This window comes from Protopterus annectens, chromosome 1.part1, assembly GCF_019279795.1.
Source record: "Protopterus annectens isolate FY-2018-M chromosome 1.part1, PAN1.0, whole genome shotgun sequence".
Lineage (NCBI taxonomy): Eukaryota > Metazoa > Chordata > Ceratodontiformes > Protopteridae > Protopterus > Protopterus annectens.
In genome coordinates this window covers 1,414,200,776-1,414,272,864 of record NC_056726.1, presented here as the reverse complement: position 1 = coordinate 1,414,272,864, position 72,089 = coordinate 1,414,200,776, and the positions used below count along the sequence as shown (strand labels likewise).

General features: G+C 38.3%; 1 protein-coding gene across 1 annotated transcript; it reads right to left on the bottom strand.

The window, feature by feature from the left end:
* Positions 1–23,595: 23,595 nt before the first annotated feature.
* LOC122813751 (inositol 1,4,5-trisphosphate receptor-interacting protein-like) lies at positions 23,596–57,825 on the bottom strand. Its single transcript, XM_044086234.1, has 2 exons — positions 57,664–57,825; positions 23,596–25,725 (listed from the first exon to the last, which is right to left on the bottom strand). Exon 2 carries the CDS (start codon positions 25,480–25,482, stop codon positions 24,229–24,231), a length of 1,254 nt encoding a protein of 417 aa, XP_043942169.1. The 5' UTR covers positions 25,483–25,725; positions 57,664–57,825; the 3' UTR covers positions 23,596–24,228.
* Positions 57,826–72,089: the final 14,264 nt, after the last annotated feature.

Sequence of the window (72,089 nt, the reverse complement as noted above, 5' to 3'; positions counted from 1 at the left end):
TTATCCCCACTATAGTGCGATCTCTGCAACAGGCATACTTACGTGAAAGTGCCTTTCGGTGAAAAGCACTTTCGCGCAAGTATGCCCGGCTGAATATGTTTCGGTTATGTTGCCGTTCGGTAATTCGTATGCATCCCGTTTTTGAAATAGTGTACTCGGGGCTGCTGAGGGCATCTGTTATGTGTACTTCATCTAGGAGGTCTTTGAAGTTTAGGAAGATTACATTTAAGTTCTTCAGCATATGTGGGTCTATGTGTCTGCTTTCTACTGTATATGGTGGATGTTGTGTATGTACTACTGATAACTTGATTGGCATTAGGAGTGCTTTTATGTGAGAGCTTTGCCTCCAGTGACATTGTGTAAAACATCTGTCATGTATCTTATCAATTTGTTTGAGAATTAGGTGGTTATTAGTAAACATGAGGTGAGTTATGCATTGCCTCATGGTTCCCATATCCACCAAGATGGTAACGTTGATACTGGGAAAGTTAATATCCATGGCAACAGGCACCTTTTTATTGATTAGATAGTTGGGTGAGAATATAAAATAATGTCAGGAGAATCGGGTTTGCAACTCTTGGGGCAGTGCTTGTCATTCCAAACTAATTGACCTGTGTGCAGCTATGTATTTGTGAAATTTCAGGGGTATTTTTACAGGAAAAATGTCAACTCAAAATGCCTGAGTCTATACATGGTGCGACAAACTGAAATGCTGCCAGCCCAGCTAGCTGGAATTTTGTAAATAATCATATGTCATTTGTGATCAACAGGCTTGTCTTACAAATGTAAGAGAACTGTATGTTATATGTATATTAAACTACTGGTGCAGAAGTGTGTGTTGAACTGTATATTATGTACTGAGCTTCAAAAATGTAACCACAGTGTACCCTACTGGAAAAGAGCAGAAATGTGTATAAACTATATGCCTGTGCAGATGTGATTTTTCATAGTAGAAGCTGGAACATACAGCATTAATTTGCAAAACTATAAGAAAATAAGTTGAAAAGTAGAGTTTTATGATGTGCTATAAAGTTAGTTAATGCAGCAAAAAGACAGGATGTCTACAGCTAGAAGTTCTTTCTATTGTCTTGAAACATAAATAATTACTATGCTTCAAATGCAGAGTGTTTTTATTGTTCTGTGACATCCTAGCAGCTGTACATCTGTGAGATAAGTATTTTTGACACAGAGGTGCTAAATTTTATGTTTCTGTTAGCCTGGGAACTGGAGGCAGGTGACAAAGAGTGATGTCATCCAGCTGACCCAGCAGTAATGTTCTGATACTAATTTAGGAATTATCAAGTTTGTGAATTTTGTATTTGTCTTTGGACCTAGAAACATCCTCTCATCAGCACTTCTGCCTTGCTAATAGTAAATAACTATGGAAAAGTGTCTTTTAGAGATAGATAGGAATATAGTAAGATTAGCTTAGATATTTTCTGTATTTATGAGACTGTCCTGCAGTGTTGTTTTAAACTATTTCCTGTGATTCTGAAGTCTATTGTCACTGTGCTGAGTTATTGAGTATTATCTTGTTCTTTTATTATTTATTGTTAAATATATTTAAAACTTTTAATTGTATCTGGTTCATTTAGAGATATGTAAGCTCTTAGAGTACTTGCATATGTATTTGGTGACACTGTACAAGCCACTCTTACCATTTGGATAATAGTAATATTACACAGTAGAATTGGTCACCCTTTGTAATGGTCTTATAGTAGCTGATAAAGAGCTGGTTGGTGGCAGCGATAACTACATTTTAGTCTGGGCAGAAGGGGGCATAGTGAGTAAACCTGTGCAAGACTTCCCCAGGAGTGCCTATGTGTTTGTATATAAATCAAATTTCAAAGTGTGTGTGTGCCAGTGACTTGGGCAGTGACACCAAGCTCTGCTGGGATACAATGCTCTTTTGTTTCTTCTTTCACCAAAAGCAAAACAGTAGCACCAATTCCAAGATGAGAAGTAGGCCACAGGCTCTTTGGTGATCAACAGTCTTGTCACAGATGATGCAGGGGGTCTTTAGGCTCATTGTAGCCATTTTCCTTGTAGATGCACTGAATAGCAACCAGACCATTCAGGAAGGTCCCACACAGAAACTCACTGCCCAGTCAGAGACAGGCAGGAATCAATGTCCTCTGCTCCTTCTCTCACCAGCAGCAAAATATAAGCATGAATTCCGAGCTGGACCTTTGAGGTGGTTATTAGATTTTCTGGTGATCAGCAGTCTCTAGGAACTAATGTCACCATGCTCCTTCTGTCACCAGGAGTAAAACAGAAGCAATAATCCGAAGATGACTACTATAAGGCAGAATGTGGGCTGTCCAGTAGTTGGTGATCTTGGACTAGATGTTGCAGATTTTATAGGTATGAGTGAACAAATCAGTTAATATCCTAAGAGTTGCAGTATGAACTAATCAGTTAGATATGGAAGTAACCAAAGCTTTAGCAATTTAAGGAGAGTCATTCATTTTAAAAGAGCAAGATAGATTGGATTGGAGTGTGCTCTTAGTAATCTGGCTCTGTGGAATACAGTGGGATGGCCAATAAATTTAAATTTAATGTAATACTATAATTACTTGTAGAACTGTTAGCTATGGCAATGGAATTAGAAGAACATCTGGGCTCCTCCTGGTGACAGTTTTAAAATTCTTCAATTCTGTACTCAGTAGCTCTTTCCTACCAAGATATAAAATGTGAGCTGTAGAAAAAGAGCCCAAGTCCTCCCTGTTGAAGAATACATTCCATAATGGAAACCATTACTTACTCTTTGATTTTCTTCTATTACAAATATTGGCAACAGTAAAAATAAAACAATCAAAACAGAAGGTAAAAAGATACAACAGAAAAGCCAAAAATCTAACAGTAATCAAAAAGGCCTACAATTAACCAAGGTCTTCACTGTGTGATACCTTAATCCTCCTTTGAAGAAGGTCCATGGGATATATATAACTGGTCATATAAGGGCATTCAAGTGCTAAACTATAAGGTTTCTGAAGGTCTCCATTTTTTTTAAACTTTTTTAAAGTCTTTAATGATGCATCCAGACATTTAAAACTATATCCTTCTAGTTGCAGATGTAATTTGTTTCACCTTCTTTTTAACTATATCAGTGCAATAGTTTGGCAAGTCCTTAAAAATCAACTTGATGTCTTCAACATTAGAGTGGCTGTAAAATATCCCAAACAACAACCAAACCAAAGGGTAAAAATATAACATAACAAAACCCCCCAAAAAATAAAAAAATAGCAGCGAACAGAAACATCTGATCTAATCCAGACTTTTCAATGTGTAATACTATAAACCTCTTTTGGAGGAGGCCCATGGATATATGCAAAACTCCATGAAGGGCGTTCTTGTATTCAGCTTGAAGGTTTCTGAAGGCCCACTGACTTTTTATTTATTCATTTTTGTTTTATTTTTCCAAGTCTTTAATGATGCATGCAGGCATGTTTCATCCTTTTTATGGCCTGTTCAGTATAGAAAGTGGATAATTTGTAGATTCCCTGTGAAATCTCAGTTTAGTAAATCTTGTGCCATGTAATTTGGTATAAACTACTTACCAGTTGCTAGAGAGGATAGCATATTAGGTATTCTCTTTAATTTCACCCCCATTCTCTTTCATGGTCTATTTTTTTAATTCTTTGCTCTTGTTTGCTCTCTAATAACTATATTAACTAAATTATAACTATATTAACTAAATTATAACTATATTAACTAAATTATAAAAACTGTAACTATATTAACTAAATTATAACTAATTATAACTAGTTTATAACTAATATACTGTCTCATGCATGTGCACTCCCCAAAGATGCACAAAAATATAAGCCTTTTGAACTTCAAGAACTTTTCTCTGTTATGCTTACTGAGTAATGTCATATTTATTCTGTTTTCCATGATATACTTCCATTTTAAATTCATTTATGAAAAAATTATGCCTGCAATCATTTATGTAAACAGTTGTGATTTTAACAGATACATCCTTATGATAATCTTAACCTCAATTTTTCCATTATATACTTCTGAATCCTAAAGTATTAGTATTAGTAGTATTAGTAGTAATAATATCCTGCAATGATTTCCACTGAATATTAAATTATGTGCTGGTATACATGTTTTGTGGCAAAATTTGACATACTTGATGAATATTAATCCATATGCAAGGCTATTAATCTTATGTAGGTGAAGAGAATAGATAAAATGTTTACATGGTTGTTTCAGCTTACTGGGACTCTCCAGTTGCAGCTAATGCTACAAAATTATTCCTGCTTTCAACAAAGCTCAAGTCACATCCTGTAGCCCAATGCAATAACTGAGGCTGTCGGCATGACTATTTTAAATGAGTTTTCCTGGAGCAAACAACTGCTCCTTATAGCTCACAGGCATAAAGAAATCTAGCAAAGAGCAGTGTCTTTTGGTTAGTTAATTATTTACTCCTATGTGATACAGGAGTGTGAATTCTGCATTTGTGATAGCCAGAGTCATTGCTGTTCCCTGCCTTTGTTCTATACTATCTTGCCTGTGTTGTAATAGTTATAAATAATGTATTTCAGTGCCATGGGAAAAGCAGACACTTCACAGTTCCCAGCATCTGGCATCAGTTTCCCTACGCTTGGGTAGCACAGTGTTTATATTATAGAATGTTTCCTCCTTTCAAGTGACAAGACCACCACTGTAAATTTACAGTTTGGGATGTTAAGTTCCTTACTAAGTACTTTTGATTTTCTTTGTCAGCATTGTTTAAAAATGCATGTTGAGGATTTCATCCTTTTGGCCTTAATCTCTGACAGACAAATGTAATAATCCTCGGGTATGCTTTTGGCCACAGATATTTAAGTTGCTGAGTCTGTATAATTGACAATGCTTAACTACTCCCCTCTATGAACAAAGTATGATAAATTATGCTGATAACAATTCAAATGTGCTGCTTTCTTGGAAGTTTCATTATAACTAGTCAACATTCCTAGTTTTTGTGTTATAATGGAAAACAGGTAAACATACATTATTTCATACCAGTGTTTTCATGTTTAGAAGTAAGAAGTAACATTTCTTTGCTAAACTGTTAAAACTCACCGATTTTTAGTTAAGTCAATAAGAATAGAGCCAACTTTTCCACTGTTAATAGTGACTGTACTAATTTTACATACTGTCAGCTTTATACATACCTTTTTGTATGTTTCTACATGATGTGTGCTATATTTCCTCAATAAGATGCACTAAGGGAGATGCAGGTCTGTAAGTCACTGTTGAAGGGGATAGTGTAGATAATACCAAGCTATCTGCTCTAGCTTCTTGGCTAATATCAGGTTTACAGGCAGTAACCTAAAGATGATATACAATTTTGACAAATTATTCATTTATTTGCTCAGATTTCAACTGCTGATATGAATGCCTTATCCTGCATAAAGGTCTTGCTCTAACTTCAAAGTAACGTTGTTGCGCTGCATCGAAGGCAAACTTACTATGTACAGTCTCTCTCTCTCTCTCTCTCTTTCGCTGCTCATGTACTTTTACTGCATCTTCCTGTCCACACCTCTCAGCTGACTTAACTGCAAAGTCCACAGGACTGAGCTTATGCTAATAGTTTTTCATGATGCTTCTAAGCTGTCCACTCCTATCCACTGCACCTGCTGTACTAGGCTAATCAGAATTTACTGCAAACACTAAAATCAGTGTTTACTGTTGTTCTACACTGCACCTGTTTCTTTTGTTCCTTTCTTTTCAATTTTCCCTTCACCAGTACAGGAAAACACCATTGCTCTGCAAAGGTTTGGTTGACTGCCTCCAACTAGAGGCTGGGCTGCGGTTAAGTCCTTCTGCTAGCTACACATTAACCTATCCCAGAGGCAAGTCACATTTTATACAAAAAAAAAACAACACTGTCTGTCATTTTCCCCTTATTGATCTACATGGAAAAAGTAAGTATTCGTATGATATCTTTGTTTAATTTTCTCTGCATTTATTTCCTGTTTGCCCTCATTCAGTTTCATCACTAGCCTGTTTTACTACCTAGATCTTTCTTCCCCTTGCTAATATCCAAATCAGCCTTTACCTCAAATACTTCCTTTGCTTCACCCAAAATGTCACTGTAACCCTCACCTCCTCTGCTATGTATATTTTTTTATCCAACCAACCAACCAACAATGGATACTTAAGGCTGCAGTCAGAAAAAATTGTTTTACCCTCCTCACACTCAACCTGAGAAATATATTCATACTCTTCGCTTTAAGATTACTTATTTTAAATGATGCTGACACCATGATATACATCTGTATGCTTTGCTTTAAGATTACTTATTTTAAATGATGCTGACACCTATCTTAACCCATCATATACTTATGACATCCTATGCTGTCACCAAGGTGTTACTCACAGGGCTGTTACTGAGTGGAGCATCAGAAAAACATCTGACCATCTTAAAGCCAAGAGAGCATTATATAAACTAGGCAAACTTTTACTTCTGTAATGCAAAATAATAGTATATAAACACTTTATATAAGAGAAGCAGCCTCTATGGCATGATGACCCATCTCCCAGTATAGAAACCCCAATTTTTTTCCTAACTGGGATGGGTTATGTGACTGAGATGTTTATATAATCATTGCAGGTTGCATGGTTAGTTATCAGGGAGAAGCCGCATCCCGATAGGTAATAGTCTAAGGAAGTTAGTGCCCACTTAGTAATCAGACATTCTTGCTGTGTGCAGAATACTTGGTTTCAGCCTTAATCAACTTCCAGCTTAGGTAGTAGACTGTGTGCTCCTCACCACCTATGTGCTGCAATAACACTACTGCTAACACAACCGTAGATGTATTATTGTATATAAAAAAGGTTTAGCAAGTCAGCTAAAACTAGTGCTGAGCACATTCTATTCAGCTGCTTAAGAGCTTCATCTCATGATACAAGGCATCTTATTTGTAACGGGAGGGGCTCACCTTTTAAAATCTGTCAGAGGACAGGTTGTGGTAACAAAGTTGGGAATTAACTTTCCATAGAAGCCTGAAAGGCCTAAAAATACTTTAACATGCTGTTTGATACTGGCTACAGACCAATCTTTAACATCATGTTGTCTGCTCAGGGCCCATTAATTAAGTCCTTCTTGTCTTACACAGCCTATCTCAGCTTATCTTTTGGATGAATATGGTTCCTTATCCTCTAAGTAAATTACTAAATCAACATGTTATGCAGCTGAGAACCTCTGAGGTTTCAGAACTTTATACATGAGCTTTTAAAGGTGGCAGAAGCTCTGCGAATTTCAAATGGTGGTAAGACAGAATAATGAAAAGCACCTTCAGGGATGGAGAGGTAGACAATGCTGCCTTCATTTTAGCTTCAATGGAAAGATGAATCAGCGAGTGAATCTTGGTCAAATCTAGAGTGGTCAAGACCTACTTACTTTACCTAGCCTCTCTCTGAGCTCATCCACACTGGGCAAATGTTAAATGTGGATATCTCAATCAGTTTCCAAAAATCATTACAAAATCTTAAGGAAATGTCTGAGTTAGGGACCTGCACAATCATGCTATTACATGCACTATGGAATTCCTCAATAACTCTTAAATTAATCATTTGCTTCACTTCTTCACTTATTGCATTTCTTGGGTCACTGTTTCCAAATATGTTATAGGTTTACATTCTCCTCCTGTGGAGTCTCTTTATGATATAGTATTAAATCTGTTCTGCCAGGGAGCTTAGAAAAACATCCTCATTTCTCAGTGAAAACATTTTTAGTTCTGTTTCTGGAATTTACACAAGTTTCCTCTTTTTAACAAAGTACAGAATTCCCTAGTATCATACTATTCATGCCCATGACAGCTTTCAGCAAATTCATCTTCCTACCTGGTTTTAATACGTTTATGTGATATATCTGCTCTTTTTTTCCAGTTTGCTTTGTTTATTTATCTTTGGCAAAACATTTTTTTTTCATCTGGCACAGAGTGTCAGAAATAGCGTGTTAGAAAAGAATGCCAAAAAAGCTGAAAAGTAATGTATACAAAACAGTGATGTGACTAGTACTACTGCATAGTAGAGAAACATGGGCAGTGATGGCAGAGCGGTTGAGGAAGTTAGTGATAGAAATGAAGTGCCTAAGGTGGGTGGTAATATGCACACTGTGGAACAGGTGAAGAGGTGAGACATCAGCTTAGAAGACAACGTAGCTCCAGTTGCTGAGAAGATCAAATAAAACAAGTTACCATAGTTCACACATATGTGCAGGAAAGCAGAAGATAATCTGGTAAAGAAGATTTGGGACAAACAGGAAGATGTCAAGAGGAAACCAAGGCATCCAGCAAAGAGATGGATGGATGGATTAAGTGAGAGAAGACCTGAAAAAAACAGACCTGATCATTGAAGAAGGTAGGAGTTTGGCATTGAATTGACAAAAATGGTGATAAACGACGTGACACTTGACTCCATGGGAAAAAGGGGTTGTTGATGATGATGATGATTTATTTATGCTACCATGTTAAAAGATCCTTACTATCTTGCTAGGAATCTATTTTTGGTAGAGGAAACTAACGCTAACACTTTGTTTCCTGATTTAAATTCCATAAGTCTGGCATTATTTTTATACAATGTCTGTTGTATCTCTTGTGCCCTTTACATCTGTTTCTTAAATTTAGGCAAAACAATTTTCAACCCATCTGGTAAGTTTGTAAAGTGTGTTATCACACTTTTAAATGGAATTTTCACTTCTATCCAAGTTCAAGTTTTTATAGGTAAGTACAATGCAACCAGTCTGCAGAACACTAAAAGCCTAACCAGTAACCCATAATCAAGTATACTTTGTTACATCCAGCGAGCACTAGAGATATCTATCATACAGTAATTTAAACAACATAACTCCTGTTGAAGCATGTAGCACCTCTCTTATTTTAAAAAGGAATCACTGGGCTAAATGTTCCCAGTTCTCACCATCGTGCTCTATGGCTTTCTTTACAACAGATGTCAGTGTTTTGTTAAAGCACTCCACTAACCCAACAGTTTGTGGGTGGTTTACTGAAGTTCTTGTTTTCTTTTAAAATACTGAGTTTTCCTAGTCTTTGAGCATTTATTTGGAGATCCCTATTCTAGAGAAAAGACATACTAGACATACTAGTTTTTTGGCACTTGCCTTTACATTACCTTTTCCGAGTACTGGAAACTTAGTGGCATAGTTAACAATGATTAGAATGTATTGGTAGAAATGACCAAATGTTATCTATGGTCCTACAAGATACATAGTTATCTGCTCAAACTGGACTTCAGTAATAGTCATGGTTATAAATGGATCTCTGAAACCTGGATATGGTATAGCCTTTTTACATTCTGGTTAAGTTGCACAGAAGCTCACAATGTCTTTCATTACACCAGGCCAAAAACATTACCTAAAGTTTCTGCTTTGCTTTTGTCCATGCCTTATTGACCCTCCCAAAATGTAGGTAGGTGTTAGTCTCATCACATGTGTTCTCAAAGGTATTGGAATCAACATTTTTGTAGAATTGATCCAGCCCTGTGGTGCAGAGGGGTATGTATACAATATGTAAATCCATATTTGGCTAGTGGCATAGGTAATAAGAAGACCAGATGGAAGGGGAGGGAAGGATGGAATGAATGGAGGTTGCTGGCTTGACCATCCTGGGGAGAGCAAGGCTGCCTAGACTTGCTGCAGTAGCAACATTAAGATCCTGGCAAGCTCTATGCTGTGGATGGTATACCACTTGGTTAGGAGGTTGCACATGTGTGAAGTGTGCATGCACCTCCCATAGGCAGTGACTGCAGTCCTTGGAATGGTGCTGTGAAGTGGGATGGGGTTGGAACCACTCTCTGGCAACAGTATGATGCTGTACCGGACTCATCAATCTCTTCACTGCCATGGACACGGGTCAGGAAAAGATCTGGACAGGCAAAGGCAGGTGTGGTAGTCCCAGTGAATGAATGGGTGAGCTGTTGGCAGTATATGGTCATCTGCTGGGATGTAAAGAAAAAATGTGTACTAATTTTTGTTTTCGTTTGCCCTATACAACAATCCATTCTTCCCTTCAAAATACATGTAAGGAATGAGGCCATTATATTTATCTGTTTCTCCTTTTACTTTGTCTCCATCTCTCTCTCTCTCTCTATATATATATATATATATATATATATATATATTTATATATATATACATATATATATATAGAGAGAGAGAGAGAGCAAGCGATAGTTGGATAGATATTTAAAAACAAATGTATATATATATATATATATATATATATATATATATATATATATGTATCAAAAAACAGGTTAGTTGCCCAGAATTATCAAAACAGCTCCAAATATCCCTTGCGACAGTCGACAATGAGCACAATTCTTTTAAATGATCACTGGAACGCGTACTTCAACGTTAAAACATTTAATGATAGAAAAAACACAAGAACATAAGCGCTTTCACGGAATCAACCGCTTCATCAGATGTACCATTACAAATGAAATTCTCTTCCCATATATACCACAAAATTCAAAAGTCAACGATCATCTAATTAGTTAATTAGTGCAGTTGAATTAAAGTGCTAGTGCTTTAAAAGTAACAGCAAAATATACATCACACTCTAACATATGCATATTCACATTAAACATAAATACTACAGTTTAAAAACATTCAAATTAAAACACCAATACTTCTTGAATTAACCAAAACAGTTAAGTTAAAATACTGGTGCTTTCATAAAAATACTGGCGCTTTCATAAAGATAACAGCACAATAAACATCTCATTCTAATTTGTGCTGTCACCATACTAAACTAAACCTATATATTTTACAGCTAAAATTCAATACAGAATTCATCTAAAATGCTAACATTTCTAACAAACAACATCATGTAAAGCATTACACATTATTTAGTACATCAAACCAAAACATGTACATATAACCAAAAAATCTAAACCATAAGCATACAATTTAAATAAAACATAGCCTTATGGAATCTGTCAAAGATATATAAATTTACTATCTAAGTTTCCGGGCTTTTAGGATGGGTTTAATCGAAACACTGTCATTTAGGCCATGGCCCCTATGCGCACCCAGTCGAAAAATCCATTTCAACTCGGCACATTCAGTGTCATTAGTAATATTTCCCATTCTAATATTAACATACTGTACATGTAAAATCTGAAAAACAAATTGATGAGAGGGTCCTTCTTTCAATACATGTTTTGCTATTGCATTATATTCTTCATTTCTATTAATGCAATATATGTGGTCCCTAATACGTTCCCTAAGGGTACGATTAGTTTTCCCATATATATATATATATATATATATATATATATAAAATAAGAACAGCACTAAGGAAAATGAAATCAGCGAAGGCAGCAGGCTCAGATGAGGTCATGGCAGACATGATCACAGACCACAATCATAAAGTTTCCCTTATAAACAAACACATTCAAAAACTGAGAAAACTAATAACCTCATGCATATCAAAACTAGCCCTAAGTGGAGACATCCACCCCAACCCTGGCCCTACCATCTCCAACCCCAATCCTCATAATCAGACTAGAAACCACAACTTCTCCCATATTACAGCCAATAGAAAGCCAAGTGACTTCCTTCTACTAAGCCTAAATATTAGAAGTATATCCAACAAAGTCCATGAACTCCATGCCACCATAGACTTGTACTCCACAGATATAGTCATCCTGACAGATATAGTCATCCTGACAGAAACCTGGCTAAAACCTCACATTACCAGTGAGCAAATACTCCCTACAGGTTACGGCATACTAAGAGTAGACCAGCTAAACAAGAAAGGAGGTGGTGTAGCTATAATATTTAAAAAGCATCTAAACATCCAGATCTTAAAATCATCAGCTCCACAAATAGGCAATGAAGAAATAATATATACCAAACTCAAAATAAACCAGAACAAAACCATCAACATAATTGGATGCTACTTCCCACCTGGCCAAAACAACCCTCCAGTAGAAAACCTCCTCAGCTGGTCTACCTACCATCTCCCCCAAGAAACTATCATTTTAGGTGATTTCAATTTTGACTGGCAATCCTTTTCTGGCAACCATCCATCCCATCATGTAAACCTTCATGGCTTCAACTAGTCCAGTCGCCAACCAGGATAAATAAAAACTCCAGCAAGCACACTACTCTGGATTGGATACTGGTCAGTAAGAGCCCCCAGTCATATATAACAGGCTGCTTATCAGATAGCCTCAGTGATCACTCCCCAACATTCCTACTCAAAAAATACCTATACCAAGCTAAACCTGTCATCTACCATCAAATACGTAAAAAACTATAATTTAACCCACTCACATTCATCTCATCCCTCAAAGAATGTAACTAGCATCCTCTAAAGTACCTCAGTCTTGATGACGCAGTTGAATTTTTTAATACCACCTTCCTGAGCATCCTTATTTACCATGCCCCCATAAGACTTTACAGAACCAAAGCACAACCCTCCCCATGGCTACAGAAAACCAATAAGTCAGAAATGAAAAACAGGGATAAAGCCTGGGAGCACTGGTGCAAAACCAAAACCCCCTCAACTGGACAGAAATTCCTAGAACTATGCAATAGAGTCAAAAAGCTAATAAAACAGGACAAATTCCAATACTACCAGTCTGCCCTAGACTCCTCCCAACACAGCTCCAAACAATTATGGTCCTCCATAAACTCCATCCTCCACCCAGGTAAAGTCAGTACCCCTCCTCCTAACATCCCTCACTCCTCAGAAAATATTGCTACCTCATTCAACACACACTTCACCCAAACCATACTATCACTAGCTAAACAACACAACCCCCTCCCCTCCAACCCACACCTTCAACTAGTAATCTCCCCACTGCCTTCTCTTTTGCTCCTGTACCTACCTCCAACATAAAAAACTCTTAACTAAACTTAAGCCCACCAAATTAGCAGCAGACAACCTCCCAAGTGAATGCCTGCAAATCGAAACTGATGCTCTGGCCTACCCAGTATCCATCTTTATTAACCAATATCTGTCAGAAAGTTATGTTCCTACATTGTGGAAAGTCTCACATATAATTCCCCTCCACAAAGGCAGACCCTCTGCAGAACTAACCAATTACCACCCCATAGCTATTCTCTCTCCACTCTCCAAAATACTAGAGAGATGCATACACTCTCAGGTCTCAGACTACCTCCTTACTAACAACCTCCTTTCCAATACTCAGCATGGCTTCCGATCAAACCATAGCACCACCACTGCCTTACTCTCCTTTACTAACACTATCCTTCAGCATAAAAACAATGGCTATCTCTCCTCTGCTACTTTCCTAGATCTATCTAAAGCATTTGACATGGTCCCACACAAACAACTTATCTCTGTCCTCAATAACATATCCTTCTCACAATCAGTCACCAACTGGTTTCAGAGTTACCTGTCTGACCACCAACAATCCGTTGTATGGCAGAATGACATATCTCCCCAACTACCTGTCTCCACAGGGGTTCCCCAAGGATCCATCCTTGGACCCCTACTCTTCTCTGTTTTCACCAATAATCTAGCCTCTGCCACCAAACATAGCACACTCATACAATACGCAGATGACTCAGCCATCATATGCTTAGCCCAGTCCCTACTCAAACTGCAAAATGTCACACAGGAAGCCTTTTCCTCTGTTGAAACTTGGTTATCCGATGCCCAATTAATACTCAACCAAAACAAAACTAAACTACTCATCTTCCAACCCACCAAACATACTCAAAACAACTCTCACTTTAACATCACAGCAAAAGACAAAACCACTATATACCCAACTGAGCACACCAAATTGCTAGGAGTGAAAATAGACAATAAACTAAAATTTGACATTCACATATCCATGACCATAAAAAAAGTCCACAAAAAACTAGGAGCGTTATACAGAAATAAGCAATTTCTCACTAAAGCAGCAAAGATTTCAATAGCAAATTCCCACCTTATCTCCACCCTACTTTATGCCTCTCCAATATATACCAACCTAAGGCAATGCGATCTAAACAAGCTAGAGACCTGCTACAACATAATCGCCAAATTCACCACAGGGGCATCCTACCATAGTCACCACTGTCTCTCACTTGCTGAACTGGGCTGGCTTGAACTCCCTCACCTCCTTCAATGGTATCAACTCTCACTCACCCACAAACTAGTAAACCATCCACTAAATGTCCCACCTCTCCAGAATCTACTCCAACCCTATCACACCACTAGAACACTAAGATCCAGCAACAAAAATCACTTGCAGATCACTAAAGCCAATAACTCTGCTGGTGAAGCACTATTCTCTTGCGCCATAGCCAAATTATGGAACTCCCTCCCACCCACAATTACCTCCATACCATCATGCACTCACTTCAAAACTTTACTAAAAGTGCACCTAAAAACATGCTGGCTATGCCTTGCAAACTCCCACTCTAATATCACCCACCCCATCCAACCACTACCTTTTTTCCACTCCACTAACTACCTTGAGTATAACAAGCTCAGATGCTCATAAGCCTAGTACTTATTATATAGCAGGAACTTCTTATTGTAACATTTGTTAATGTCTGTTATGTACATCACAGATAAAGATTCTAGTTGTCTACTGATGTACTATGTTCTTCATCTGTAAATATGTTGGAAGTAATTGCTATGTAAATTGTTAGTCGCTATGTAATCCAATGTAACTACTGTTTGTTTATTTTAACCGTGAAGCTTTTCTCCCCGGGTCTCCGCTGAAAATGGACCTACGTCCAGTCGGACACTCCCGATCAACAAATATAAATAAATAAATAAATAAATAATCAAAATGTTGGGTGAGTTAGATGAGAAATGGCTCCAGAGGAAACTCATAACAGTTTGGACAGAAAGGCATATCCAGATGGCTGAAGAAAAAGCATCCCAGCCAGAGTATAAGAATAAGGGGGACAAACATAATTGTGAGTAATACAGACATATCAAACTCCTATCACACTGAATGAAAGTATTTTAGAGGGTGACTGATAAACAAATACAAAGAGTAGTAGAAAGTATGATGGAAGATGAGCCTTTCAGATTTAGATCTGGGCATCTTGGGGTAATGCAGCAATTGCCTCATGTACACAGAAAACCCTCTCCTCCTACCACCCAACACTACAACCTGTGAGAGATGCACTTATATAACCAAACTGGAAGCAAAGCTCTCTTCAACTAAGACTGGACTAGACAGTCAAGAGAAGAAGGTAAACACTTGCACCACACCACACTCATCACATAGTCCCTCAAAACCTATACCACCAAAACACACACATAGAAACACAAAACACACACCTTCATTCGTGGAGGCTCTCAAAAAAATCTACCCAAGCAACAGGGACCTCCAAAGCAGAAATGCAAGCAACCTCCACCCCTCAACACAACCCAAATGACACATAGCCCACAAACTCAGTGTGCCACTCAACCACAGCCCATAAGGCATAACAACATACCCAACACTCTAGTTATAGGTGACTCTATAGTCAGGCACACTGATGTTCCACTCACCAGGCTAAACAAGGAGAAAGTTACTGTCAGCTGCCTGTCAGGTGCCAGGATCCACCACATAATGCATGCACTCAGGTCACTCCACAGTAAGTACAAATATGACTCTGTCATTGTTCATGTTGGTGTGAATGACCTGAGATGTACCTCCCTGGACTACATGAAAAGAGACATGGAGGAGCTATCTGATCTTTTAGCCCAGGCAGGTATGACCCTAGCCCTGAGTAGATATTGCCATCACCCAGAATGATAGCACAGTACAAGGACAAAATGATTGACTTCAACAATTGGCTAAGCTTCTGGTGTCATTCTAAGGGGATCCAGTATCTGTCTGCCTGGGATGACATGATCGACAAACCACGATGTTTTGCCAGAGATGGCCTGCACCTGTCGCCCTTGGAATTCTGGATACTGGCTAAGGCTCTTGCCACCCCTATAGTGCCTTTTTTTGGCAAGATTCAAATGACAAATTCACCACCGTAACAGGTACAAGCAAGCAAAATCTGAGGGTAATGCTACTTAATGCTAGAAGTCTAAACCTCAAAATGCACTCACTCAAGATACTCCATAACATGGAGAACATCGACACCTGTGCAGCGACAGAGACCTGGTTCCAGGCTCCAGAGAGGACCCCTGCATTACCAGGCTATAATTCATACCACACTTTCGGCCAGCTAACCTGAACCGAAGCACTAAAGGCAGAGGCATGTCCATATTCATTAAGGATATCCACACCTCCAGGCTAGTTGTTCAGCATAATGCATCTGAGATTATCCAAGTGCAACTAACTCTGGGCAAGACTGCAATGCAAATTGTAGCTTGCTACAGATCCCCCACCATGCCCCAGGATTCCCACTTCTCATTTCTTGATACACTGGAAAATATTAGGGTACAACCTAACACCCTAATAATGGGTGATTTCAACTACCCCACCATTAACTGGGAAAACTACTCATGTACCAACTCTTGTGCTTACCGTTTTCTGGAGTTCATTAATTCCAATGCCTTGGATCAACTTATCCACACCCCCACCAGGGGCAGCAATATCCTAGACCTGGTCATTACCAACATGGGCAACCGGTGTTCCACACCAGAGGTCAATTCCTCGTTGGTCAGATCCGACCACAAGCAAATCACCCTAGACATCCACATCCCTTCCCCCCCCCCCCCCATTAGGGAAACCACTATAAAATTTTTCTCCAAAGCCACCTTCACGCTTCTTAAGACAGAATTGGCAAACTTCATGACAACCGTGCTGATGGACAATAGAGATAAGACTGCTGAATCCTATACAATTGCACTTTATAAGCACTTACACGAGTGCATAGATCGTGCAATCCTTAACAGAACCAAGATGCTATCCTCCAAAAAATGGAAGCCAATCTGGTGGTCCCCTGCTATAAATAAACTCTACACCAGAAGAAAGAAACTGTTGCAAAAAAAGAGCAAAATCCCATGATTGGAGGAACTCCATGGTCAGCCTCAGTAAGAAGCTGAGATCCCTCAGAAAATCCTCCAAAGCTAGTTATGAAAACAAAATCACCACTGATTCTAAAGACAACCACAAAACATTCTATAGCTATATCAAGAATCTCAGTGGCAACATTCAGATCTGCTCTGAGTTACAGCACAATGGCACTAAATATACAGAACAAACTGATATTGCCAACATCCTGGCAGATAGGTTCAGTGCTAACTTTACCCTTCTCTCATCCCCAAAAGGGCCCATCTCTATACCAGAAGAATGCAAAGTACCTGTAATCATGGCTGCACAGGTAAAAAGCACACTCTCCAAAGCCAAGAACACAGCATCCATGGGACCTGACAACATCCCAGGCTGCGTTCTACATGAACTACAAAATGAACTGGCATCCCACCTAAGTATCATGTTCAATCATAGCCTCACCTCAGGCTTTGTGCCCACTGAATGGTGCACAGCAATGGTTATTCCACTCCACAAAGGGGGAGCCACCACAGACACAGGGAACTACTGCCCCATTAGCCTGACAAACCTGGTCTGCAAGGCTATGGAGGGTATTATCATGGAACTTATAAACAATGACATTGGTAATCTCCAAACTTTGGACCCTACCCAGTTCAGGTTTGTAAAAGGCAGATCATGTCTCCTAAACCTGATAGACTTCTTTGAAGCAGTCACTAAAGCCGTAGATGAGGGTAAGGTGGTTCACACAGCCTATCTAGAACTCGCCAAGGCTTTCGACACCATCCCCCACTCTGGAATTATAGACAAACTCACTAAACTAGGTATAAATCCCTATGTCACAAGATGGGTTGCCAACTGGCTCACTGACAGAACCCACACTGTGAAAGTAGCAGACTCTAAATCCAGCTTCAGTCCAGTGACAAGTGGAGTACCACAGGGTTCAGTCCTAGGTCCTCTCTTGTTTGGTATCTACTTCTCTGAAGTACAGTCTAACACAAAAGGTCTTTGGCTAACAAAGTTCGCAGCTGACTGCAAATTAGGAGCCATAATAAAAACTCCTAACAATTTGGACATCCTATAAAAGGGCCTCACAGAGACAGATGCCTGGTGTCAAAGCCATGGCCTCAAGCTCAATGCCAAAAAGTGTATTGTCATCCCTTTTGGTAAAAACTCTGTACCCATGAACTACCACATAAGCAGTAGTCTACTTAACACCGAAAGTGTGATAAGAGACCTTGGGACACAGGTGGACAGTAGTCTCTCCTTTGATAATCACATCACCACAGTAGTCAGGAAATCCTTCTATGTGGCACACCTTATCACAAAAGGTTTCTCATCCAGGAAAAAAGAGGTCATTTTTCCCCTCTACTCATCACTCATTAGACCCATTATACAGTACAATGCCCCTCTTGGTATGTACCTCAGAAGACATCTACAATAATTGGAAAGGCCACAGAAATACCTCACAAAGAGGATTACCAGCCTCAAACAGATGCCCTACGCAGAACGTCTCAAAAAACTCCAGCTTTACTCTGTCGCATATCGCCTACTCAGAAGCAATCTCTGCCTAACATACAAAGCTATGTCAAACCCAGAGCTGCTGGACATGTTCCACTTAAAGAAATCCCTCCGAGCTACATGCCCTATGGACCTAAACCTTGTCACCACAATAAACAGAACACGCTGGAGGGATAGATTCCTGTCCCAGAGACTTCCTATACTCTGGAACAAACTACCTATCTATATCAAACAAAGCTCCTCATTAGCACTCTTCAAGAAAAATCTTGATGATTGAATGGGAGATAGGAAATTCACCCTGGGCATCACTTCTGTGACTCTGCTTGACAAGGGCACAGGAAAATAATTTTCTTGTGTGGCAAAAGCCAGGGTACTGTTTGGCTAGGCTTATATAGGCCCTAGAGCCAATAGCCTAGTACCTATCTATGAACCTATGAACCTATTTGACACAAACAACCTGATGTTTGCAGTGAGAGAGATAGCTGAGAAGAAGTTAGAAATGAGGAAGGAGTTCATCTGGGCATTCCAAGACTTGGAGAGTGCTTATGACAATGTTCCAGGAAAGCTGATTTGGACAATGCTCTGATGGTTTGAACCACCTTAAACATTGATAGAATTAATACAGACTTTGTACAAGGACCCAATGATACAAGTACAAACAGTGTTTGGACTCTAATAAGGGCTTCCAGTAGGAGTGGGTGTGCAATAGGGTTCGGCTCTGAGTCCACTGCTGATCATACTTGTGAAGGACAACATTAGCAAACAGGTCAGAGACACAGATCAACAAAGCTGATATATATGTATATAATGTTGCATTACAAGCAGACTCTGAACAAGAACTTCAGCAAATGATAGGGGAATGGAATTCAAAACTGAAGGCACCATGGCAGCAAATGAAGAAAATCTGACGAAGCTGAAAACTGATATAGAAGGAAAATAGTGGAATCAGAGGGGATGCAGCTAAATGGCACATAGTGCTTGGTGTAGGTAGCCTGTAAAAGTGCCAATGAAGCTGAAAAGTAAGGTGTAGAAAACAGTGATCTGACTAGAACTATTGAATCATGCAAGAACCTTGGCAGTAAAGACAGAGCAGTTGAGGAAACTAGAGGTGACGGAGATGAAGAGTCTGAGGTGGGTGGTAAATGCACACTGTGAAAGAAATCAAGACAACAAGGCAGAAGTCAAAGTAGGTCCAATAGCACTATAATATTTGCTGTTAAGTGAACTGAAAGTATTTCTATTTTCTTATATGTGGCTTTTTCTTTTCACTACAAGGTATCATGCAACAGTGTTTGTCAAATACTCATGATCGTTTTACCGTATGTTGCTTGCCTATTAAACAGTGTGACATATGATATTTGCAAACATGTAGAATAAAGCAGAATATGCCTGTAGCTTATATATTGGCTATAATATCTCACTCTCGTGTATCATAAAACAGAAGGATTCATTGGTGAGGTAGACATTATAGAGCGTTTAATTACTAAGCAGATCTGTGCACAACTGATTCAATTCAGATTCTTGAGATTGTATTAATTCAATCAAACTTAAAGCACATTATCTGAGGCTGTATTACTTTAACTTTGTACACCAGTATACAGTACACTCTTTCTGATAAGCTATCAAGACTATGTTGCTTATCTGTCAAGTAATGCATTAGATTTTCCTATATCTCATATTTGATTATTATAGTTTATGAAGTCAGAAAGTTTAGGAAACAGGAAGATAATCTAATTTATAACAGTGGTTAAAAAATAAAGCTTTGACTCATTGTAGTGATACTACCACAGGAAGTTTTGTTGCATAATCAACACTTATTAGGATATACTAATGGCCCTTACACATTTTTACAAGTGGGCCCACAATGTCCATTGCTATTCATTCAACTGAGACATCATTGATGGACAAAAGTATCAGAGGGTTCTTAAACCCATGGTTGGGTGATGTCCTTTGACATTCTGAGACCTCCTGTGGCATAGTTCAAACAGTCACTTGAATGTTTTAAAGGTAGACTTAAAAGTAGACTTTTTAAGCATATTACTGTTTCATACAGTTTGACCTCAAAGTATAAACTGAAATGAAATTTGAAAAACTCAGACTGTCAGTTTGACTTCTGCAGAGGGAAGAGCTAATAGCTCCATCTCTAGTAACTCTTGCTCATGTAAATTAGTATACAGGCAGTAGCGTTAATAATTACCAAATATAGGCAAGACTCGCTGTTAGCAAACTGTAAACCTACCCTTTGACTGAGTGGAATCATTCCACATTGTATAGTATACATTTCTGCACCATTTTTACTTCCTTTCAATAGGAGGTACCCATGGTTCAACACTGTATCTTTCTGTGATGCAAATTACTACAAAATTTGGCGACCAGTGAAAGGAATGTGGAAGCCCATTATTTAAATTAGTGAAACCCTCACCAGTTTCAAACAAGAGGCTTTCCAAGCAGAATCATTTGAAGCAACTGTTTGTATTCTTTTTAGTAATTACCAAGGATTTTAGGTATCTCATTTGATTTAGGTAATGTCAGATAGCCTTGCAAAGCCTGCAGCAAAGCATGAGTAACAGGCAGCAGAATGTATTCTTTCTTCCATTCTAAAATATAGTAATCATAATGGATGCATCTATTTTATAAAAAAGTTCTTGTAACCACTGTTTCATTTTTTATCACGTGGCTACTGCTGTTAGCACTAAATATGAATAAGGTAAGTACTATGAAAAAAATCTCTTCAATCTTATGATTCTGATATTTGTACTGCAGTGTCCAGCAGAAACCTAAAAGACTTGGCATAATTTTACAATACCTGTCCCTAAGCAAATTCTTTTGAAGATGAGATTATCACGACAACTGTATGAATATTACAATTAAGAATTCAGATGCTGCAATCAATCACAGTTGCAAACTGTATTTTCTATTAATAGCTTTGAAAAATACCACATGTCCTTAACCCCTGAATATGTAGTTATAAAGAGAATGTAGGAGAAGAGGGCATACCCCCTTACAAATGGTATCAATGAAAAATATAATTAAGAGATACGATTGCAGTGGTGTGTCATGTGATCAACTGAAGTTATGCTATCCATTTCAGGGCTTAGGTAAAGTGTTATTTATGGAGTTATCATTTGCTAACAAAGTTGATGACCTGGTCATTGGAACTTTTCAGAGCTGACCTAAAGGGCAAGGGTGAATACTGTTAATACACACTCACACACACAAACACACACACACACACACACACACACACACACACACACACACACACACACACACACACATATATATTATTATATATATATATATATATATATATATATATATATATATATATATATATATATATATATATATATATTATTCAAGGCCATATATGTACAATGTCAAAGTCTGTTTGGTCAGCAGAAACAGATGGCTGACAGGTGCATGAGATCCTCCTGGGGAAAAAAAAAAACACTTCCCATTGCTTTAGTTGCTTCCAAAGTAATCCTCAGAACATTTGCACTACATGTCGATGTTCTGTGTTCCAAAGATTTTTACATTGATATTCTAGATTTTGATGTGGTACTCATTCGATCTGTTATGAATACATGTGTGTGTGTGTGTGTGTGTGTGTGTGTGTGTGTGTGTATGTGTGTGTGTGTGTGTGTCTCTCTACCTCACTAGGTCAACACACAACAATGTTGACAGCAAGAAAGTCACCTGCAAAAACTTGACATCTGAAATGCTGACACTAAACTATGTATATGCTAGTCAAATCCTCACTGCATGCAACCAAAAAGAACAAAATAACATACTTTTTTTGCAGGGGGCAGGTCCTCCTACAGCCCCAGTGTAGGCGGGCTGCTCCCCCCACACCCCAATACTAATTATATATATATATATATATATATATATATATATATATATATATATATGTGTACCAACTCTGAGATCACACAATCCCCAGGGAAGAGGGAATATTCCCTCACCCAGGGACTGTCGATCTCGCACAACTGTCAACGTTTTGGAAATATTGACCTTTTGCAGTCAACATTCTTGCTGTTGACATTGTGATGTGTTGATCTATTGAGGTATTACTATGTATATCTATGTGTATGTGTAGTTCAGCTTTGTTGTAGCTAGTCTATATGTGTATGGGGAAATTATGTACCTTGAGAAAATCCATACAGACAAAAAAGTCGAGAAGATGCATCCTCCACACAGTTGATGGCCAGAAGTCAGGACCAAAACTCTGACTCTTGGAGTGGTGTGGCAAAGAACTTGCCTCTGAGATACCCATTTACCCAGTTTTTTGACTGTGCTGTCACAGAGTACAAAGCAGCTGTTGTTCTTTTACAAAACACAGCAAAATTCCCAATAAGTCTGGTTGTTTAGTATAGGAGAGTGTGTATTTGCTTACCTGAACTCCCTTATGCCTTAAGCTTTATTTTTACTTCTTCCAGCTTTTTCCCAGTTAGGGGTCACCACAGCGGATCATCTGTCTGCTCATGATTGGCAGTGGAGTTTTATGGTGTCAATTTCCAAGCCCAGACCCAACTTTCTACAGAAGGCACACACACACATGCACTCATACCTAGGGCTAATTTAAAGTGTCCTATCCACCTACAGCATGTCCTTCGGATGTGGGAGAAAACTGGAGCACCTGGAGGAAACCCATGCGACCAAAGTGAGGACATGCAGACTCCACACAAAAGGCACCCCAGTCGAGGTTCAAACCGGAGCACCTCTTGCTCTGAGGTGGCAACGCTAATTGCTGCACCACCATGGCTGCCTTTTAAGCTCTATTTTTACTATCTGTTCATATTAAAATATAACAGCCTTACACTGATGGACTTTCCTCCACTTGAGGATATCAAATATTTAACGCAGCTGACTACTATAGAATGTTATGTATAGATAAATGCTAAGATATATATATATATATATATATATATATATATATATATATATATATATATATGTATATGCAGATATCTAATTCATGTATAATTTTATAGAACTTTATTAGGTAAATAAGTAAGCATTTAGCTGTTCTGTCTGTAACTTTCTATCTGAACAAACTACAAACTACAAATTGCAAAAATGTCCTATTTAAACAATGCACCACAAATTCAACTATCATGCCAAATGTTCCAGAATAATTCAGCCTTCCAGTTATGTGCTCATACTGAATGGTACATTTGATATGTTCTCATTCCTTTTTTATTTTTGGAAGTATAATCATGATTGTTCAAATACTTTGCACAGGGACATACTGCTGTTTTTCTGCTGGTTAAATACCTTTGCATTTTTGCATTCTAGCCTTTTACATTCTCTGTAGTTAGATATTTTCTCATTAGATGTGAGTGAACATTTTAAAATGAGAACTTGTTCCTAAAAGATACTGTAAGAGTGTTTCCAGTTAACTAATTCAGATTTGCTAATTTGTTTTTCTTTTCCTTTTCTGGTGCTGTATAAAGAAAATAGGGGTTAATATTTATCACTTTTCAATGATTCTCACAGTCAGTTCAGAGAGAGTAGATTCCTTGTTGATATGTATTCAAGAGCACAGAAGATTTGTTTATTCATAAAATGGAATATTTCACAGTATACTCAATAGCCAACCTTTGTTGCTAGTAGCCTAACATTTGTTTTAATCACTTGCTACAACAAAACATATTACTTAAGTAAAAAGCATTATTTATACTGCATATGTTTTGCATGGCCACTTATGATTATGGAAATAAAAGTATTGCAACTAATTTACTTCTTGACCCAATGACCTCTGCCATTGGCATATGTTTAATAGTTTGTTTCGAGTTCTGAAAGAAGATATGTCGTATACATATTTATATTATTTTGCAATTCCATGAGCTCTTGTATAGACTGGACTATTATACTGTGATCAATTTCATCATATAAATTATATTTTAAACCTTTCCTTAGAAAATGCTTAGGTATACATAATGAACCAGCTTGCTTAATCAGTTTTGTGTTTCCCAAGAAGAAATGATGGAGAGTTTGTAATTCCAAAGTATGTATCAAATGATCCAGTAGCTGTAAAACCCTTTCTTCCAGAAACTTCTCTTGCCATTGACCTTCGGGTGTCTTTTGCAACTGGTGGAGCCAAAGTGTTTTTAGATGATAAGAGCTCAGTGTTCTGCACCATAATGGGGGTGTTTCTAAATTCCTCTTTTCTTGTTTCAAATACTTCAGAATCTGAAGGGTCCTTTTATGACAAGCATTCTTAGGTAAGGTCAGATCCTTCTGTTCCAAAAATGCTTTTTCTTGAACTGAAAAGGACAGTGTCCACAAAAGATCTTGACAGTGACCTGCTTCAAATTGTCCTCCATATATTTTTGCTAGAAGGTAAATGCTATCATCTTTCAATGCAGGGACCAAATCGACCAAAATTTCTGGTGCTCCTCTTCTCTCAATTTTCAAAGTAGGCCCCTGCTGTAAAAACGTAAGGTTTATATCTTCTTCTTCATCATTAAGTATGTCCGTTGCCATGTCAGCTAAGGAACGGAATCTTTCATGGACAGCCTTGGCTGAAAGATAGTTTCCATTACACATTCTGCCCAGAAAGCCACATTGCCTTCCATGCCATGCTGTTATCAGCAAATTAGTAAACCAGTTTTCTGAGACAAGAATCTTCCCGTATGCATTCGGTATATCATCTTCATCAATTACACATTTGGATACATATTGAAAAGGGAGAGAAAATAAAACAATAAAGTCAAATTGTATTTGGGGTTTGATCTTCAGATTTTCAAAGGCACTACCAATCCCAATAATATTACCAGATATATGAGGGTCTCCTCTAACAGACAGATATTGCATCTTCTTTAACAATTTTTTCACAATGACTTCCGCAAAGCTTTTGTGTTCCAGTAGTTCAGAAGTGGAGAAGTCAATCTTGTCACCTATCTGATGATAAATTGATTTTTTTCCTTTTCTTTCTACAAAATAACGAATCAACACAATAACCATGGACATATACAATACTAGTAGTGCCTGTAAAATGTCTGCAAAGAATGAATCACTGTTTTCCATCAGTGGTAGTACGGAAAATAATGAAAATGAGAAATATATCCAGAAAAGAACGAGAAAATTATTTTACCAAATCTGTTAAGTAGAAGGGGATCTTTGGACTATGTTAATGCCCGTTAGAAATTAAACTATGCAAATTCAGTCCTGCTTCAGGAGACATTTCTAAGAGTTCAAATTTATTCTCAAATGTTCCCTTGTCTTGTCTTCAGGAATAGTACATTTCGAAGAAGGATTTCCTTAATAGCTCTGAAACCAGAAAAGAAAAACAATGTTCATGTAATGAGAACAATGAGCAGTAAGATTTGTTTTCTTATCCTTATTCATTTTCATTGATATAGAAAGATGTGTTATATATTTTAATTTACTGATATGTCATATTTGTTTTTCTATATTATATTTAATTATTACAAACCTAAGACTATGATTTAACCCTGAAATAGATTTTCCAGGTAAATCCCAAGAAAGGGATCAATGCTGCTCACACTGTATAGCAGAGAGTTATTAAGATGGTTAGAGGGAAGAAACAAGAACTGACTGAGGAGAAAACTCAGAGCAGAATGAGGGTGAAAGACTGGTTGTTTCCAGTTTTGCTATATTTTAGCTATAACATATACGTTATTTAGAACAGCAACAGCTTTTGAATATTTGCAGTTTAAATTGCTAGGCAAACAACATTAAATAATACACATTGCTGTGATTAAAGCAATACTTTTGTTCAGTCTGATTAACACTGTGCAGAAAATGCTAGTTTTGCTATAGAAACTGGACTTCCCTTTTCAGTTCTACTGAAAAATCTGACTTGTCCATAAATGCACACACACTCATTTTATAAACACACACACATATCTATATATCTGTATATCTATCTATATGTGTGTATGTGTGTGTGTGTGTGTGTGTGTGTGTATGTATATACACACACACACACACACACACACACACACACTCACGCATATTCACTCACACATACACACGTGTATACATGTGTGTATTTGTGAATATGTGTACATACACATGTATGTACTTTTATATGTATTTATATATGTGTACTACATTATGAGAAATACTCATCTGAGTAATGACACGCAGAGAGGAATTTAGTTGGAGAAACTTGCAGCATGAATTGTCTATTGGGAAAAATATCTATGTAGGCACTGCATTCAAATTGTTGCATTTATTTTATTTTTATTTATCTGTCAATCAGTCTGTCTATCTATCTATCTATCTATCTATCTATCTATCTATCTATCTATCTATCTCGCTATGCTTTGTTCTCTGGGCTAGTCTCACTAGGGGGAGCCTGAGGTGTTATTTACTCTAATAGGAAAGATTTGGCCAGGTCACTGGGGAACTTCCACCTACTGTTTTAGTTCCAAAGTACCTCCTATAACAGGCTGTAGGAAGGTTGCAGGATGAAGTGAGAGGAGAATGTTCCAACAGTTTTGTAGTAAATGCTGCAGAAAAAGATTTGGTTTCTGTTACAATTTTGAATGAAGATGACTTATTGTCAGATGATTTGGAAAAAGTGATTTATGAAAAAGAACCTAAAGAAAGCATTGCAATTATATACTGGATTCAAATGATGGCTGCATTGGAGAATGATAGTTTAGGCAATAAAGACCATGCTAAACAGGAACATATTCCAAATGGAGAGATGATAAGTAGTCCGAATGGAGAGATGATAAAATCAGCAAGCAAAGGAAAGTTGTACTGCTGGAACTGAATTCATCCTCAAGTCTTGGTGAGTACCTTCACAAGGTGGACCCTGTTTTTACTAAATGTCATTAAGATGACAGTGATATTTAGACTGCATTTTAAATAGCATATATCATAGGCAGAAATATGTTAAAAATACAAAAAAAAAGACAGCTGGGTGCATAAGTCCCAGGATGAAAAAGTGCCCAATCCTTGTAGGTGCACTGGTGCCAGGACTGGAAACAATGACAATATAGAATCCTCAAGAAATAAAAACCTTCCTACAATGGGGTTAGGCCACGCTCAGGTGGAGGATGGGTCCCCTGTTGTAAAAGGAAGTAGTAGTCCATACAAATCACAAAAACCGATAGGCTAAAAAAGACATAAAGATGGCAGAGTGCACTATTGAGGGTAAGAAAAAAATTATGTAATGTTACTACTATATAAGAAGCCCTGATTTTCCTGGTAGAAGATATTCAAAAAGATTAAGACAGAAATTAAGAGTAAAGAAAAATACTTGCACAAGAGAAATTGTTAAAAACTTCAAATGCAAATTTGCGTTCATTAATACAATAGCTCTATGAGAAACATTATATAGACCAAGGGTCTATATCACAAGATCGAATGTTTAGGTGATTGAACACCGAAACATTGAACTTGTAATATCGAACCTAAAAACATAGAATGGCGCAGGGAAACACATTGGTTGGCCACGGAAATAAAAAAAAATAACTTTGCACCCAAACTAAGTGGGGGGCTTTGCCAAACTAAATATACCAACTCCGAGATTGCTCTACAGTAGACAAAATGGCAAAATCTAGCAAAAGACCAAGGGAAATGTTTCCCTGCATTAAATCGGCCATTCGCTGTTTTTTGCTTTCGATATTACAAGTTCGATGTTTAGGTGTTCGATCACCTAAACATTCAATATTGTAATATAGACTCATAGACCAAGAAACTTTAGGTTATTTGGAAAATGAATTGACTGAGGAAGTGCAAACATATAAGGAACAAAACCTAGAGATTTTTGAAAGGTATAACAAAGAAACATGGACATGGGAAAGAAAGAGAGATCTGATATGGTGCAATATGTATGCAAAAAAGAAAGCCAAACTAATAAGTACAAAAAAGTAACTCCAAAGTTACTTGAAGATAAATACAGGCAAAGACACCCAGATATGGAAAATTTCACAATATAAAACATAAGATTACAAAGGGGGATTGTTGAACGGAAGATTAGTAAAGTAGAAGTTAAATAAAAAGAAGCTGGAGTTATGGAATACCTGTAAAATGAAGGGATCAGTACTGAAAATCCAACTCTGGTAAAGTCATAGCATGATGGAACAATGAGTCCCCAAAGTAAGGGGAAACAGGTAGAGCAGGATGTGTCTGAAGAAGAAATATGGGCATGGGACAGAAAAAGAGATTTAATATAGTGTAATATTTATGCAAAGGAAAAATCAAATCAATACAAAAAAGTAGCACAAAAGATGTTTGAAGAGAAATACAGGCAAATACATCTGGATATAGAAATTTCACAATGCACAAAATTCCAAAACAAAGGGGGGAAATAGAAAAGAGGATCAGTAGTGGAGAAATGATAGAAATTAAAGAAATAGAAACTGAAGATATGGATTAATTGCAAAGTGAAGGACTTAGAATTGAAAACCCAACTCTGTTAACTTCACAACATGATGGAATGATTCCCCAAATTATGGAGAAACAGGTGGAAAAGGAAGCATCTGATTAGTTGTTACATAATGATGCTCTACATCCTTCAGTAGAAAACCAGTGTAAAAGTTTAGCTGGAGTTGAACAGCAAGGGAAGGAGCAAGAAACAGTGGCAACTCTGACACAGTCAGTGTTGTGGAATTATAGCCCACTTAGCATCGTCTTCTTAATTTCTCAGTATCTTTTGGGTTTCCAATACCAAGACGAGAATGGATCCCATTCCTAAGTCAAAGTACCATTAAAGTTCATGAAATTAGTATTGTTTCAATCCTTGATGTCAGCCAAAAGTGCTCTTTGCAGCACCCGCAATGTGCCCAGTAATGACTCTTTCTACAATTTGTACGGGGTTACATGGATTGGTAACATATCTAAATATACGTAGAAAAAAGTCCACAGCCCACCAGGCTTAAAAACAAATGATTTAATAAGGATGTTAGCACTTTCAGGTAAAACCCTTCTTCAGACATAAAATACAAAAACTTTACACAATATTTAAACTTAAATAAACCAATCCGCATGGTGTACCAATAAAACAATCATAACTACTGAAGGTAAGGTCTATGCCTACAAATATTGTGTAAAGTTTTTGTATTTTATGTCTGAAGAAGGGTTTTACCTGAAAGCGCTAACATCCTTATTAAGTCATTTGTTTTTAATCCTGGTGGCCTGTGGACTTCTCTATGTACTTTGTAATATTTGGGACCACAGACCTTAGGTACTCACCACTTTGGCTTATTTTTTTTTTACATATCTAAATATGACTGTAGATTCCTTTTTTATAAGACCTGTTGCTCTAACTACTATTGGAACTGTCTGGGTATCTTTCTTCCACATTGCTCTCATTTCTGCCTGCAGATCCTGATATTTTTTGACTTGGTGCCTCTCTGTATGCAAGATACTGTAGTCACTGGGTGTGGCAATTTCAATGATCAATGCTACTTTTGTCTTCTTTTCATGGACCACTATATCCGGTTTTCTAGCATCTATCTTTTGAACTGTTGGTAATGTGTGATCCCATGTAATATAAACTTCATCATTTTCTATTAATCTTTGTGGCTCATGTTTATAGTGTTTTTTAGCCACCTCTATACCATAATGTCTGCACACTTCCCAGTGCAATAGTCTTGCCAAATTATTATGCCTTTCAGTATACAGTCCTTCTGCCATTAGTATGTCACAACAAGCAATGATGTGTGTGACTGTTTCCAATTCAGTTTTACAAAACCTACATTTGTTTGTTTCTCCCACATGTTCAATGGACTTTATAAACCAGCGTGTATGTAGCCCACTGTCTTGGGCCACCAATATTAACCTTTCATCTTTTGGTTTGCATTCACCTCTCCTTAACCATTCCTGGGTTTGTTCCTGATCAACATAAGGTTCTTCCAGAAGTTTTCTATACTTTCAACTATATTTATGCATTTTCCACATTTCTTGCCTTCTCATCTGGCCCTTCACCTTATATTCTTTCTTTTGTTTTTTGGCACATTCAGTTGCTGCCTGACTTTTATCTACTTCTGGTTTGATTTTCATTCCTGCTTGATACCGATATGCTTCTGCTAGATTAAGCTGAGAAGTCATCTTAGATTTACTGTCCTCATGTTTCCAAACTTTCACTATATTTGGGTCTTGTGAGGTCAGCAGATATGTGTGGAGTCACACAACTGCAGATCTATATATGTAATCAGTTTCAAGGAGGCCCATCCCTCCTTCAGAAAGGGTAATATATAATCTTGGTATACACTGATTTTTATAAATCATTTGCTGAGCATGAAGCATCTAATCTATCCGATACATTTTGGGGCCAGTCAATCACTCGAAAACTGTAAGTTGGGACAGGAAGAGCAAATTGGTTTATAGCCTGGATTTTGTTCCTAGATGTCAACACTGTTTTCAGGATTAAATTCTTCTAAAGTATTCCTTACTAAATTGTATTCACATTTGTTCATGTTTTATTGTTGATCCTTCATCAGTTCCCAAATATTTATACACTCCCTTTTTCTCAAGTTCTTTTATATCACATTATTGGAGTTGTCCCAAATTGATGTTTTCCTGGTGCTGAAGTTTTCCTGCTTTAAAGGTTGCTTTTGCATATTTATCAAGACCTAATGACATTCTCATATCATCTGTAAAAGTTTTGACAACCTGCAGTTGTGCTTTCAGTTTCTCATCTGATGAACTATCCAGTTTAAAATCATCGACAAAGAGAAGATGAGAAGTCTTTATACTTTGTTTTTTTTTGTCTAGGAGACAACCTATAGCCATGGCCTAAAGATGTTAAGTAAACAGCTTAATGGGTTAAGGGCAAGGCAGAATAGCAGTGGTGACAGAGAGTCAACCTGGAATATCCCCCTTTAAATTTTTATCCCTGGGATAATAATTTGTCTTTTATCATGGCTTAATTGCAAAGTGATTTGCCACTGTTTCATAGTCACTGTAATGTAGTCGATCACTGTAGGGTGTATTTTATACATTTTTAAGCACTCTTTTGTCCATCAATGTGGGAAACTATCAAATGCTTTTTGTAGTCAATCCATGCCATACATAGATTCTTCCCCTTTTTACAGTTCTCCACTATGACTTAATAAACAACAAATGATCCTTTTTTCCATTTGACTTTCTTTTATTTCCCTTTAGTTTTACTGCCATAATTGAGTTTTCTTCTAAATTACTATAAATTCTGTCAGCATCAATTCCTGTGTATAGTTTATATGTCATTGGAAGGCAAGTTATTGGTCTATAATTTTTAGGGTAGCTTGCAGGTTCACTCTTAAGTAGGAGCTTTGTTTTTCCTGTTGTTAGCCAGGTTAGTGTCTGTTTGGGATGCACATTTAAATAGTTCTTACTCTTGGCTAAATCTTCATGCAAAGATGTTAATACTTTTAACCAAAAGTTAAGTATTGCATCTGGGCATGGGTTTTTCCAATTAGAGGGTTTTCTTAACTTTGTTTCAATCTCTCTGACCATTACTTCATCCCATTTCATATCCTGTACCTTTAAACTTCTTATTCTTTCTTTTACTTCTTCTGTCCATTTAGCATCTTTGTTATGTTCCACAGGATCTTCATAGATACTTCTCCAAAATGTATCTATTTATTCTTTTTTGGCAGTCTTTTAATTCATTTTACCTTGTTTCCCAGTTCTCTATAAAAACTTTTCGGCTCTTCAATAAATTGCTTATTTTGTACTTTTCCTTGATATTTATCTGCGTATCTTCTAAGTTTTTCCACCTGAGCTGAAATTTTTAGTTTGTTATTTGTAATAGTGCATGATAGATCCTGCTCTGTTCTAATACTGTGCATTGCTTTTATCACATCTATCTTTCTTAATATTTTTGCTGATCAAGTCCCTCTTCTATAGTCTTCTAACAGTGGCAATTCTTGTCTTAGTTGCTTTCTAGTTTTCTCTATTTGATACTTTCATGATGGTATTCAATTTCTCCCCTCCCTTTCCCTCACTACCCTGTGATCTTGTGGTAGAACTTTATCAGTTATTAATTTAGCTGCACAGTAATATATCCTATTTACTTCTGTTATAACGCATGGATCTCTATGAACAGTCCTAATTATTGTGTTCATTTGTTTTATCAGACTTCTGACTTTCTGGGTTTTATTGACCTTCTGCAGTCTATTTCTTTCATTGATCTTAATATATCTTTCTCTGTCTACTAAATCAAGTAACTCTTCTCTTAGCTCATTTTCTTCCAAACTGAGGGCACATCCCTTGTTTTCCATTTCCTGCAAGCATTATATAGAAAGTTGTATAGCATCTTCCTCTGGCACATTCTCTTCAATTTCATCCTGTGCCAACCATTGGTCTGTCATATGGGAATTCAGTGACCTATCACTCCTCAATATTGACTGCATCAGAGTTTTCACAGTTTCCTGTTCCTTCCCATGCTGTCTAGCTTCAAGTGAACATTTATACTGTTTTTCTGTGGAAGGCTCCAAAATATCTTCATATGGCACCTGACCAATTGCTATCTGCTCCATTGGTTTCCCCTTAATTTGGATATCCATTGCTGTATCCTGTTGTGGTGCTTTCTGAATTTAATTTTCTACGCTGAATCCTTCACTTCGCAGGTACTCCATAATCTCAATTTCTATTTTTTAACTTCCCTATTACTAATCTCTTTTTCTACTTTTCCTCTTTGTATTCTTATTTTTTTGTATTGTAATAGGCCAGTGAGTTCAGATATGAATGAGCAAATGATGATGCAGGATGTAGTTGAAGAGTATATGTCACAGGAAGATGTTCTGGAACTTTCTGTAGAATGTCTGCAGGAAACTGAGAACAAAGAATGTTCCCTCAGTTTAGAAGAAAATGATCTAAGGGAAGAGCTGCTTGGTTTAATAGAGATGGGTAGACTTATGAAGATCAATGAAAGAAATAGATTACATAATGTCAATAAGACTGACATATTAGAAGTCTGATAAAACAAATGAGCACAGTAAGCAAGACTATTAACAAAAATTAATATGATATAACAGATGTAATTAGGATGTATTACTATATAGCTAAATGAATATTAGATAAAGTCTTACCACAAAAACACAGGACAGTCAGGGAAGAAATAAATACAATCATGGAAGTATTGAAAAGAGAAAACTATAAAGCAATTAAGACAAGAGGTGTCACTGTTAGAGGAGTACAGAAGAAGGAACAGATCAACAGATCATTAGAACAGACCAAGATCTAATGTATGCTATTGCAAATAATAAGCTAAAGATATCAGCACAGGCAGAAAAATTTAAAAGGTATGCAGGTAAATATAAAGGAAACGTACAAAATAAGCAATTCATTGATGACTCAAAAATATTTTACAGAGACTTGGGAAAAAATGCAAAAGGAAAGGAAACATCACAAAAAAAAGAAGAAGAAGAAGAAATAGGCACATTTTGGAGAAATATCTATGAAGCTCCTTTGGAACATAAAGATGCTGAATGGATAGAAGTAAAAGAAATATTAAGGACTTCAAATGTACATGATATGAAATGGGATGAAGTAACAGCCAGAGAAACTGGAACAAAATTAAGAAAAGCACCTAAATGGAAAACCCCAGGCCCAGATGCAGGACCTAACTTCAGTAAAAAAAGTATTAACATGTTTTCACAAAGATTTATTCTGAACAAGAACTATATATATATATATATATATATATATATATATATATATATATATATATATCAGTGCTGCTTGTTGTTACATGTATATATATATATATATATATATATATATATATATATATATATATATATATATATAGGTTCACTACTAAATCTCGAATTTAAGGAGAGACTATCCAAACATATAAGTGACATCAGACTCAAAGATTATAAGAATCCTCTGGCCAAACATGTCAGGGACAATGAAGGACATAATTTCAAGTTCAGAGTGCTTAGAATTGTTCTAACCTTGGAAAGGGGAGGTGATAACAACAACAGACTGGAGCAGGAAGAAATGTATTGGATTGGAAAACTACAAGTTCATAGAAGACCGGGACTGAACACTACATTTCCCATGAAACCTGCGCTCAAGAGGCATGGTTTGAGAAGATGTGTGTGATGTGACATCACCCGTTATCTAGCACTCTATTGGTAGAGAGCAATTTTTAAACAGGCACTAACTGCACAGTAGACATGGATCTAATGAATGCAGTTGTCGTCTATGGTAACGAAGGTGAACTACACTTGCTGATATTCAAGTAGAGCTGATTATATACGCTGTGCTTGGGAAGACAATACATTTGAAACATTTTGGCTGCTCAACCAAGTGTCTTGCTGAGCTTTTTTGCATGTGGAGTACAATCGAAAGCAAGCACCTGTAGGTGTTGCAACAAACAAACAAACTTTTGTGTTGAGAAGTGGTAGTGGAACAAATCTGCCCTGGCCGTGGTCTCAGTGCTGCTTGTTGTTACATATATATATATATATATATATATATATATATATATATATATATATATATATATATATATATATATATATATATATATATATATATATATATAGGTTCACTACTAAATCTCGAATTATGGAATCTCAAGACTCTAAATACCGAAGACCAGAATCTCTAGATTCCGTAATATCGAAATTAAAAAAACAACATTTTTGAAAGCATATGCAGGGGGGCAAGCCCCCCTGCACCCCCCACACCCCCTGCAACTTAAATATACCAACTCCGAGATCACACCACAGTGGAATGAATGGCAAAATAGTGCCGTGCAGAGTGGAACGGAAATTTTGCCATTCACTCAACTGTAGTGCAATCTTGGAGTTGGTATATTTAAGTGCAGGGGGTGTGGTGGTGCAGAGGGGCTTGTCCCCCTGCAACCTGGTGGTCAAAGTTTAGTTTACTATCCATCTGTCTTCCTAGGTCTCTCACCACTGGGTCAACTTTTATCAATATTATAATTTACAGGAATATCTGATTTATCAAAAAGGGTATGATTATGCACTTTTTAGCATTTAGTTTCAAACCATGGTTTTGGTACCAGTCATTTGTCATTTTTAGGCTAGCTTGTAGGATGTCAACATCATTTGGGGACTCAGTGATTACTCCAGCTCACAGTCATCAGAGAACTTGGTGAGCCAGAGGCCCCCAACATTGGCCTTCACTTCAGAGAAGTATATACCAAACAGAAGGGGTCCTAACAATGAGCCTGTGGGACACCACTAGTAACAGCTTTCTTATCAGAAGTGGATTCACCTGTCCAAACAGTATATGTCCTGTCAGTGAGCCAGATGGCTATCCATTTGATGATGTAGGGGCTTATGCCTGACTCAATAAGTTTATCTATGATCCACAAGTGGGGATTGTGTTAAAAGCTTTGGCCAGGTGCAGATAAGCAGAATACCCTCATCTATCACCCTGGTGACTTTCTTGAAGAAGACCACCAGATTGACCAGGCAAGACCTCCCTTTGACAAACCCAAATTGGGTCTGGTCCAGTTTTTGAAATGTTTCTATGTCATTATTGATCAGGTCCATGATAAATCTCTCCATGGCCTTGTAGATAAGACTGGTCAAGCTTATGGGTCTGTAGTTTCCTGGGTCAGTTGATGGGCCCCCTTTGTGCAGAGGAACAAATGCTGCAGTCCTCCATTCTTCTGGGATAAAGCCCATCTCTAGGTTGTGGTTAAAGAGGTTTCCATTGTGGCCATGATAGATACTGTTTTAAGCTATTTAAGAAGCATTCTGGAATATTGTTGGGACCCATGCAGGCTGTATTTTTGGATTTAACGAGCACAGTAAAGATGTGTTCCTCATAATGACTGGTAAGGGAATGGTTGCTAGTATTTTTTTTTGGTGTGGTAAGAGGTGATGGGGGAGAAGTTTGAACTGAACTTGTCAGCCAGCAGATTTGCTATAGTTTCAGGCTGGGTGTACGTGTTCCTGTTCATGATTAACTTGGCACATTTTTGATTGTTTCTCCTGAGGTTACAAACATAATTAAAAAAAAGCCTTATGGTTATCTTTCACCTGGCGGGTCATATTTGTCTCATAGTTTACTTTGGCAGACTTGACCATCTCTCTGTTTAGACTGGTGAGTGTACCTTCTTGGCTTTGGAGAGGACTTTTTTCCTTTTGTTGAATAGTCAGTTTATGCTAGGGGTCCACCAGGGTGGTTTATTTTTGTCAGTAATCATAGATTTGACTCAGACAAGTACTGCTTCCTTTATGTAGCTATGAATTTGGTTGTACAGTGCTTTTATGTACAGCTCAGAGTAGGCCAGTTTGTCATCTGAGTTTGCAGGGGCTTGGAGGTTTAATAAGCTGTCACTTAGTTTGAGGTAATTGGCCTTCACAAAAGTCTTAATAGGTTTGGAATTTGATGGGGGTTGTAGGTTAGTTTTAATACTAAAGAAGATCATTTTGTGGTCACATCTCACCAGGGAGGAGTTAATGCATGGAAGGGAGCAGCATCCCCCCATGTTCTTGAGTACTAAATCTAGGATATTTGTACTCTAGTTGGGGAGTGGACTAGTTGCTTCAAGATGTTTGCACTGATGACGACCAAACTCCTCTGAGCAAGTAAATGATGGGTCATATAAGTCTCCCGGTTTATGGAAGGGTAGTTGAAGTCACCTATAAGTATGGTGTTAGGCTGAATGTTAAGAGATTCAAGTAGGTTTAGGTAGGAGGTGTGTTTTTCCATAGTCATGTTAGGGGATCTGTAGCTAGCAAGGATATGATAGGAGGTTGCAGCTTTGGTTAGGTGGGCATGGAGCAGCTCAAGTAAATCATGTTGTTGAACTAGCCTAGCAGGCTACTTGCCATTTATGAACACTGAGACAACTCCTCCCTTTGTTTTATCCTTAGATTAGGGGGAACAAAATGTTTGAAATGCATTGTAGCCTTTGATAGCCGGGGTACTTTCTATTGTTCTGAATCATGTTTCCATGACTGCACATGTCTGCATTCTCCAGGGTGAGAGGAGTACAGTCTTTTATTTAAAGTCCTAGCATTGAGCAGCAGTACCTTTAGGTAGTTGTCAGTAATTTTTGTTATGTTGGAGGGTTTAACAACTTGGCATGGCCTGAAAAAGGAACTATGCAGATAGATATAATTTTTGTCAGTATCTGGAAGCCAAGTGGTGACGAGTGTGAACCATCTCTGACAAAGCATCATGGTTTGTCAATCATGTCTCCCCTGGGTGACAGCCATTACATTCCCTTGTTGTGACACCAGAAGATAAGCCAATTGATGAAGTCAGTCATGTTTTGCTGGTAGTATGGCATCATCATTGATGAAGGTAGGAAGCTACTCAAGGCTAGGTTCATACCCGCCTGGGACACATTCAGAGATCTCCATCATTTCTCTCTTCACATAGTCCAGTGAGGTACATCTTAAGTCATTTCCACCCACATAGACTATGCCTGTGTCATACTGGTACTTGTGGTTTAAAGACCTAGGTGTATGCATGATTTGGTGGATACTGGCTCCAGATAGACAGCTTCACTGTGATCTTCTCTTTGATTAGCCTGGTAAGGGGGACATGAATATGTCTTACAATGGAATCCAAAATAACTAGAATGTTTGGTGGTGAAAAAATATTATGGAAAAGTGTGTCCACAAACAACTGATGGAACACCTCACCAAAAAAAAAAAATTCTAGCTAACACCAACATGGCTTCAGGCCAAATCAGTATACCACATCAGCCCTACTCCTTTTTTCATATATCAATAACTCAAAACAATAATAAACTATCATCTCTCTTTTCTTTAGACCTCTCCAAGGCTTGATATGGTGAAAACCATTCAACTCCTCCATACATTCCAAAAAAAAGCACTTCAACTCAAACCAATGCTGAAATGATGGTTCCATAATCCAATAGGCAACAGGCTGTTGTATGTGGCACAAATCAAATTATCTACATGCCTACCTGTTTGGTTTCTCCAAGGGATCTATTCTTCTCCCTCTTCTCTTCACCTTGTTTGTTCTCTATGACACATCACCCCATGCCCCACCCACAATCACCCCACATGATTCATGCTATCATCATACTGCCTCCAACCTGGCAGACCTCTTATTCATTTTACAAAGACTGTTTGACTAATACCATCCCGTGATTTTTTTTTTTTTTTAAATTCAGAAACTTTAACTGTTTGTTGTGTGTTATACTATATATATAAAAATGTCTGTTGTCTGCCTGTTATTCTTGTATGTTGTATAAAAAGAAAAATACATGAATGTCGTCTTGTGACTTTAAAAAGTCACTTGAGAAGCTGAGAAAAATATTATATGGTGCTCTAGACCTAGGTTTTGCAAAGATACTGGCTTGATGACGCAAATGCTAACACATCTGTTCTTGTATAAATGCTGATAAGTAAACTGTCTTCAAGGAAACGCCTTGTGGATTAGAAAAGCACATTTTTAAACTTTCTTAGAAAAGCATGTCCTGTTGTCCAGTGAAAGCAGATTACATTCTTGTCATGTCTGTAAGAAGTTCAGCTTTAGTATGGTTGCTGATCACATATTACTAAACTCTGTTTCTGCATTTTAATTAATTTCAACCTTAAATTCATAATATCTAACAGGTGGTGCTGCCTTTGAGTGTGCGCAGGGCCACTGAGAGATGCTTTTAGGAGATCTTGGAGGTTTGGGAAGTTTACAAGTGAGTACCTTCACATATGTGAGTCTCTGTGCTTCTTCCTTAGTGTTGATAGTTAGTGTTTTGGGTGTAACACTAACAACCTGGTTTGTATTTTTCATGTGTGTATGTGAGAGCATTGCCTTCAGTGATTCTATATATCACACACACTGTGTTTGTCTGTTCTAAAATTAAATGATTGTCAGTGAACATGAGACAGTTACTACACTGCCTCAGGATGTCCATATCCACCAAGCCAGCAACACAGATGACAGGGAAGAATCTATCCATTATACCAAATCCTTATTAGAAGGGAAGGAGTAGGGAAACGTGTTTAGTAGTGTACGATTAGATGACCTGCAACATTTCTGTCCTCTGCACAAACTGGCAGTTCTTCATGCAGCTGCAAACAGTGGGAGACTATAGAGACTGTTTCCTATAGAGGACTTTAAACTGATGTTCTGTATCAGAAATCCTTGGAAATAAGTTCACTAACATTAAGAAATGTTCACAAAATACAGAAATAAGGTGTGAAAACATAGGAGAACTTCAGCACAGAAAAAAATTTGTAAAACTTAGAAATATTTTGGCAAACTCAGGAGAACTTTGGCAAATTCAGAACAGCTTTTGCAGTATCAGAGAAGGTTAGGAAATGTCAGAATTTGATCAAAACAACCCAAGAGCAGTATATTAACAAACAGATGGTGTTTCTTTAACAACTGTAGGCTGAAAATAGTGATATATTAAAACAATAAATGCAGCACAGATGTGTTGAATAGCACTGAGCCAGTTATAGGAAGTTCAAAAAAATACTTATATCAGCTTTGTAAGTCCAGATGATTTTAGAAGCAATCCAAGCCTTGTTGTCACAGGTATCCAAGCCATGCCCCCTTATGACCACTTAAGGTTCCTAATTCCTACCTATTAACAAAAATGTCTTTATAATGGGAGATTTCAAGTAACCCTCTAAAAACTGAAATGCCTTTACCACCAAAGCTGAGCATGTTCATAGATTCTCAGACAATCAGTAAAATTTTTTTTGGAACAGTAAAGAAATCATCTAGAGGACATCCCTCTAATTTCTCCATCCCTGGTTATGTCTGACCATAAGCTTGCAACCTTCTTTGTAAAAATCTCTAAATATTCTACAGTAAATAATGTCTGACCATAAGCTTGTAACCTTCTTTGTAAAAATCCCTAAATCTTCTACAGTAAATAATTCTAAATTCATGGATTTCAAAAGGGCAAATCTCCTTTAACTCTATGATGAGCTATCCAAATTTACCTCTAACATCACCAGACCTGGCAGCAATATAGCTGCTGTTTACACAAAGGAATTATATTCCCTCATATATAAATGCTTTAGCCTGGATATCTTATTAGAACCAAATGCAATGGGATGCTTAAAAGCAAACAATCCTATTGAACAACTAGCTTATATAAGCTGTATATAACAAGAGACAAAACCTTTGTAAATTATTCAACAAATCTAAAATTTCTCACATGCAAGATTGCATCTGGAATATTAGTAAAGAACTAAAAGCTACTGTCAAGGCAGGTAAAATAAAGCATGAACTAAAGTCAGCTTCTGAAGCCAAAGATAATAATAGGTCCTTCTTTAGTTATATTATGACATTAAGATATAACATCCAACAGTGTTCTGAACTTATCCAAATGGAAGCACACATTCAGATCTATTGGTGATAGCTAACAGACAGTTTGGTGCAAACTGTATTCCTGAAGCAACTTTCTTAATTCCACAAATTCCCAAATCCATTGCACCTTTTACTACTGACAAATGAGCATGTACTGAAGGAACTCCCTAAAACCAAAAATACTACTTCCATGTGGCCTGATAATTTACCTGGATGTTAAATATGTAGTGTCAAGCATTCACTTGTGGAGTTCCTCCTTGACTCAGGAAAATATATACCCATTAGCTCTGAATAGTTTGATTTGCAAAACCAAGAAAAGCATTATGTCTAAGCTCAGAAGCTATGATATTAAAAGGGTCTATATTAGAACATCGAAGTTTCAAAACTTTGAATGTTCTAATATCGACCCGTATTAAGCGAATGCTGAAAATATCGAAGCTACAGAAAACCAAATTTTTTCCTAGGGAAAGAATTTGGTTTTCTGTTTCTGTTGCTTTGGTATTTTCAGCACTGTGGTGGAAAGTTACGGGCCGGGTTCAGGTAAGTGTGCGATTGACGTGGGATAGGTTAGTTAGGGTTAGGGTGCGGGTTAGTTATGTGTGCGATTGTGTGGACATGAGGGTTAGGTGAGTTAGGGTTAGGGTGTGGGTTAGGTTTGTATGCGATTGTGTGGACGTGAGGGTTAGGGTGAGTTAGGTGAGTTAGGGTTAGGGCACGGGTCAGGCAAGTGTGCGATTGTGTGGATGTGAGGGTTAGGGCAGGGTGGGTGAGTTAGGGTTAGGGCGCGGGTGAGGTGAGTGTGTGATAGTGATGGACCTTAGGGTTAGGTTTAAGGTAAGTGGATAGTTAGTGGTGTATGTATAGTTTAGTGTAGGGTTAGGTGTAAGATTTTAGGTGTATGTGTGTGGATTGCTGTTTGTTTGGTGTTCTTGTGTTTTATGTATGTGTTTTGGAACAGCAAATTTTTTCCCTAGGAAAAAATTCGCTGTTCTGTATTTTCGATGTTTTCAACTTTCGTTGAATAGGGTTCGATATTAGAACATTCAAAGTTTTGAAACTTTGGTGTTCTAATATAGACCCTATTAAAAGCCTTATCAGGTATTGCTCATATCAGATTGGCTTTGTTACTAGAGGTCATGCCTACTCAGTTTGGTTGATTTGTTTGAGAAGGTTACACAGACTTTTGATAGTGGTCATTCTTTTCACACAGCTTATTTGGATCTGGCCAAAACATTTGACACTATAACCATGTAGGCATTGTAAACAAGCTAAGTTCCTTAAAAGTATATCACTTAGCAATGAAGCAGACAGCCAAATATCTCAAAGATAGCTCCCACATAGTTAGGATGGCAAAAGTCTCCTCAGAAAGTATGAGGGTAACTAGTGCTATATCCCAAGGCTCTGTAGTGGGAACCCTCCTTCTTGTCATCTACTTTTTTAATCTCCAGCCTGGGAATTAGGACTTTTGGTTAACTAAGTTTGCAGATGGGCATTATTGTCAAATCTCCCTCGCATCCTCAGTCATAGCAGCAGGAACTAATCCTCATAAACAACCAGTGGACAAAAAGGCTAAAGTTAATTTAAAAAAAGGATAGCATTGCCACATTTGATATGTACGTCTCTCCTCCAGTGTTCTGTATAGTCAGTACCGCACTCCAAAGTGATAATGTAGTTAGGAATCTTGACATCTCAGTTAATAATACCCTCATATTTGATCATGATCTAGCAGCAGTAATCTGAAAATCCTTCTATTTAGCACAACAAATATCTACAGGCATGCCGTCTAGGTCAAAAGAAGTTAACGGTCCTCTTTATGCAGCCCTAATTAGACCAGTTATTGAGTTCAGAAAACATAGTTTAACCAAAGCTAAAACAGAGGGACACACTAGCATCCTTCAAATCCAACCTGTATGACTGGATGATTACCCATAAATTTAATCTAGGACTTGCCTGCTCTACCCTTATTAAGAAGTCAGGTAAAACATGATGGTGGATATTGGCAAGGTATAACTTGTCTTGTGAATCAACTGCCTTGTATTTCTTATTATTCTATTAGGTTAATAGAGAAAGGGTACAAGGTGAGCATGAGATTTGAAGGAAGATTTGAATTATGAGTAATACTAGGACAGTTGACCTTTGGTAAAAATGGATGGTTACAACTTTAATTATTTTCTAGTTTCGCCTCTAATTGGTGTATTTATACTCTGCTGATCTTCTGCACTTAAATGTTAATGATTTATAGTAAAAAAGACATATTACTGCTTCTTTATTCATTTCCATTGCTTTATGATGCTAGTTGTTTTATTTATAAGTGTAACTGTATCCCCATTTTCAGTGTGGGGGGACAATGACAGTATGTTTTTCACAATATGTTTCCATTATTAGAGTATGCACCCTTGATTTATCTTTTGGCTGAAGAGAATACTGGCTGGTGATAGCTGGTCAACTGCAGAACTCAGCAGGAGCCAGGACACTTTTTTTGGAAAAACTTAGGTAAAAATCCAGTTGAAAGAGGTTTAGTTTGTTAGAATTGCTGATATGCTATAGTAAGTTTTGATATTCTTTATGTCTTTACTTAGTTTTAGTTTTATCGAATAATTGTTAGAATAATTTCACAGTCATAGCTGTACATCCCATGCAGATAATTTTATTTATTTGTTTGGTAATGTGCTAGTATTTTAACATATGTCCAGAACTGTTTCAGGATTGACAGACAATGTTTTGAAAAGTACAGAACATTTGTTATGTAGCATATAGAAATTAGGTTTTATATGTTTCATGTGCTTCAGTGTAATTGCAGTCTTTCTGTAGTTTATGGTAGTAGCTTTTTTCCAAATATATCGTTATGTGCTATAACCTCATGGATTTGTTTGATGTTATCTTGGTTGGGGATGATTTTGACTGAGTTCTCATATATTTCATTGAGGTGGAGTCAATTTAAGACACTACTGTAGTTTTAAAATATGGACTGCATTTCCATATGGATGGAACTGCGAGTTCTGATATCTTGGGCCTGATTCCAAAAGACTTTGTGTTATTAAGTTCTCACACTTATAGCAGGCTAAGCAGGTCATTTGGAATCAGGTCTCCAGGGTAAGCCTTTTTATAGATAATTTTGTCGTACACTGAAGTAAGTCACTTACACTGAGAGCAAGTCATTCAAAATCAGGGCAGGCATATACCGAGATCAACTGTTTTGGAATCTGACCTAATGTTTGCAGCAAAAAATAGACATGTAAAAACTGAAATGTAGTAACATCTCTTTAAGAGTATAGTTTCCCTTCTAAGACTGTTGAGGGTTTTCAGCCAGAAAACATATCTCCTGAGCGGGTCTATATTAGAACATCGAAGTTTCACAACTTCGAATGTTCTAATATCGACCCCCTATTCAGTGAACGCTGAAAATAGCGAAGCTGCAGGAAAACCAAATTTTTTCCTAGGGAAAGAATTTGGTTGTCCATTTCTGTCACTTCGCTATTTTCAGCACTGTGGTGGAAAGTTACAGGTCGGGTTCAGGTAAGTGTGTGATTGGGCATGGGTTAGGTGAGTTAGGGTTAGGGCGCAGGTCAGGTAAGTGTGCGATTGCGTGGACGTGAGGGTTAAGGCAGGTTAGGTGAGTTAGGGTTAGGGCGCGGGTCAGGTAAACGTGCGATTGTGTGGACGTGAGGGTTAGGGCTGGTTAGGTGAGTTAGGGTTAGGGTGCGGGTCAGGTAAGTGTGCGATTGTGTAGACGTGAGGGTTAGGGCGGGTTAGGTGAGTTAGGGTTAGGGTGCGGGTGAGGTGAGTGTAAGATAGTGATAGACCTTAGGGTTAGGGTTTGGGTTAAGGTAAGTGGATAGTTAGTGGTGTATGTTCAGTTTAGTGTAGGGTTAGATGTAAGATTTTAGGTGTACATGTTTGGATTGCTGTTTGTTTGGTGTGCTTGTGTTGTGTGTATGTGCTTTGGAACAGCAAATTTTTTTCCCTAGGAAAAATTTGCTGTTCTGCATGTTCGATGTTGTCAGCGTTCACTGAATAGGGGTGAATATTAGAACATTCGAAGTTATGAAACTTTGATGTTCTAATATAGACCCTGCTGAGCTCAGTAAAATATAACTATATTAGCAGAAGTGATAGCATAATCCACTTAAAAGAGAAAAAACTGTTTTGAGTACAATCTGCTTACTAGGCTTGCAAAACTAGAACAGTTGTCTCTTATGAGAACGTTTTTAATAAACGCGTTGGTTTGAGAAGCCTTTTTGTATGCAGCACTGTTTCTAGGCGTGGCCAGTTGAGACATTAACACTTTTCTACACACAAACCAAACCATTTGTCATGAAAGAGAGATACTGCCAGCCCAGCTATCTGGAATTTTGTAAATAATTGTATGTCATTTTGTGAATATCAACATGATTTATACAGAAGTTTGACAAAGGGAGATACTGCCAGCCCAGCTATCTGGAATTTTGTAAATAATTATATGTCATTTGTGAATATCAACATGATTTATATAGAAGTGTGACATGATTTATATAGAAGTGTGACAAAGGGAGATACTGTCAACACAGCTGTCTGGAATTTTGTAAATGGTTATGTGTCATTTGTGAATATCAGCATGATTCGTATGCTTGTATTACAAATGTATTAGAATTGTATGTCATATAAGATGGTTTGTACAGATGTGTGCTGAATAGGTATTTTACAAACTGCAGTTTAAAGATGTAACCACAGCATGCCCTACTGGATTAGAACAGAAATATACCTGCACTATTGTAACTGTTTAGATGTGTATATTTTAACAATGGAAACTGGAGCAAAAGAGGTTAACTTCAGAAAAATAGCTGAAATTAAATTACTTTATGGCCACATAATAAAATGATGTTATCTTTCAGTTTCACTGCAGTAACAGGCACAATGTCTAGAACTACAGGATTGCTGTACTGTTTTGAAAGTGTTTTATTGTTTTATGAGTCCTATCATTTGCCAAAGATTTGGGGTCTATGTATTTTCACAGGTAGATGCTAAATGCTACCAGCTGCATCAAAGGTTGTTTTTCACCTGGGATAGAGTCAGATGACAAGAAATTATGTCATTCTGCAAGCTATCACAGCAGTAATATTTGAGATATTAAGGTAGAGTGTAGAATTCTTTCTAGATAGAAGGCACTTTTGACTCAGAGATAGAGTGATTTATCAAGATAGGCACTGGGAGAGCAAGTGAGTCAACTGATAACTGAAGGAAATAGGGAAGAATATTGTCAACTGATGTAGAACAGGGATTTAGTATGGACAGTAGAGATTTAATGTAGCTAGTAGGAAAAGATCTAAGGGAAAAAGTATTAGAACAGTTCAAAGCAGGAAAGGGTTCAGAGGAGTTAGTAGTCCAGTTGATACTAGAGTTAGTGGCGTTAGTAGAAGAGGGGTCAGAATTAATCATCTCAGATATGGATTCGATAAAATAGGTGTTAAAGATGGCAGCAGTTTCTTCAGATGTCTTGTTAGGGTAGGGATTTTGAGAAGAAGGGTTACCAGGATGCAATATTTGGTTAACTGAGTTCCAAAATTTTGGGGGAATTGATCTTTGTGCTGTTGGAGAATTGAAGTAGAAGTCTTTTTTATCTTTAATAATGTGTTTTTTGTCACATCTCTGAGTTCTTTATATTTTTGCAAATCAGTGGGGAGCTTAGTTTTTACCCATGTTTTCCACATCCTGTCTCTAGATTTCATTAGGGTGCAAGTAGTATTTGTTAGCCATATGGATATGTTTCATTTTATATGGATTGTGTGGCAAGGTGCAAGGCTCTTAAGAATGTTAAGGAAGTCAGAGTTGAATGAGTGGACTGCTTCTTTGAGGGGGAGTTGGATTAGATAAGTCCAGTTAATTATAGAGAGGCGGGCTTTAAAAGTCTCTGGCAGAAGTTAGTTTGTGACAGGTTATATATCTGTGTGGCCTAGTGAAGTGAGGAGTGAATCTAAAAACTCTTATAGGGGAGTGGTCGCTTAGGGTGTTGGGTAGGGTTTCAGGGTTATGAAATTTGCAGGGATCAGAGACTAGTATCCAGTTTGTAAAAGTGCTAGGGTTGCATGGGTTGTTGATATGGGTTGGTTCAGAGATGAGTTGTGTAAATCCATGTAAGTTAATGCATGACATAGAGTTATCCAGTTAATATTTACATCCCCAAGGAGGATGGTTTCATTTGAAATGTGTTGTGAGAGGTATGACAGAATATTTTCTAGCATGGGAATGTTGTCCTCTGGAGGAATGTAGATGGCTGCTACAGTGATAATAATATAGTTATTGAGTTTGAAGTTAGTCATCAGATAGTTGTGTAGCTAGGGAGGGGTGAGAGGCGTAGTCCACCCTGGGCAGCACTTTTGTTGAAGGACTTAAAAAAATACTGTGTTTTTAAGGTGTTCCATTCTATCACATCTGTGCATTATCACACAGATGTCCTTCCTTGAATGCAAAATTTAATTGTCACGGAAAATATTGCTGTGCTGCCTCTGCAAGTAAGTATTTGAGATTTCATTGCTGCCACTGAGGTTCCTCTGCTCAATTTAATTCACTGTGTCTACCTATTTATTAAGTAAGTGTTAGGCAGGCTGCCTCTGCCTCTTCAAGTCACAAGGTGTGTGTGTGTGTTTGAAATTTCATTGCTGCCTCTTCAATTTGATTCACTGTGCATTCAGCAGACTGCCTCTGCAAGTCACAAGGAGTGTGTGTAAAATGCCCCCGTTAGTGATAACTGGTGGTTAGTGTGTAAAATGCCCCAGTTAGTGATACCTGGTTGTTAGTGTTACTCAGGCTCAAACCCTGTACCTTACAGTATAAGAAACAAGAGCCTCTGTTCTTTACCCCTATCACACTTGGGTCCGTAGCTGATTTTTGTCTCATACTTTTGGTCTGTCCCTCTTAAAATTTGTGGTTTTGTGGTAAATCAGTGAGGACCGAATTCACTAAATAATGACAGTCATTTACATTTCAGTCTTCCTATCTTTCAGGAAATGCATGGTAACACTAAACATTTTATTATAGCAACTTCCTAAGATTATACAAGCAATGTTTCAAATGTGTCCCTGGTTTTGGGCCTTTGCCCCCCCCCCCAATAAATTAGTGCATTTTCCAGATTTCTTCTGCTGCAAAATTGAAAGATATAGTTGAGTGTCAAGTGCATTTTAAAAGGAGCTGAGAGCTTCAGGGGAAAAGTTTAGTACTGCTTATGTCGTCTGTTTGCAATGTGCAACTGTTTAGCAAATGATATCACTACTGTGCTAGAATATGCAAACATATTGTTAGTAGCACAACAGGTAATATACTTGCTCTTGATGCAGAAGGCTGTGGGTTCTACTCCCACAGTATATAACTAAATTGCTGTTACTGTACTGTGTTGTACTTTAAAGGGGGTGGATGCTGCAGTCCTAAGAATGTTCCCTTTAGCAGAGATATCTAGTAACTATGAACCTGTTATCAGTTTGCCATCCATTCCCTATTGTAAGAGTAAGGTGATTGGAGTAGACTATGGCAATTCCACCCCCTTTTTTTCTTTTGGCAAACTAAGTGAAGGATGTTATAACCAGGAGCGAGAATATGTCTATCAGGGTTTTGATGTTTCAAACAAGTTTCTGTTAGGGTAATTAGATCTGGGCTGTGATTGGCAATCCAGGCATGGAATTCACTGACTTTGTTTAGTACACTTCTAATATTCGTTCAGTAAAATGAGATGTTTATTAGGAAGAGTAGTGTCTCCTGGATTAAGAGAAGTAGCATTATTGGTAGGGGAGGGAGGGATGGGACCTGGATTTGGATGAATGTCACCTGATAGCAGTAGGACATGTAGCAGGAAGTAAAGTTTGTATTTGCATGGGTGATTGAAGAGGTATTTTGTTTTACTTTTAGAATAAATAGTGAGGGAAGGAGACATTTTGATTTTAAGAAGAGGGGTATGCAAAGGTAAGATAGATGAGCAGATAGCAAAAGACTGCTGTGCAGCTGAGAAGCCATTTAGTTGAGTATTTGTGGGATCTATGCATACTGGACTTAAGTGGGCGTTATAGGAGGTAAGAATGAAAAGGAGTAGTAAGGGAGGCAGGTAGAGAATAGTATAGGTTGAGAAAGTCATGTTTAAATGGAAAGAATTGTTTTATGGAGTGGAGTAATTAGTGACAGAGTATTAAGGAAGGTATTGGTTTCAGACATATAGCAGAGTGAGAGGAGATTGGGAGTAGTCACCAGTAGGGGGTGTTGGTATAGGTGGGAAGCAATAGGAGCTGCAGGAGTCCAATTTGTTGAGTGTTTGAGTGGGGGGGGGGGCTGTTTAGGATTTTGCCAGACAACAGGAAGGGGTGGGTCTGGATAGGTAGGAGTTTCTGAGACGTTAAGTTTAAAGGAAATGATATGGGGGTGGGTAGGGGAGCTGAGTGAGCCTGAGCGTAGTGAGGCGAATGGAGCGAGTTGAGCCTGAAAACAGTCGTATTGTTTAGTCTGTTTTTTTTTTTTTTCAATCAGCAACACAGGTTTAAAGTGTTTCTGGGGCTCAGGTAAACCAACTGTTAGGATAAAAAGTGAGTGTTATGGCAGTATAGCAGACTGTTACTGGCAGGGAGTAGGCTGGCCACAAGTACATTGAATTAAGTATGCATTAAACACATTGGAGTATGTTATAAAGGTTTCTCTGATTACTTTTTCAAAAAAGAGATCACAGGTTTACAGGGAGAATAAGAGGTAGTGGGGGTAGGAAAGCAGAGACATTCCAGGGGGAGATTTGGGGCCAGTGAAATAGAGCAGCAGCTATGATCAGTAAAAGTAAAGGTTATTGATTATCATAACATACAGCAGTTGTTTAGTTATGCCTCAGAAGTGTGAAGCCTGGACTTGAGGCAGGGTGCAGCAGTTACAAGCTTTGGTTCACTTTTCCTGGGCAGGGTGTATAGCAGTCACTAGGGCTTTAAAGAGTTATAACCTATGTAAGAATGAGAGAGAGAGAGAGAGGAGACATTAATAGGTAAACAGAGGCACTAGTGAGAGAGATGAGTGAAAGATAGTTCATATGAGAGAGCCAGGAAAAAAGATAAGGTGGGAGGTAGAAGAGAAACAAGAAACAGAGAAAGAGGTATGAGAGAGACAGCTGCTAGAAGGCAGGACAGGTATTGTGTCTTAGAGGAGAAAGATGAAGGAGGAGAGTGGGTATTAGTGTAGAAAGGAGGTAGTTGGTAAAGCTCCTTCTGCAGTAAGAAGAACTTAGTACAGAGGAAGAGCTCTTACAGCAGTATATTGCATAGCAAGTACAAGGAAAGGATGGGAGGACCTACCAGACTCAGTACCTAAAATATGGTGAGCCCATGAAACAGCATAAAAAGGCAGGTGGGTAAAGGTGGAGAAAGAAATAAAAATAAAAAACTCAGAGGAGAGGTAGTAAAGAGAGGAACAAGTTATACAATTACAGTGTGGATGCAACAGAGGCATATTGGTGGCAACTATGCATAGAAAAACAAATTATAGTTATTAAACTCTACACAGACAACATTGTAATTGCAATAGGAAACATCAGACTAAATAGCAGACAACAAATTTCCATGTGCCTATTGTAACTTAACTGCAGTTTTTCTTCTCATAGAAATGATCAGTGTACACTGTTTGTCAGGAAAAAGGAAACTACACCTGAGACTTTCAGTGTTTAAATAGCTTGTTACACTTAAAATAACAGTACACATGCAGCCCTCAGATATTGAGTATAGTGTAAAATAACTAACTTGCCACCTTTGTCAGCTGGCTTGAATATTAGTTCTTTTTTCTGACTTAAATTGTTTATAGACAATTCCATTCACTTTTACTTAAATTATATTTAACCATTTTGATATTTCTAAGAAAAGAATAAAATTCATTTTCAATATTGTAATTAAATGCCTTTCCAAAATGTCTTATACTTTCATTTCTCTGAGGGGGCATAAAATCACTTTTCACTTTAACATTCTCTGTATTCAATTTACAATATGCACTGACCATCTTACTGGAGTGACAAGAAAAAAACCTTTCATCACTACAATCAGACTCTACACTTGCATCATTATCATACAGTATCGTTGCATTTTCCTTACCCTTAAAATAATCCATTAGATTCAGTTTGTGGTTAAAACAAAAAAAATGCCCTCCTTTAATTCATGTAATCTTTTCAAAACAGTTGGTCTAAATTTTAGGAAAAAATTGCTATCCGAGACCAAGAAAGAGCAGGTGCCTAGTTGCAAGCAATGTCTCCATAGCCTGAACAAGCAAATGTGAAATCCTCCAAAGCAAACTTCGAGTCCAAATTGGCCACATCTACTAGAGACAATCATAAGGCCTTCTTCACATATGTCCACAACCTCAATGGAAGCACCCAGATCTATTCAGAACTGATGGTCAAGGATGCCACATATACATATGCCATAGATATAGCAAACTTGTTGGCTGACAGATGCAGCAAAAACTTCACCCCTCTGTCCCCCATCAGTAAATCAGGACATCCCCAGTACCTGCCTGTTCCTCTTATATCTAGGGAACAGGTCATCACTGCTCTCTCAAAAGCAAAAAATACAGCCTCTATGGGACCCGATAACATCCCAGGCTGCCACCTATGTGAACTCAGGCATGAACTTGCAGCACCATTAGGTGCCCTATTCAACCAACGCCTGAGTACTGGCTTCATCACAGCTGAGTGGAGGTCAGCCACTGTCATCCCTTTGAACAAAGGTGGACCGTCCACAAATCCAGGAAATTATAGACCCATCAGACTAACTAGTCTGATCTGCAAGGCCATGGAATGGATTAGGTTTGGCTTCATCAAGGGGAGGTCATGTCTGTTAAATTTGGTTGACTTCTTTGAGACAGTCACTAAAACCATGGACGAGGGGAAGACGGTGAACACCACCTACCTTGACCTAGCCAAAGCCATTGACATTATTTCCCACTCGGGCATAATAGATAAACTCTCTCAACTAGGCATCAATATGTATGTTACCAGATGGGTAGCAGACTGACTCACTGATAGAACCCACCTAGTCAAAATAGGGAAAGCTACCTCAAACAGTAGATTCGTAACAAGGGGCATACACCAGGGTTCATTCTTGGGGCCACTGTTATTTGGGATATACTTTTCTAAGGTGCAGGCCAAAACCAGTGGGCTATGGCTGACCCAGTTTGGAAATGACTGTAAGCTGGTTGCTGTCATCAGTACTCCTAGTGATGTGGACATCCTCCAAGAGGGTCTTGCTCAGACAAATGGCTGGTGCCAGAAACATGGCCTCAAGCTGAATACCAAAAAAATGCATCATCATCCCCTTTGAGGAGAGTGACATTCCCACACATTATCACATAAATAACAATATCCTAGGCACACAATCAGTCATGACGGATTTGGGCACCTGACTTTTGACCACCATGTTGCTTCCATTGTACGGAAAGCCTTCTACATGACCTATCTCATAAGTAAGGGCATCTCATCCAGGAACAAGGAGGTCATAACATCCCTGTCATTATCATCATCATTAGTCCCCTTTTTCCCATTTTTCTACATAGGGTCGGGGTATCTTATTAACTGTCACCAACTCTCTTGATTCAGTGCCACACTCCTGCCTTCTTCAACACTCATGCCTGACTGTCACAGATCTTCTTTCACACAATCCATCCACCTCTTTGCTGGATGTCCTCACTTCCTCTTAACTTCTTCCTGTCTGTCCCAAATCTTCCTTACCAGATTGTCTTCTGCTTTTCTACACATGTGCCCGGGTCTATATTAAATCACCGAATGCTTAAAAAAGCGAACGGTGTTTAATCGACCCTATGTAAGCGAAAGCTTACAATATTGAAGTGTCAAACAGCGAATCGCTGATCCAACAACAAAAAATAAATAAAAATCAATTACAAACATTACATTAAGTGGGGGGCTTCACCTCCCCCGATGTGGGGGACTGTGCCCCCCCCCCTACTTAAATATACCAACTCCGAGACCACACTACAGTGCCAAAAATGGCAAAGTACCGAAGCGCCCAAGCAAATTCTTTCCCAGGGAAAGAATTCACATAACAGCTGCTTCTATATTTTCCATTTTCAGCCCTTTCAGTTCGACCAAGACACATTCGAAAGAATGCTTCTTCGGTCTTCTAATATAGACCCATGTGCCCAAACCACCGTAATCTGTTGTCTTTGATCTTTTCTGCAATTGGAGATACTTTGGCTTCTGCTCTTATGTCCTCATTTCTTTATCTGTCCCACAGCATGCATCCTATCACCTTTCTCAGGTTCTTCCCTTATAAGGCCCATTATTGAGTATAACACCCCTTTCGGCATGTACCTCGCAAAGCACATGCAGCAGCTGGACAGACCACAGAGGTTCCTCACCAGGAGATTCCAGAGCCTCAAACATCTACCATACACAGATAGGCTAAAAGCACTATCCTTCCACTCAGTTTCATACAGATTCCCCAGAGGTGACCTCTGTCTAGCAGACAAGGCGATCATGGACCCTACTTGATGGGACTGCTGCTTATCCGCAAGTCAATCTCCACTCACAAGTCAATTTCCACTTGAGTAACTTACACGAGCGGCCTCATCCTGGCCTGTGACATGAACAGGACTTGTTGGCGGGAAAGATTTGTGCCCCAAAGACCCCACCATCTTTCGAATACACTCCCTATCTACGTCAAGCAGAATACCTCTTTACTCCTTTTTAAGGGCAACCTGGATAACTGGAAGGAAACAGAAAATACACCCCCTGGGATTCCACCCACGTCCCTGCTGGACAGGGGTATTGGGTGATGACTTGTCCAACTGGCTTACTGACAGAACCCACACTGTAAAAGTAGCTGACTCCAAATCCAGCTCCAGACAAGTGACAACTGGAGCACCTCAGGGTTCAGTCCTGGGACCACTCTTGTTTGGCATCTACTTCTCTGAAGTACAGGCCAACACTAAGGGACTCTGGCTAACAAAGTTCACAGATGACTGCAAACTGGGAGCCATTACTGAATCACCAAATGATGTGGATATTCTACAAAAGGGCCTAACAGAAATAGATGCTTGGTGCCAGAACCATGGGCTCAAGCTGAATGCCAAGAAATGTATAGTTATCCCCTTTGGGAACAAAACATGTACCCTACCCATGAATTACCACATAGGTGGCAGTACACTAAACACTGAAAGTGTGATAAGAGACTTAGGGACACAGGTGGACAGTGGTCTCACCTTCGATAACCACATCGCCACAACAGTCAGGAAATTCTTCTATGTGCACACCTCACCACTAAGGGCTTTTCATCCAGAATAAAGGAGGTCATTGTCCCACTGTACTCATCCCTCATTAGACCCATTATGGAAAACAATGCCCCGTTTGGCATGTACCTCTCAAGACATCTGCAGCAACTGGAAATCCTGCAGAAATACCTCACTAAAAGAATCACAGGCCTAAAGCAGATGCCCTATGCTGACCATCTAAAAAGACTACAGCTATACTCTGTTGCATATCGTCTACTCAGAGACAATCTCTGCTTAACATACAAGGCCATGTCAAACCCAGAATTGTTGGACATGCTACACTTAAAGAAATCCCAATCCCTCAGGGTTCAGGGATCTAAACCTTGTCATCACAATAAACAAAACATACTGGACGGATAGGTTCCTGACACAGAGACTCCCCAGACTCTGGATTAGAATGTCAAGCAGAGCACCTCTTTGGCACTCTTCAAAAGGAACCTTGATGATTGGATGGGAGATAGGAAATTCACCCTGGGGATCATGTCAGTTGCCCTGCTAGACAGGAGACCAGGGAAATAAATTTTGTGAGAAGAAATAGCCAGGGAATTGTTATTGCTAGGTTTGTATAGGCCCTAGGGCCAATAGTCTAGTACTAACCTATGAACCTATGAACCTAAACATGGGCTAAACTCTTGGCTAGGCTGATAAGGGCCTCAGGGCCAATATCCTAGTAACCTCTATGATCTTATGATCCTATGAATAATGCTAGACTGGCTTTTCCTTAGACAGGGCTGCAAATGTTGAGAAAGAAGGGACATTGAAATTATGGAAGGGGTACTTTTGGCCCATGCTCCCCCAATACTGGCATATGCAAAAGAGATGCGATGTGACAGAAGAAGGGAACTGGTGTAACATAAGGAGAAATTTCAAATAGAAACAGTGTGGGGAAATAAATTAGGGTCTTAAAGGAAAATATAAGAGCTTTTAGAATATCCTAGATTATGGGAAGGCAACAGAGTAAACTAGACTGTAGGAAAGGGAGGCAATATGTAATCTCTAGCTAAAACAAGTCAGACACATTGATATAAAAGAATTATAAAGATGGATTGGATACTCTAAATTGGCTCTAGGCATGAGTGCATGCATGTGTGTGTGCCTTCTGTGGAAGGTTGGGCGCTGTGCTGGCAACTCGACACCGCAAAAACTTCACTGCCAATCATGAGCGGACAGGTGATCTGCTATGGCGGACCCTAACTGGGAAAAGCCGAAAGAAGAAGAAGATAAAGGTAGTAGGGTTGATGAGAAAGACAAAATAGGTAAGTTTCTGGTACTGCCATTGAAATAGGGAGGAACACAACCTCATAGAGGCTGAAGAGGATGGAAAGGAAGGTTATAGATGATACAGATAAACTAAAACTGCCATGTATGTATGTATTTTATGAGGAGATGCATGCTACAAGGGAGCAACAGGGCAAGGAGAACTGAAGGGGGAAAAGATTACAGAGTCATAAAGGAAAAGTTAAATGAGGACATGACAGATCAGGAGGTGAAGGACGTCAAAATAATGATGGTGAGGGGACACAACTGGGTGGATGGGTACACTGTTAATTTCTGTAAGGTATTGAAAGGGGTGATAAAGGGAGACTTGAGCAAACTTCCAAAGTAGCCAGAAGGCATGGAGTCTAATGAGGAAAGTAATGTGATATTACTTCCAAAGTGATGGCAGGCAAAATGAACCAATGAGCATTCAAGCTGATTACCCATATGAATTAAAATGCCAAAATTCTTTCTAATCTTTTAGACTGAGGAAATAGCAAGATTATCCCCAAATAAAATTCAAGGATCTGACAGAATGCACCAGCAGAAATCCTCAACAGACATTTGGTAGCCACAGGTAACATTTATGGAGAAAGGAGAGGAAGAAAGGAGGAAGTTGGTGGAACTTGTTCTGTTCAACCCACTCACAAGGAGAGCCCTAGAAAAAGCTCTGGAAGGCTGAAGCATCGAAGACAAACATGGAATGTGAATAAAGGCCATGCACAACAACGTAATAGTAGAAATGATGGTCACTGGGAAGTTGTCCAGGGAAATGTAGATTCATAATGTCATAAGACACGGATGCTCACTCATTCACAGGTTTTTATAATAATGATCAAATTATTAGGAAATATATAAGTTTGGAAGTTCAGTGTTAGGAGTAAAAGGAAGGGCAAAGGCATTTTTCTGTGTATTTGCAGAGTGTCATATTCTAATGGCAGAAAATCTAGGAGTGTCCCTAACAGGGTTCATGGGACATTTTGAGCCATTTAGTAATTGGATCAGCCTTGACTGCAATTACAACAATTTAGTGATATGAAAAAGGAGAAAGGAAGCATTCCACTGTTCTCTCTAACAATGTATTCCAACATGCTGTTACCATCTCCCTAGGTCAATATTTTCTTACACTGATATTTAATCTTGTCATATGTGTTTGCCCCATTTTGCCCCTTTTACTTTCTGTGCTCAACGATAAGATGTCAGGTTTGCATGATTTCTTCCCCTTTCTCTTGTCACAGACAGTGGAGATGAATGTAAACTGCAATGTCATACTGCAATGGATAGGTGTTCTTGCTTTGCATTTTTTCCCTTTGGAATGGTAATGCATGGACATCAGTATACTCATACCATTCTGCTATGTATGCAAGATCTGTTCTCAAACACAGTGCCAGTCTATTGACCTTAACTTCCTGACCCTCATCAGAGAGCAATGCCAGACACTTTTCATATTTTTATGTAAGGGAGGAGATCTAGCACTGTGCTCCTCAAGAATCACCCCCCCCCACCTCAATATTCATCCATCTGGCACAGACGATACTAGCTAAATCTGAGTTGCTGGAATCACCGCAGGAAACTGAATCTCTGCATCAAGAGGTTGGATATATATCTGTAGTGTGAGGTGATTCCAATGGAATGTGCTCATAGTAACATTAATGCACAGGAGACTCCCAGAAAAAAGCCTAAATGTGCAAAGTAGATGCAGAAGGCAAGTTAAAACTAGACTTTTCAAAAATCAGAAGTTTCTGTCATAAAAGAAGGCAGATGTACTTTCCCAAATGGGGATTGACAGAAGGAGTGGTATTTATAAACTATACTATCTAGAATGCCTTGCTCTTATTTTTCACCAATATAATGCATTAAACAATGCTGCTTTAAAAAGGAAATGTTAAAAGATTTGGTATATATGCACAATAAGTTTATACATTTTAGCTTGGGTTCATGGATATATTTGTTCTCTGTAAGTTATCAGTATGAAACACTGACCTATAACTTCAGTTTTGCTGTGTCTATATCTATTAACAAAGTGATGTCTTTTTTGTTTGCCATCTTGATCTGATTACCAGCCCATCTTACACTACTATCAAATAATAATAACAAAAATTTCCATAAATATACAAGTACATCTTATTTCCTGATACAAAAAGAAAACATTTCCTGATTTTACAGCTACCATCTATATTAATTTCCAGAATATAATATATTTCCCTTACTTTCATCTGAAACAGAATATACACATACACTGACATATACATATAGATGTAAACATAATATAAATTTATTTTCCAACAGATGTTATAAATTGTAGTTATGAAGTTAGTAACTGTTTCATTTTTGACTGCAGACCACAAACAGAGCAGCTGATGTGTCACATTTTATAGGATGTTTTCTCTACATTATGCAATAATTAGTGCTATATTTTCAGAAAGACACATTTACCACATACAGATGTCTAAAAAATAAATAAAATATTAGCAATAATGCTGAAAGTACCTGTATTTTACTGTAAAACGTTTGTAGTTCTTCCCTGGATGGTGTTTTATTTAAGTTTGGAGTCTTACTTCCTTGTTTCGGTTATCACAGCATTATGTAAACACCTTTAATAATGTGTCATTCAAAGTTTAAGTTGGATTGATAACATTCAGAATAGCTGAGTAATAAAGCTGAAATTCTGGTTTTGTATTGTATACATTCCATTTTCAATAACAAAACAAACTGGATAAAAGCAGGAGACTATACTTACACTGAACAGCCTAAAGTAGTGCTTTGAAAAAAAAATGATGCCGTGTTGCTTCAAGGTATGAAAAGCTGGTAACACTAGTTAATAAAAGCAACATGCATCTAGAAAGACATACACGTGAGGTGGGTGTGTTTTTCAATTATTTTACTCTGCATGGACAGGAGTGACTCTGTCTGGATTACTGTAGCCTTAATGGTTAAATGCCTGAAAAAACCTGCCCCAGGATTCATGAAACTCCATGCAGGAATAGTGCTATGCCTGCACGGAGTGTTCCGTGTCCATGTTCATAGGTAGGTACTAGGCAATTGGCCCTAGGGCCTACATAAGCCTAGCCAAACAGTACCCTGGCTTTTGCCACCCAAGAAAATTATTTTCCTGTGCCCCTGTCAAGCAGAGCCACAGAAGTGATCCCTGGGGTGAATTTCCTATCTCCCATCCAATCATCAAGATTTTTCTTGAAGAGTGCTAATGAGGAGCTTTGCTTGATATAGATAGGTAGTTTGTTCCAGAGTATAGGAAGTCTCTGGGACAGGAATCTATCCCTCCAGCATGGTCTGTTTATTGTGGTGACGAGGTCCCTAGGTCCCTAGAGCATGTAGCTCAGATGGATTGGGATTTCTTTAAGTGTAGCATGCCCAACAGCTCTGGGTTTGACATAGCTTTGTATGTTAGGCAGAGTTCGCCTCTGTGTAGATGATATGCGACAGAGTAAAGCTGGAGTTTTTTTAGATGGTCTGCGTAGGGCATCTGTTTGAGGCTGGTAATTCTATTTGTAAGGTATTTCTGTGGCCTTTCCAGTTGTTGTAGATGTCTTGTGAGGTACATACCAAAAAGGGCGTTGTACTCTATAATGGGTCTAATGAGTGGTGAGTAGAGGGGAACAATTACCTCTTTTTTCCCTGGATGAGAAACCTTTTGTGATGAGGTGTGCCACATAGAAGGATTTCCTGACTACTGTGGCGATATGATTATCAAAGCAGAGACTACTGTCCACCTGTGTCCCAAGGTCTCATCACAATTTTGGTGTTAAGTAGACTACCGCCTATGTGGTAGTTCCTGGGTACAGAGTTTTTACCAAAAGGGATGACAATGCACTTTTTGGCATTGAGCTTGAGGCCATGGCTTTGGCACCAGGTATCCGTCTCAGTGAGGACCTTTTGTAGGATGTCCACATTGTTAGGAGTTTTGATTATGGCTCCTGGTTTGCAGCCATCTGCGAACTTGTTAGCCAAAGACCTTCTGTGTTAGCCTGTAATTCAGAGAAGTAGATACCAAACAGGAGAAGACCTAGGACTGAACCCTGTGGTACTCCACTTGTCACTGGTCTGAGGTTGGATTTAGAGTCTGCTACTTTAACAGTGTGGATTCTGTTAGTGAGCCAGTTGGCAACCCATCTTGTGACATAGGGATTTATACCTAGTTTAGTGAGTTTATCTATAATTCCAGAGTGGGAGATGGTGTCGAAAGTCTTGGCGAGATCTAGATAGGCTGTGTGAACCACCTTACCCTCATCTACGGCTTTGGTGACTGCTTCAAAGAAGTCTGTCAGGTTTAGGAGACATGATCTGCCTTTTACAAACCCAAACTGTGTAGGGTCCAGAGTTTGGAGATTACAGTCGTCATTGTTTATAAGTTCCAGGATTATACATTCCTTAGCCTTGCAGTCCAGGCTCGTCAGGCTAATGTGTGTGAGTGTTTGGAGGGGTATCCAGTAGATGAGCTGTACAGAGGTGCTGTGTGTGTCTGGAGGTGATTGCCTGTGATGCAGATGTGTGTGGGTATGTATGTATGCACACAGTCATGCCATATGGCAGCCCTACACAGGGGTATGTTGGACAGCTGTGGACCGTACATGGCAAGGTATCCAGGTTACCATCTCTGGTCATAGACATGGGAACTGGTCCTGCCAGGGGTATCACTGGCACCACCAGGCCCAAGGCTAGATGCAGTACTCCTTCCTGATGGTGATGGCTGTCCACTGAATCTGTGCCCCTGACGGGAATGGACAGGACCACGTGGCCATGGCCTGCTCCATTGTGATGTGGACAGCAACCCCCCTTCTGTAGTGCTGGTTCCACTGCCACTAAGGGACTGGGAAGGAGTACAACCCCATACACTCTCAGCTGTTGTTGGTGATGACCTACATCCAATGGCTGATGGCCATCCCCCACCACATGCTCTTGGACGGACATGCCGCAGTCGGGGATTGCCAAGGTCTCACCCCACCATCTATTCATGACCACAGTATTTTGACATGTGGCCTCAATAAGGTCATGTATATCACCATGTACATCAGGGAGAGTTGCATCCACCACTCTGATTATTTGGGTGTTGTGGCATTCACTATGTGCCTGTGCATCCAAGACAAGAAAGACAGCCTGAATTACTTTCCTAGTGGCAGCAGCTTAACTTGGAAACAAGTTTTAAATTACATGCACTTGTTAATTGAATCAGGTGAAAAAGAGGGGAAGACTGTAGCAGAAGAAATTTTGAAGAAAGAGAATAGAATATATGACACTTATCCAGTACAGATAGTGCAAGAGAGAATGGGGATTTTACTTGAATCAATCACAGCATATGAAGCTTCATTGTGAGGTAAATGCCTTAACCATTATACAATTTCATAGTGGGGAAAGAACTTAAGAATAACTAGAGTAGGTATGTATTGCAAAGTTGGTTAGCTAGTAGGTGCAGACATACTAAACACCTATGACAGACAGAGGTGACAATGGACACAAGGGAGAGAGTAACACCATGACTGGAGTTAGGTATGGGTTTTCAGAGGTGCATCCCTGTCCTGTGTGAACACAATGGAATGAAGCCATCACCCTCAGAACTTACACCATTGCATCCTGTCACAGACACCTGGGGCAGTGCCAAATGGGGCAGTGATTCTGCAATCTACTGCAGTATTCTTTCAATGCAGCCTATGTGGTCACAAAAGCCCTTCTTCATAATCTTCCCAATCAGCCCTGTTAGTGCTTGTTAGGTAATATAATTCACTGCCACTGGCACTACTCCCAGTGGGCACCACTGCACCAGCCCCTGGGGCTGATCTACCTGATACAGGTGATTCTGGTAGTGCAGGTGTTGTGGTGGTAATGCTGCCAGGTTGGAAATCAGAAGTGCTGGGTGTCTGTGCTGCCAGTGGTGGTACTGCTGCAGCCATTGGTGGAGGGACAGTAGTCTGAGGCACTGCAGCCATCAACCTGCCTATGCTCGTGGTAGTGGTGAAGCAGTAATAAGTGCTGCACAACCGGGTTTAAACAAAAAAAAGTAAACCAGGAAATAGCAGCTCCATGTACATCTGAGCACTGTGCTTGCGCGGTGTGATGCTGGGCTTAAACAGGAAGACAATGAGAAGGGAAAACAGCAGTAGGAAGGTAATCAAGGAGAACTAGCATAGCTGGCAGGTGAAATGTATCGGAATCAGCCAATTACACAGGCAACAGTCCAGCTCAGCACACTACAATAAACTATGCAAACACCTTTCCCTCTGTTTTTTCCCACAAAATCTACACCACCGGTGTACACAAATGGAGAAATTTTACCTAACAAAAAGTAACAAAATGATAGGGGATGCATTTGCTCTCATAAATCAACATGTGGAAGAGGCTGAAGGTGGTGAGGATGAGAATGCTGATGACCAACCCACAGCGAGGAGAAGGAGAAGAGTGTACAGACCTAAGGTAACCTACCAAGGGCTACATGAGCTGGAGATAGTGCAGCATTATAGGGTGGACAGGGACCTCCTACAGCAAATTGTTGAGCTGTGCTGGACACACCTCAGACACAAAATAAACAGAGGGAAACCCAGCCCAGAGGATACCTAAGAATACTAGCCACAGGTACTTTCCAAAGGCCAACTGGGGATATCATGGGGATCTCACAGGCATCAGCATCCAGGGTACTCCACCAGTTCCTGGATGCCATGTCAGCACATGCCGGTGAGAACATATATTTCCTCAACAGCCATGAGGCGTTGACCAGCAATATGCATCTCTTCCACCAAATAGCAAAATACCCTGAGGTAGTGAGTGCTATAGATTGCACCCACATACACATCAAAGCACCAGCTGAGTGGGGTAGATTTTACATAAACCGCAAGGGCTTCCCCTCCATCAAATGCCAGGTCATGTTAGATGTCCAGGGCATTATAATGAATGTGTGTGCTGGGTGGCCTGGAAGCTATCACAACTCCCACATCTGGTATATGATACAGCTGTACCAGAGATTTGCCAGTGGGGACATCTCATATGGCCACCTAGTGGGGGATGCTGGTTACGCACTGGAGCCGTGGCTGATGACACCCATCAGAAATGCACACACACCCAAACAAGAACTCCATAATGAGGCACACGCATTGATCAGAATCATAATAGAGCATGTGTTTGGGATGCTCAAGTTACAGTTCGGGTGCCTGGACATATCCGGTGGAGCCTTGCAGTACTTACCAGCTACATGTAGCCAAATTGTCATAGTATGTGCCATGCTACACAATATGATCCTGCGGAAACAGCTGCAACTGGAACAGCATGGTGCAGGGCCACACAGCCCCTCAACCATTGCCAAGGCCTGCACAGGCAAAGAATGACCGGGAAGATGAACAACCTGAGCCTGCCCCAGTAGGCAGAAGGAGGTTTGCCCAGTATGCCCAGGCCCTGGCAAAGAGGCTATGCATAGCACATACACTGACATGGTAGGAACCCAGGGAATGATACCTCTCTCTGACTCACACATACAGTAAAAGGGATGTCAAACATGACACTACCTGTGCTTAACCATGTATATGAAGTGTACTATGTGCATCTGACATATTCAGCCCTCCAGCACCATCCTCAATACTGGCACAGCCACATGGTAAGTCACTCTCCCTATCAAATGCTGAATGCAGTAGTATGTTTTGTTATTTGTATTTATAAAACATAGAACGCTGACAGTCCCAGTGTCTTGAGATGAAACTCACCAAAAAAACGGCAATTCAGCAGCTGAAAAGTGTGTATGAAAGCCAGTGGAACAAATGAAACAAATGCCTTAAAAAAACAGCGATATCCACAGCCAAACTCTCAGCAGTTAAATAAACTTTTTTGAAAGCCAGTGGAACAGATGAAACAAATGAAAGAAATGTCTTCAAAAAACAACGGTATCCTCAGCCAAACTGTAATTTTATTAAACGAAACACAGGATAGTCCAAAAGATTAAGCGCTTTCACTTGCTAAATGGCAAGCTTCTTCAGAACAAATTGAAGCAAACCTCTCAGCAGTTAAATAAACTTTTTGGCGCCAAAATTCAAAATACACAATGCTTCATATTAAAGGTATATGGCACCTAAAAATACACTTAGTGCAAAACCTATTATTATAAAAATCCTATCTATGCTAATCACAATGTGAACAAATACAATGTATAATATATATTATAAAATATAAATCTAAACCTTAAAAATATTTTAGTGTTAAATATTTATATGTGTAATGCCTGGGTAATACAGAACAAATTATTACACGTCCGTCCAAACTGTCCTATAAAAACTATAAGAAGCTAAACAACAATACAATATACAATGACCAAAATATATATCTTGTCCTAAATCTACCTGTCTATAAAAATATTGTAATAAAATTATACCATCAATATGATGTGAGTATATGTGAATATAAATATAAATGAATATAAAATTTGATATGCCTGTTTGTGTCTTATAATCACAAATTAACTGTTGCACATGCCACTAAACCCAAATTCAACCCATAGCTAGCAAAGATTTAATAGAAATAATGTCATTGAGTCCTGGTGGGGTTGAAACATCCAATAAAACCTGCCACCAATACTCTTTGTATGATAACAGGTCCTTGAAGTTTCCCCCCCATGTCAAATTGAACACTGTCAATAGTAGCAAACTTGAAATAGTGCCTGTCTCCACATTTTTTAATATGTCTAAAAAGAGCGTTCTTTTCATCTTTTGTCCTGAAACTATATAAATGAGAATATATCCGTTTATTAAATTTCCTCTCAGTTTTTCCTATATAAAATCCTGAGCATGCCATGCATTTAGCCATTTATACAATCATCTTAGTGCAACAATTACCTTGTTTGAATATTATTTTTGTACTACTAATGTTTTACAATGTTATACTTTTTTCCTGAAGACTGTGACTGCACTGTTTACAACTACCACATTTTTTAGTATAAGAGTCATAAGATATTGGTTTTAAATTCCTTTTCTCTAAATATTTCTTTACGTTGTACCCCATCTTATACACAAATCTAGGTCCAGTCCCTACAATATTAACTAATTCCGCATCAATAACAATAATATTCCAATTAGTAGCCAAGATATTCTTAACTTTACCTATATATGGTCCATATTCCAATTTCCTCTCAGTTTTTCCTATATAAAATCCTGAGCATGCCATACATTTAGCCATATATACAAACATCTTAGTGCAACAATTACCTTGTTTGAATATTATTTTTGTACTATTAATATCTTCCAATGTTATACTTTTTTCATGAAGAATGTGACTGCACTGTTTACAACTACCACATTTTTTAGTATAAGAGTCATAAGATATTGGTTTTAAATTCCTTTTCTCTAAATATTTCTTTATGTTGTACCCCATCTTATACACAAATCTGGGTCCAGTCCCTACAATATTAACTAATTCTGCATCAATAACAATAATATTCCAAATGGTAGTCAAGATATTCTTAACTTTACCTATATATGGTCCATATTCCAACACACAATATTTCCCATATGATGGACTATCTTCTAGGGAATGTATTGGTGGATCATCAGTCAGCCCTGATGCATAATATAAACCCAACATTGGTTTATATTTAAATGTCCATCCTTGAATAGTTTGCTGACTAACCCTAGCCATCATCTTGTCATCATACCCTCTTTCCTGGAACATAGTTGTGATATGTGCCACTTCCTCTATCATGTCTTTGTATACAGAAGTCATTCGGATGGCACGTATGATCTGTCCTTTATAAATGTTGATAAACCTGTTCCTGGGATGATAACTGGAAAATTCTAAATAGCTGTTGGAAAAGGTATTTTTTCTATAAATTCTTGACTTAAACCCAGATCCCATTTTAGAAACACATGTGTCTAAGTAGGGTACACCAAAATCATTGCTATACGAAGTGAATTTTAAATAGTTGCTACCCTGATTGAGCTATATATATATATATATATATATATATATATATATATATATATATCATCTAAACAACGTGAATAATATTTAATATATTGCATAAACTGGCTCTTAAACACCTTAGAATCTTCTCAGTCTAACATAACCAGGTTAGCGAAGATGGGAGCACATGCTGCTCCAATAGCAACGCCCCTAGTTTGTCTAAAGAATTCACCCTCGAATTGAATGTAATTATGTTCAAGGACAATAGACATCATGTCCATTAATAAACATGCTTTGTCCCATTTAAGGTCTGCATATTTATGTATGCTGTTAGCAAATGCCTCTAATCCATCATTTTTAGGGATACAAGAGAAAAGGTCTACAACATCTATGGTTACAAATAACAAATTATTACTTCTCAAATATGTAGGATATTTCTTCAAAAATTCCCATGAATCTTTCATCATATGTGGAATTTTGTTGTAAATATTTTTCAAGTGAAAGTCAATAACTGAACCCATAGGGAAGGTTTTGGAATAGCTACCCAAAATAATAGGTCTAAATGGGGGGTCTATTGTATCTTTACGGACTTTAGGGATTCCCATTATAGAAGCTAACTTGGGATGTTCCACTTTTATAAAATTATAAGTGTCTATAGTGATTCTGTTATCTAACAGGAATTCTTCTATATGTAAGTCAATCCTATTGTAAGCAATATTAATCTCATTCAAAGATACAATTTCATAATTTCCCGACGTGTAATAAATCATATATTTTTGAGGAATATACCATACTGTCAATAAAGACAATACCACCCCCTTTGTCGGGTTTCATTATTCTAATGCTGCATCATTTCTTAAGTCAGTAAGGACTTTTTGTTCTTCCAACAATAAATTATAATTAATCTTTTTACCACCAAGGTGATTTTGTAGTCTATATACTTGTTGTGTTACGGATTTGTCATAAATTGAAATAATCGGATGCATAGGGGGCACATACGTGCTCTTCTTTTTTAACCCTTTGCACTTGTAGTCTTGCTTACTAGAATCCTTTATAGAATCTTTGAACATGACACTTAAATTAAGTTTTCTTATATATCTTTTTATTTCACTGATGCAGTCAACAAGTCTAAATTTAGTAGTGGGGATGAATTTCATCCCTTTAGAAAACAAATCAAAGTGTACCGTTTGTAATGGGTACTCAGTGTAGTTGTAAATCTTAAAATTCTTATAATTGTATACTACACCTTCCTGTGTAATCTTTGCTTTATTGTTATTAGACAGATCCTTGTTGTTCTTCTGTGTGACCATTGGCCCTTGTTTACTTAAATTCTCTTGTACTTGACATTCCACTACTGTACCTAATATTCCTGTTGTTGTCTTCTCCAATTCCCTCCCCATTTCCAGTCTATTTGTCTTCTCCTGTTCTCTATGTGAAAAAAATTATAGTCTTGATTGTTGCTTTGATGCCCATATGAATAATGAACATTGTCAAATTCTTCACTTGAAACTTTTTTAGAATATTTATAATCCACTTTATATTTGTCCCATATATATGCCCTTTCTTTCTTATATTGTTCCTTATCTCTACAAAACTTCTTATTTTTGTGAAAATATATTTGTTTGGTAGCATTATCAGCTATATTAAACTGTTTAACATACAGTTTTTCCCATTGTGGGAAGAATAAATCATTCCTAATAATCTCATTCAATTCCTCCACTTCCTGCATAAGTCTCACTAATTTCTCATCATTATATTTAATTAACATCTGCATATATTTAAAATTACATTGATCAAAAAAATGTGTTAAACTGTTGTATAGTGTTGTCAGTCAAATCAATTCCCATAGGGCATTTAAAAAAATCTAAGTCCCATAGGGACTATATTATGTTCCGTACATTTGTTAAAATATGCATTGTCTAATTTGATATTGTTAATATTGTTCAATTTCTTACCCAGGCCATATATAATGTCCTTTAATGTTTCTTTAGGAACCAAAGAATTAACATTGTCTACTACTGGGTTATTGTTGTCAAATACACAGTTTTTGTCCAAAAATGTTTTTAAAAGGTGGTTGGAATGACCACCTTCTCTGGTAGTCATATTAGCGGACTCCACAACAGTCCCAGTCCTTTTTTCATTACCAACACTTGGTTCTTGATGTATATAGGTCTTTTGGGACATCACCTTCTTTGATTTAGTACCCACATGCTTTGCTTCCAAATCCAGGTCCACAAAGGACCAGTCAAAGGTGAAGTCCGAAATACCCAGCTTGGTACTGTTCTTTTTATTGATTGAATGAGAAGTAGCTGGTAAATCTATCAATTCCGAACAGTTATTACCATTCCCCTGGCCGTTTGGTGTACCTGGTGAATGTGTGGTACTATTAGAATTGTTAAAATTGTCCAAACTGTTGTTGGACATCCTCAAATCCCTATAATGTGTTGCACCATTGGTTTCAACTTCAAGAGCTACAGAAACTGGTGCATCATTGTTGAAACCTTTGTTAGTGTTACCACTGGCTGTGACAATATTGCCAAATCTAGTTAACAAGTCAGAAAGTCGGCTTACTTCTCCCCGCAACTCTGTTAGCTCTGCCTGAACTCGAGCCAAATCACCACTTTGCATACTGGGGGGAGTGCCTGGATTGTCATCTCGATCAGACACCATGGGCAAAACCTGAACGAACCAGCACAAACAACGTTCCAAGCAACTACTGAACAAAATAAAACATAGAACGTTGACAGTCCCAGTGTCTTGAGATGAAACTCACCAAAAAAACGGCAATTCAGCAGCTGAAAAGTGTGTACGAAAGCCAGTGGAACAAATGAAACAAATGCCTTCAAAAACCAGCGATATCCACAGCCAAACTCTCAGCAGTTAAATAAACTTTTTTGAAAGCCAGTGGAACAGATGAAACAAATGAAAGAAATGTCTTCAAAAACCAACGGTATCCTCAGCCAAACTGTAATTTTATTAAACGAAACACAGGATAGTCCAAAAGGTTAAGCGCTTTCACTTGCTAAATGGCAAGCTTCTTCAGAACAAATTGAAACAAACCTCTCAGCAGTTAAATAAACTATTTGGCGCCAAAATTCAAAATACACAATGCTTCATATTAAAGGTATATGACACCTAAAAATACACTTAGTGCAAAACCTATTATTATAAAAATCCTATCTATGCTAATCACAATGTGAACAAATACAATGTATAATATATATTATAAAATATAAATCTAAACCTTAAAAATATTTTAGTGTGAAATATTTATATGTGTAATGGCTGGGTAATACAGAACAAATTATTATATGTCCGTCCAAACTGTCCTATAAAAACTATAAAAATCTAATACAATATACAATGACCAAAATATATATATCTTGTCCTAAATCTACCTGTCTATAAAAATATTGTAATAAAATTATACCATCAATATGATGTGAATATATGTGAATATAAATATAAATGAATATAAAATTTGATATGCCTGTTTGTGTCTTATAATCACAAATTAACTGTTGCACATGCCACTAAACCCAAATTCAACCCATAGCTAGCAAAGATTTAAAAGAAATAACATCATTGAGTCCTGTTGGGGTTTAAGCATCCAATAAAACCTGCCACCAATACTCTTTGTATGATAACAGGCCCGTGAAGTCCCCCTCCCCCATGTCAAATTGAACAGTGTCAATAATGGCAAACTAGAAATAGTGCCTGTCTCCACATTTTTTAATATGTCTAAAAAGAGCGTCCTTTTCATCTTTTGTCCTGATACTATATAAATGAGAATATATCCATTTATTAAATTTCCTCTCAGTTTTTCCTATATAAAATCCTGAGCATGCCATATATTTAGCCATATATACAATCATCTTAGTGCAACAATTACCTTGTTTGAATATTATTTTTGTACTATTAATATTTTACAATGTTATACTTTTTTCCTGAAGAATGTGACTGCACTGTTTATAACTACCAAATTTTTAGTATAAGAGTCATAAGATATTGGTTTTAGATTCCTTTTCTCTAAATATTTCTTTATGTTGTATCCCATCTTATACATAAATCTGGGTCCAGTCCCTAAAATATTAACTAATTCCTCACCAATAGCAATAATATTCCAATTGGTAGTCAAGATATTCTTAACTTTACCTATATATGGTCCATATTCCAACACACAATATTTCCCATATGATGGACTATCTTCTAAGGAATGTACTGGTGGATCATCAGTCAGCCCTGATGCATAATATAAACCCAACAATGGTTTATGTTCAAAATGTCCATCCTTGAATAGTTTGCTGACTAAGCCTAGCCATCATCTTGTCATCATACCCTCTTTCCTGGAACATAGTCGTGATATGTGCCACTTCCTCTATCATGTCTTTGTATACAGAAGACATTCGGATGGCACGTATGATCTGTCCTTTATAAATGTTGATAAACCTGTTCCTGGGATGATAACTGGAAAATTCTAAATAGCTGTTGGAAAAGGTATTTTTTCTATAAATTATTGACTTAAACCCAGATCCCATTTTAGAAGCACATGTGTCTAAGAACAGTACACCAAAATCATTGCTATACGAAGTGAATTTTAAATAGTTGCTACTCTGATTGAGATATATTATAAACTGATCCAACCTGTCCAACATGGGTAACCTATGTGAATCTGTACAGCTGTGAGATATGGCCACAGCAGGATATGGCCATACTGTCACATCAATGAATGTACAAGCATGAGATACTCAGCCACCACTGTACCAAGGTGCTGAACAATTTACACAAACCTATCAGCAAGTGTCTGCAGCTTCCCCTCCAGAATGGTATGATTGTGCAAGAATATGTAGTCTGCAGACCACAATACTGGACACCCTGTGTTCCCCAGAAAATTACTGCAAGCAAATATGTATACCTGACAGTAGTTGATGACATAAAACATCATAGTGTAAAACAGTACATATGTCTAAATATCTCTGCTAACACCAAAACTATGTAGCAGAAGCAGCACATATACAATTACCTACAGTAACCTACTATCCTTTGTCCATTTTGACCCCATATTGTCAACTGATCTACATATATCCCACAGAAACAGGTTGCTAGCTGTAGGTGAAGAACACAAATGCCTGCAGTTGAGTACAGCCTACCTGGAATGGATTCACATATTCAGTACAGATGGTCATACTGGGCATGCTCCCACACTTAAAAATGAAGACCATGTCTGGCAACAACAGTGGACAATACATATCTGACAGTCACAGATGTTTGTGCACACACACTCCACATTGCACACCAGTCATGCTTTGCAAACACATTGGATAGGAATACACACATATATCCAAGGACAACACACTATAATAGGCCAAACTTGCACATACATGGATATGTGGAAGACAGTGACAGACAGTGACAAAGAGCCTCCCATCATGAGGCCTGTCTCACCCAGCACACATCCAACTGGCTAAAACCACATGATGTGCAAATGTCAATCACTGTAGACATTTGCCTCTGGTATCCCTCAGCACTATAGTGTCTGTGGTGCTTGTGATAACTGTGTAACATGAATGTACAAGTCATTATTCATCTAGCAGCTGTATACACGTACCTGTTAAATTTAAACCTATGTGTGCTTGAGTGTTGTGTCTGCTTCCAGATGAATGATTTATGGCCCATGCACACACACTGCACTCCCAATTGCCCTACTTTGGCAAGCCTGCTGATATCATTCACCATAAAATACACCTTTGGGGAAGAAATAGCCCAGTAAGCTCCATGGCATGTATTATAAATGTGTAATGCTGTAGTGTGATGTACTAGTTAGGTAGGAGTTCTAATACCAGACATGGCAACTGTGTGTGTGTGTGTATGTGTGTGTGTGTGTGTGTGTGTGTGTGTGTGTGTGTGTGTGTGTGTGTGTGTGTGTGTGTGTGTGTGTGTGTGTTTGTCTATGTAGGGATCAATGCTTTGGAGGCCATTCATGGTCACTACAATTTCCATTGCCCTACTTTGGCAGGGCTGATGATGTTATTCACTTTGAAATACACCTTTGGGGAAGAAGTAGCCCAGTAAGCTCTGTGGCACATCCTATAACTGTGTAATGCTGTAGTGTGACATACTAATTAGGTAGGAGTCCTAATCCCATACATGGCAACTGTGAAACTCTGTGTGTGTGTGTAGGGATCAATGCTTTTGTAGCCATTCACAGTCACTAGGCACTCCTAAAAATGGAGAACATTGATATCTGTGCAGTAAAAGAGACCTGACCCAAGGCTCCAGAGAGCAACCCTGCAGTACCAGGTACAGGTCGTACCACACCTGTCAGCCACCAGACAAGGACCAAAATACTAAAGGTGGAGGATTGTCCATATTCACCAAAGATATTCACACCACCAGGCTATTTGCCCAACACAATGTGTCTGAAATTCTCCCAGTGCAACTAACACTAGGTAAGACTGCAATCCAAATTGTATAACTTGCTACAGATCCCCCACCATGCCCCAAGATTCCCACTACACCTTTCTAAACATACTGGAAAATATTAAGATACAGCCATACACCCTAATACTGGATGGTTTCAACTACCCTGCCATTAACTGGCAAAATTACTTGTGTACTAACACCTGTTCCCAATGGTTCTTGCAAGTCATAATTCCCAATGCCCTGGATCAAGTAACCCATAGTCCCACCAGGGGCTCCAATATCCTAGGCCTGGTCATTACCAACATGGGAAATTGATGCTCCACACCTATGGTCAACACATGTGTGGTCAGGTCTGCCAATAAGCTAGTCACCCTTAACATCCACATCCCTCCCCCACACCCCAGTAAGGAAACCTCTGTAAAAAACGTCTCCAAAGCCAACTTCATGCTACACATGTCAGACGTGACAAACTTCATGACACCCATGCAGATGGGAACTGAAAGGTCGACTGCTGAATCCTACACTAAGGCACTGTATGAGCACATATACTTGTGCATAAATCGTGCCATCCCAAATAGAACCAAAACACTCCCCTCCAAGAAAAG

What these genes read in the sequence shown, in the direction of transcription:
- LOC122813751 (XM_044086234.1), bottom strand. Translation starts at nt 25,482, where the DNA reads ATGGAAAACAGTGATTCATTCTTTGCAGACATTTTACAGGCACTACTA.